Source organism: Hibiscus syriacus, unplaced genomic scaffold (genome assembly GCF_006381635.1).
Source record: "Hibiscus syriacus cultivar Baekdansim isolate YM2019G1 unplaced genomic scaffold, ASM638163v2 tig00110584_pilon, whole genome shotgun sequence".
NCBI classification, from domain to species: Eukaryota; Viridiplantae; Streptophyta; class Magnoliopsida; order Malvales; family Malvaceae; genus Hibiscus; species Hibiscus syriacus.
The window spans coordinates 975426-1047514 of NW_024062792.1; the positions used below are offsets into that span (position 1 = coordinate 975426).

A 72089-nucleotide genomic window follows, 5' to 3' on the forward strand; every position below is an offset into this window, starting at 1 on the left:
ATTTACATTAAACCCTGACTAAAATGAAAGATATCAAAAATCAATTTACAAAGTGGAAAATGATTATTGTTAGAGGAGTGCAAGCCTAATTAGACTAAAATATCTTTTTGGACACTATGATTAGCGCCAACTTCCCAAATTTCTATATTCCTCCTAAATTTCCCAATATCCCTCTATTCCCAAAATTTTTCAATTTCCTTTTAAATTCCAAAATAAAATCAAAATTTTCCATACAAAAAAATATTATTTTTTTAAAAAATTTCTTCCACTCACTTTGAATATATATATATATATATATATATATATATAGAAATTTTTAATCTCAAATAATTTCATCTTATATGATATTTTAAATTTTATGTTAAATTATATTTAATTATTAATTAATTATTACATGAAAAATAAATTAAACTTATAAATATTTAAATTAATTTTATATAATCTAATAAAATCATGTTTAATAAATAAATTATTTAATAAAATTAATTTAATGATTATAATTAAGATTTATAATATAAGGATTATAATTAATATAGGAAATAAAATTTATTAATTTAATTATCATAACTAACAATTTGTTTTAACTTTTAAAAGTAATCATATTAATTATCATAGTTTATTATAAATTCAAAATCTCACAATTTCATCATTTGTAAGTTATAAGTCAGGTAAATATTAGATCAGATCAATAACAAGTCATATTATTTACAGGTTGAGTTAATTATAGGTCAGGTTGATAACAGGTCGGGTAATACAGTTATTTACCAGGTTAATATCGGGTTCGGGTTCATATCAGTCGGATACATGTTGGGTTCGGTTACCATATTATCGGTTCAATTCGGATTCAGGTCATTCTCAGATCGGGTGCAGGTTGGGTTTAGATCCACAATTTTCAGGTCCAACTCGCGTTCAGGTCAACACCAGTTTGAACTCGAGTCGGTTTCAGATCACCATTACTCATGTTTCAAACAGTTTTGACTCGAGTCGGTTTCAGTCAATTTTGTAGGTCGGATATGCTTTTTACATCCCTACTTACTCGAGGGGAAGGAAAATTTTGCTCCTAATGAGTATTGAAATCACAACCTATAAGAGAGAGTAGGCGTCAACTGAGAGCTTTTAATCACTTACTCTTTAGATTGTTGAGATTTTTTTAATATATATTTAAGTTTAAATAAAATAATAAAATAAATTATTTATTTGCAAGCCTTGTAACCATCGATGACTTCTCGCTTGAACCCAACCTCTAATGATCCTCAGCAGTCCATCTTAAATAGCAAATGACATAACGCTTTGAATTGAAAACTAGTGAGACCTCGGAGTGTTTTCTCCCATTCTTGAGTGTTAAAGTTCTTCGAGTTGGACGAAATTTTCGACAATATCTTCTTCATTGCCTTCAAAATGAATCTCTAATTTTTTTTCCCAGTTCAATTCGAGAGATCTAATTATGATAGTGATGTCTCTGAAGTATCAGGATTGCTAGCTCATTTGGCTTTAAGCTTGTTTTTCAAATCGCACAATCTCTTCTTTTTTCTCTACAAATCTAATAAAACCTTGTCTTTAATTTTTAGCATGGAACCATATTTTTATTTGGGATAGAACATGATTTCTGAAGCTTAGAGGAAGGGACTCTATTTTCTGATCTAGGGTCATCTGCTGGAATTGAAACCATAGATTCCACCAAAGGTGGTTGGGCATTGTTAGCCAAGTCAACGCTGGCATTTTTTTTTTATAATATAGATCCCAAAATAAACTTCTATATTTTATATTGGGCTAATTAATTAAAATGTTTGTCCTATTGGGTCAAAATATCCTGGGATACAATATTGTTAAGGCTAACCTCGAAAGAATCTTCATCACCATTTTGTGAGAGGATCAATTCTCCATTTTGTAGCTGGTCCCCCCATCTTGGGGTCGGTTTGGGGATTGATCACCAGAAGGACATCTTAGAATTTCTTCTTCTCCAGAATGCCTGTTCGAGTTCCTGACAGTAGGGCTGCCAAATTCATAATTTTACTTCCGACTGCATTGAATGTATGACATTCAATGCTTCGTCTTCTTTGAGGCAATAATCTTCTATGGGATTTTTCCACGACCTTACTAGGGAGGAATCCGAAGAGGACTCTGGTTCATTTCCCTTTCTACAAGATAGTTTGTATTTTGTGAATTTGATATTTTGAGACCTACACTCCGATGGATTTACTACACCATCAACTACAAAATTCGTTATGTTCTTCTCCAGATTATCATCCCTCCAATGTTCATCTGAGCTATCCGATAAACTTTTTTCCATTACTTGAGCCAAGTAGATGTTACTACCCAACTACACTTCCACTACCTCCTCGATCCTTATAACATGGTTCTTTGAAATCAGAACCGACAGCTTTTCACCATCCTTCGAGTGGAAAGCGTTTTCACCAAGTGTTTCTAAGTTTTCCCATAGCTCAGCCAACCTTTTATATGTTGTTTGATTCCAGCTTTGCAGAGGTAGACCCGATATCTCAGTTGATGTAGCCTAGCCACTTGAGTCGGCGTTTCATACCGCAACCTTACTTCTGTAAAGATTTTCTTCAAATAAGACCATTTAAGTTCCTCTAGTAACATAAACAGTTCATCAGCATCAATGGAAATCAGAAAAGGTCCCCCCTCCATTCTATATACCTTTATCTTTCTAAGTCCCCTTATATAACCTCTCCCTTATACTACGAGTGTTACAGACTGTTGGCATCTCTCCAATTAAACACCTCTTCTGTTTCCATAACTCTTCCGTTTCTAATTGAACATATATTCTCTTAATCTTGACTAATTCCTTATGAAAGCTTGGCTCTCCAATATCCTTTACACTAGTCTCCCAAACTGCTTCCTTCATCTTATCTATGGAAGACTGTCTAGAGTTTCGCCGGTACACAGTTCTTGTGTCATATTTTGCAGTTATAAGCTGAACCCGTTCAGTCTCTCTATTGCTCTAAGCGCATCTATTCTGTTGGACTAACGTACAAAACCAAATCTCTTCACAGCTCTATCCAATTTTTTTCTGCAATAAACGAATCACCAACATCTCCATGCCTTTCGAATGTTTGTCTCAAGCCACTCCAATGCAACGCCGTTGGAATATTTTGAACAAATAAGGTTACCGATTGCCTCCTCCCTCCTGCTCTGAAGCCTTCTTGTCGTTCTCCACCTTCCATAATAGTTTTTTTTGGTTTTTCCAATTCACTTAGACCTGCCATTTCTTAGGCCATTTCCCAATTACAATGTTTGAACTAGTCTGTCTTGTGCATTATTTTATACGATTTTTGATGAATTGTTCATCGACTGCTACCCATCGAAATCTCACTTGCCGTATATGCTTATTACGTCAGTATTTTGTCATTAAATTATGTCTTTTGGGTACTTGATCCATTCCAACTTTGACTTTAGCATACGTCCAAGTTTGCTAAGGACATATAATAACAATAGGGGTACGTTTGTTTCCTATAATTGGTTTTCCAAAAAAATATTTTTCATTGTACGAACTTTTTATTTCAAAGTATAATAACAATAGTAGTACGCCAAACTATCGAAGTGTGAACTTTGGTTGACAGAATTTGCTTTTCTTGGTCATGTTGTTTCATCGGATGGTATAAGGGTAGACCCCAAGAAAATTCATACTATAGTGGATTGGAAACCCCCAAAGAAAGTCTTAGAAGTTTGAAGTTTCTTAGGACTTGCTGGTTATTATCGAAGGTTCGTGAAGAACTTTTCGATGATAGCGTCACCGCTAACCAAGCTTTTAAGGAAAGATACACCTTTTGTTTGGATGAAGAAGTATCAATAGAGTTTTAAAACGCTAAAGAAGATTTTAACAGAGGCACTAGTGCTTGTAAAATCTGAGTTGGGTAAAGATTATGTGGTTTTTAGTGATGCATCTCATAACGACTTGAGATGTGTGCTTATGCAAGAAGGTAAAGTTGTGGCCTATGCCTCGAGGCAATTAAAGACTTACGAGAGGAAGTACCCGATGCATTATTTAGAGTTGGCACCGATCGTGTTTGTTTTGAATATTTGGCTCCATTATTTATATGGTCAGCGGTGATATATTTATACGGATCACAAAAGCCTAAATTACTTGTTGAATAAAAAAGAGTTGAACCTGAGACGTAGAAAATGGATAGAACTTTTAAAGGATTATGATGTGATCATTTATTATCATCCCGAGAAGGCTAATGTGGTAACTGATGCACTTAACCGAAAGACTTTTACATCCTTGAGAGCTTTAGATACACATTTGTCTTTAAAGGCAGACGACGCCTTGATTGTTTAGTTAAAGTAGATGTTTTTAGATCGAATAAGAGAATTACAAAGAAAATATGAAAAGTGTTCGACAAAAAATGCACAAGTAGAAAAAAATAAGGCGGGATTAAAGACTTAGAAGTCAGGACTGATGTATGTTTATATTATCGTGGAAGACTTTACATTCCAGTTAATGAAGAGCTGAAGAAATATATTCTCTCCGAGGCACATTACAGTCCATTGACTATGCATCCAGACGGAAATAAGATGTATCAAGACATAAAGAGTCGACATAGGTGACCCGGTATGAAAAGAGCTATCACAGAAATTGTGACATAGTGCTTGATATGCCAAATTGTGAAAGCTAAACATCAACTGCCTTCTAGATTGCTACAACTGATGTCCATCCTGAATGGAAGTGGGAATGAGTCACTATAGATTTTATTTTAGGGTTATCGTTGACACTCAACAAGAAAGACTCCATTTGGGTGATTGTTGATAGATTAACCAAGATAACTCACTTCATTCCAGTACGGACAAATTATTTGATGGATAAATATGTTGATTTGTACATAAAAGAGATAGTTCGGCTACATGGAGTGCTTGTATCGATAGTATAGTGCAGAGATCCATGGTTTACTTCGATATTTTGGAATTCCTTACACGAGGCTTTGGGTACTTGATTGAATTTCAGTATGGCTTATCACTCACAAACGGATGGACAATCGGAGCAGACAATTCAGATATTGGAAGATATGCTAAGGGCGTGTGTGATCGAATTCAAGGATTCATTAGAAAAGTATTTATTTTTAGGAAAATTTTCTTATAATAACAGCTATCATTCGAGCATCAAGATGGATTCGTATAAATCCCTTTATGGGAGAAAGTTCCAAACACTGTTAAATTGGTTTTAGCTTAAAATCGAGATCTAGTTAGCCCTGATTTGATGAAAGAAATTAAAGATAAAGTGGGGATTATTCAAGATAATTCTGAACGAAAAAATTCTTATGCAAACCTAAAGAGAAAAGAGAATGAATATCAAGTGGATGATAAATTATTTCTTAAGGTATCGCCTTGGAAGAAAGTATTGCAGTTTGGACGCAAAGTAAAGCTGAGTCCGAGATTTATTAGATCTTATGAGATTTTTGAAAGAGTTAGAACCGTGGCTTATCAATTAGCACTGTCCCCCGAAATGTCAAGATCCATAATGTTTTTCATGTGTCAATGCTCAAGAAGGATTAACCCACTTTTCTACCCAAATATCTTATCCATTTATATCCACTAGTGAACCAACTTTGAGCCTTTACCATTTTCTTTGATTTTACCACATTACATAAACCCGAAGGCTTCTATTTTTTCCCTATTTTGTTACCCTTGTTGAGAAATGAGAATTTGTTCCACGAATGAAAAATCAAGAAAGGAGAAACGAAAAAATTGGTTCGAAAAAAGTGTTCGAATAGAAAAAAATAATAGAAAAATAGCAAAAAAATCAAAAAGAAAAGAGAGGAAAAAAGGAAAATCTATTTTTTTTTTAAATTTCGCTCCTCATAGTGCATCTAAATTGTTGAAATGTGGCTTGAACTCATGTATTTTGCATCTCTTTTCTTGACACTTAAACCTATCTTTTTGGCCTAATACCTGCCCTTACCTAAGCCCCGTTACAACCCTGTTAAAGACCCTTTAATTAAATGCATCTTGTCCGAACGAGTAGTGGAGACTTGATTTTCTTGCAAGCATATGGTAATGTATTTATTAATCCCGGCCTCAAGCAATTTCTTTTACCTTAAACACTTTGAGTGATTATGAGTGAATCCTTACGAGGTATTGAATCTTGTTACATTGAAATTGATAGATGATTGATATATCTTGGCTTTTAATTAAATTATTACTAGTTATGTCTATTTGCCAGATTGTCACCTTATTTCTGATAATTTATGTGATTATTGATTCATTTGATTTTCCTTGGAACATTATGAGATGAAAGATTGATAATTTGATATTTTAATAATTAACTAAGGTATGCTTGAAGACAATCATTGAATAAGTGAGTGGGAATTTGATAAGTGTTTAAATTGGTTAATATTATGTTATTAATTAATCTGTGTTATCCCTTTTATAGTGTTAATTTAGGTTATTTGTGTTAGATTTCACGAATGACTCTACTTCAAAAAAAAAAAGAGAGAATTAAAGCAGATCTATTCTAATTATGGGGAGTAGTCGGTGCCAACTCTACTGCAGAGATCAAGTTGGGAATAAAATAATCCAAGTTGGGCGCCAACTTCAATAAAAGGAGGAAAGCAAGGCAAACAACAATTCTTAGAGATTTAAAAGTTGTAATTAAATTCAAACACTATAGGTTTTATTATTTTATTTAGATTTTTTTAATTTTTTATTAGGAATTTTAGTTTTCTATTATATAAGTGTTTTAATGTAATTTAGAGTTAGTATTTCATTTTCATGGGTTATCTCAAAGCTATAAATACCCTATATGGAAGAAGCACGAGAAAGTACTCAAGTTTAGAATTCATTATGAATTGATTTTGGCTTTTATTTGTTCTAGGTTATTAGTTCAATAAAATTATTTTCTTCTTAATCTATTCTTCTTTCCACGCGTCAAGCATGAATTCTATCATGCTTGGCTAAACTTTTCTTTAGTTGATAGCTAATCTGTTACTCAATCCAAGATCATGAGATTTGTAAGGCAATTCATATCTTCATATTTCTTTCTTGATTTTCTACAGACTAGGGAAGGAAATCAGACTTTTTTCAACATCTCAATATCTTCAATCCAAGGAGTGTCTAGAGTATATTGGCTTGATCGACGTTGTGATTTACAGTTGGGGAGAAGAATCGGCTTTTAGCAAGTTCAATTCCCTAAGATCAAACTTAGCGGCGTTCCACTAAGGGAAATCAAGATCGGGTTTGATTCTCATTGAGACACCATAGTCCAAGCACAGTCCGTTTCAGTTTTCAACCAGCATTGGCATTAAAGTCGATAGGCGACATTAATCCAAACAAGGAATAAATTCCAAGGATTGGCTTTGGAAAATTAGTTCATCAACGAGAAGAGCAAGTTACAAGGGTTGGGCCTCATAAATTGTAATCGACAAGTATATGAAGTAAAATATATTTCAATGATCGATGCGGATTGAGGCAAAGTGAAGCTGGAGACCATCTCGCATCATAATCTTTTCTACAATTTAATATTCTTGTTTCCTTTTCTTTGGTTTTCTTTTAATTAGTTCAATTAACTATCGCAAAACCCCATTTTTTTCTTTTAATTATTCTATTTTACAGGTTTCTTGGTTTGTGATCAATTCAAATAAGAGTCAACAATTTCCGAATCTCTGTGGATCGACACCTTTCTTCCCTATTCTACCTTCTTTATAATTATCCGAGAAAAATGATTAATTATTTGACAGTTACGACACTTGTCAGGTACCCAAATCGTCCTTACTATCACCTAGTAAGACTCTCGATCCTCACCTATTATAGGATCATGTAGACCAAATTTAAATCGAATGAATATTTCCCTGCGTTTGCATAGAGGTTCACCTCAAGAAGATATAGGGCATATAAACCAAGCAGACTACTATTCTCTATAAAGGTTAACCTCAAGAAGGCATAGCACGTTGAATCCACTTAATCTAGATGGAGCTCATGTAGAGATCTCAATATAATGTGTAAACATGTGAAAAAGACTATGATACGAGAATCAACCACTGTAAAACAACCTGTATAACCTTTTTTTATCGGCAAGCAAAGCATTTTATAATAAAAATTTTACATTTGGTGGTATGCCTTAAAAAACCTCTACACCTATGTGGGGGGGGGGCGGAAGAGTACATTCCACCAAAACCAACACAAACAAGAAACAAACTCCTTCAAAAAAAAAAAAAAAGAACACAAACGATCACAAAGCAAGTGCATACAACAAAACAACCCTTCTCAAAACGTACCAGCAAAAACTCACACAGCAAAACAGGAACATTGAGCATAAGGAAAGCTCACACTCAGTTTAAACTCAAACTTTCAGTCGAACGACAAAACCAAGAGACTTGGTCAACACAACATTGGTCGAAGACTAGGAAACCAAAAGCAATTAAGAATAAAAACTCAGAAGCAAATCAATCTGTAGGGAGTCCGAACCAAACAAATACATCCAAGAGCATTTCCAATACACCAAAGCAGCACCATTGAACCCAAACCACATTTACTTCAAGGGTTGTTCCAATGATCATAACCCTTTTTCAAGACAACATTTACCTCAATTGCAGCCAGACTCTAATTTTCTCAAAAGGAGTCGTCAAGCTGCTGAAGCCATCAAAGATGATTCGAACGTGTTGAGTCTTTGAAGAGTTCATAAAATGGCTGAAGTCGTCATCTGTCATTTTGTGCTAGGTAAGACCGAATACCCATAAATATCGGTACGTGTCTAAATCGAGATCAAATTCAAGTATCTTCCAAGGATTATGTTGTCTCGAAAGAATTGTACAATTTTAGTACCGCCAAAAGAAGAGAGAAAATGTTATAATAATAATAATAATAAATATGAGAAATTAAAATATTGATGAAAATATTTATCGTCGAGAAAATGACCCAAAAACTAACTAGGATTATGTTGTCTGGAAAGAATAGTACATTTTTTAGTTTAATATAAAAATACCTAAATTATGTCTCTTTTCTTGTATAAGTCCTTAAAAAAATTTAGTTAAAATAGATGTCTAATGTTTTCGATATACAATTTTAAGTGTTCGATTCGTCACTGCCGTTAAAGAATTTCAAAAATCACTCAAAATGTGACATGTAGTGTGTTTATAAATTTTTAGAAAATATTGTCTTAATACAAAAATAAGTGTCCAAACTATACGTCTTTTCCCGAATAGGTGCCTAAACTATTTTTTGATTCATCTTGGTGCCTAACATTACAAACGTTACCACTTTAGATGCTCGGGGTTGTCAACGGTGTTAATTTTCATGTTAAGTGTCACGTGTTACAACCTGATAATTTTAAAAACAATTATTTAAAATTAAAAAATTGAAACTATATATATTTTTAGAAAAAACATAAAAAAATTGAAATAACCCTAAAACTTTGAAAACCTTAATTTAAACCCTAAACCTAAACCGACCACCACCCTTTGTTGTCAGCAAAGCTCCACCCAACCTCACTTCCTCCCGACGACCAAAACTCTAATCAAATCGTGTCCGATCGACAATCGATCGACGACAAATCAATGTTTTATACCCTATGAACCCCATGATTAAAATCATGATCTCACGCGATTTCAATGACCAATCGACGACAACTACGACGACGTATGACTAGAAAGATGGAAGGCATTACGTCGCTGGTGGTTGTCATGGTCGAAAAGGGAAATAATGGAGGATTAAGGTTAGGATTTTGGATTTTGGGGTTATTTTATAATAATAGAAAAGTTAGTATTTTTTTATAAATATCATAATATTTTTGAATTCTTTCTTAAAAATAAATTTAAAAATCACCAAATTGTGACACATGTCACATAATAGGGGAAATTAATGTTGTTGACGACCCGAGTACCTAAAATGGTAATGTTACACCCCTTGATAGTTAAAAATAGTTTAGATACCTATTCAAGAAATAGGGTATAGTTTGAGCACTTATTTTGGTACTAAGCCAAAAGTATTTTAAGAAAACTTAAAATAATTATTATCTTTCAAAAAACCAATATTTCTCAAAAATATAAAAAATACCGAATTCGTTAATCTTAAAGTATCAACTTCGACATTAGCCATCCTTCGCCACTATCACCCCCATCAACTGCCCATCCACCTTAGTCGATAATCCCTTTGTCATAGTCTCCATCCCCAAAAATCCCTAAACCCAAATTGCAAAAGTTATTCATTTTTAACGAAATTTTTAACTGTCTTGATAGACAAAACATTTAAAATGATAACGTCTAAAAGGTTAGGTATATATTTTGAAAAAAAAAATAAAGTTTAGACACATAAATCAGAAGAGAGATATAGTTTAGACACCATTTTATAATTGAGCCTTTTATTTTCCCTTTTCTCTTCTTTGGATTTTGGAATTTGACATGGCAGCTCCCATCACACAATCAAGTAAGATTCAAGAATCAACCGTACACAAATTTTATATAAACTCTCAACAGTTTCTTTTTCTTTCCGCTCTCCCCCCATCCAACGAAACAGAACCTCTTGAAGAATCAACAATTATCCAAAATCTAAATTTGCTTGTAATAGCAGTTGTTTCCGAAGAGAAGATTTTTCTAGCCTCTGTCGGTGGGGCACTTGAAATGAAGGTCCAGGCATTTCTTCTCCACTTTCACATATTATTCACAATATACATTTATCTTACAACAAACGACATTAACATATTAACACCAATGCCAAGGTGTGTTTGATATGTTTTTTTCTTTTCTTTTTGGAACTCATTTCGTGTGTTTCTTTGAGAAAAATAATCTTAAAGGATTGTTTGCAAAGATCGAAAAGAATGAAGGAGAGGTTGAAATAATTGAACAACTGGTAGGGTGAAACTATAAAAGAAGCTGAAGATGGCCAAAGGTTACTTTCTGGTTTATGTTTGATTTCCAAGAAAATGGTATAAGAAAAAGAAGATTTGATTTCTTGGTGTTAATAAGTTAAGGTTACTTTAAAGGTTGTTCTCCCTGTATACGGTGTGTGTATATGTTGTTAATAGGTTAAGAAAATTCTAAACAAATATTATTTGTAATCACTCTAGACTATTCAAAAAAATAATATTCCAATCGTCCCATTATTTTTTTGTCTCTTGTTGACTCAACACAATTTTAGGAGATAAATTTGACTACATTTTGTCATGTAAAATAAAGCAAATGAAAAATTTATCTTCAAAAAGTGATAGATAGATTTGAATATTTAATAGATTTCTTTTGATAAGTACAAAAGAATGAGATATCTAAAGGTAGAAAAATGTAAATGTTATTATTTATTGATATTTCTAATAAAACATTTTAAATGGTACGGAATTAGTAATATAATTTCAGTGTTGTAGCCATATAGCTGTTGATAATGCTCAATCCCACATAGTATTGGAAATACTATTAGGAATGGGTATTTATGGTTCGGATTTCTCACTTCCTTGTTGAGTGAAAGAGAACAAGGGGGACTCTCGCGCACTGCCTTCGCCGACGTCCGTCTCGGCTCGGCTCGGCTCAGGTCGTGGTCGTGGTCGTGGTCATACGTGTCTTCGACACGTTCGCGCGGATACTATCTTTTTAGAGAAAATTCTTGAGGAATTTCTCTTTGAAATAAACAAATGGAAAAATGTGAAAGATTTCAACTGATATTTCTAGGCTGCTGAGGACTGTTTAAATTTAAATGATAACAGCTGGTTTATGAGAGTTATCAGAAATTAAACAGCTTTTCCTAAATTAAATAAAAAACTTTAAGATGTATCTGGACTGATTTCCAGCCTTGTACAAAGGGGACAAGCTGTTAATATCAGGAGTTATTTGATTTAATTCCAAGGGTTACATGATATAATTTCAGGAGTTATAACAGTTGAATAATGATGCAATGAACCTGAACTATTTATGAGTCAGGTTCATCTAGACATTTCAGCTGTTACAAAGAAGAGATTTAATCCTAAAATTTTATGGACGATTTTAACCCTATTTCTAGCCTATAATTAGAGAGCTATATTCAGCTTCTCAACTCACTCTCAACATTCAGAATTCACTCTCCAAGTGTTTTCTAAATATTCTCTCTGTGTGCTTTCCGATAAGAAGAGCAATACCACCGGCAGTCCACTCCGATTTTAGGTGTACAGAATTCGGAGCGACCGTGTTAACCTCGGGGGACGGTCCGCCTACTGCAGCGATTACACACATCGGGGCAAATTTGTTTATAAGGCAGTAGTTATACCACGACACGGTTTACGAATATGTTCCTTTTAATTACTGTTTATATTTCTAGTCAGTGCTAACGGTGTAGTTTTGCAGTCTATTTTACCAACAATTTAGAAACGAATTCTATATACTGCAATCATGTCAACACCTTTGAGCAAATTGATACCCGATCTTTCCAAGCTCGATGCACTTGATGGAAAGAATTATAGAATGTGGTCCCAAAGAATCCTGATATTCTTCGAGCAACTTGATCTTGACTACGTATTACTCAAGCCACCACCTACCATGCCGCCAACCCCAGCTACCGGTAATGATGTTGATGCCCTAGCAACTTCCGCCATTGCACTCACTACCTACGAGAAGTACGAGAAAGACAATAAAATGGTGCGAGGACATCTGCTCAGTCACATGTCAAATAAATTATTTGATGTTCCTTAGAGAAAGGAGTGCCAAGGCAATATGGGATACTCTCGATAAAAAGTATGGTGCGGACGATGCTGGCATCAAGAAGTACGTTGTCGGCGAATGGCTCAAATTCCAGATGACTGATGACAAGCCAATAATGGATCAAGTCCATGACTATGAGAACCTAGTCGCTGACATCATCGCCGAAGGGATGCAAATGTGCGAGGTGCTGCAAGCCAATGTTCTCATTGAGAAGTTGCCGAAGTCCTGGTCTGACTACCGCAACTTTCTTAAGCATAAGAAGAGAGAAATTTCGCTTGAAGAGCTCGTGGGCCATATAAAGATTGAAGAAGCCAACCGTTTAAAAGATAAGCTTACTAATTCTATGAGTAATTTATCTTTTAGAGCTAACTTGGTTGAGTCTAAATTTAAGAAGATCATGAAACGTGGGAATCAAGATAAGAAGACGAAACCTCATAAGGCTACCAACTTCAAGAAGTCAGGAAAGGCCAAACCTGAAGGAAAGCCGCTCAAGTGCTATGTCTGCGGTTTACCCGGCCATAAAGCTTACCAATGCCAACACCGCTCAGACCGCCAGAATGAAAACAAGCATTTCTACGCAAGGAATGAGTTTTTCACCGAATTTGAGGATGAAAACGTAGGTGAACGTGTGTACATGGGGAACTCTAGCAGCTCTGAAGTGTTAGGCAAAGGCAAGGTTTTACTCAAGCTGACCTCTGATAAAACTCTGACTTTAAATAATGTTTTGTATGTATCTGCCTTGCGTAGAAATTTGATAAGTGGTGGGATTCTGAATAAGGCAGGCATTAATTTAGTTTTTGAGGTAGATAAACTTGTACTTTCCCGAAATGGTGATTATGTTGGGAAAGGGTTTTTAAGCAATGGTTTATTTGTCATAGAAACTCAATTTAATGAAAATAAAGCTACCACTTCTGCTTATATTGTTGAATCCATTTATATGTGGCATACTAGATTAGGACATGTGAATATTCGTTCTTTAAAGAAATTAATAAATATGAATGTTCTGCCTAAACTAGACACAACTAGCTTTAACAAATGTGAGATTTGTGTAGAAACTAAGTATACTAGACCTCACTTTAAGAATGTTTCTAATAGAAAAACTGAGTTTTTAGAACTTATTCATATTGATCTAGCAGATTTTAGAAACATTGAAGGTAAAGGAGGAAAACACTACTACATAACTTTTGTAGATGATTATTCAAGATATACAAAAGTTTATCTCCTAAGAGCTAAAGATGAAGCTGAAAATTTCTTTCTTATTTATAAGACAGAAGTTGAAAACCAATTAGATAGGAGAATCAAACGGGTTAGATCTGATAGAGGTGGTGAATATGGATCTAATTTCTTAAAAGATATTTGTGAAAAAAATGACATAATTCATGAAACTTCAGCCCCCTATTTTCCTCAACAGAATGGTGTAGCCGAAAGAAAAAATAGAACTTTAAAAGAGATGATGAATTCTTTACTAATAATTTTAGGGTTATTTGATAACATGTGGGGGGAAGCCATTCTATCATCAACTCATATCTTGAACCGAGTTCCTCATAAGAAATTAGATTCTACCCCATATGAATTGTGGAAAGGATACGCTCCTAATTTACAATACCTGAAAGTGTGGGGGTGTCTGGCTAAAGTGGGTTTGCCAGACTTTAAGAAGTCCACCATCGGACCTAAAACCATTGATGCAGTGTTTATAGGGTATGCTACGAATAGTGATGCATACAGATTCATGCTTTTACAAGATTATTCTATTTGTTAGTCAAGGGATGCTATTTTCTTTGGAAATACTTTTCCTTTAAAGGAACCGAGAATAAATATTGAAACACAAATAGAATATATTCCATCAACTTCTTCTAGTAATCCTGCTAGGTCTTCTGAACAAATTGATTTTGAGCCTAGAAGAAGTAAAAGGCAAAGAGTTGAAACCTCTTTTGGACCAGACTTTATTACTTCCTTTATTTCTGAAATAAATTATTTAGACTCCATTTCAGATCCTATAGCTCAAATTTTTTCTGTTAGATGAGGATCCTAAAACTTTTGAAGAAGCTATAAGATCTATCGATGCTAGTTTTTGGAAAAGCGCTGTTAATGATGAACTAGAATCGATAATGTCTAATCATACTTGGGAATTAGTTGACTTGCCTAAGGGATTCAAACCAATATCCAACAAATGGGTCTTCCGGAAGAAACTAAGGCCAGATGGTTTGATTCAGCGGTACAAGGCAAGGTTCGTCATCAAAGTGTTTACTCAAAGGTTTGGTTTAGACTACTTTGATACATACTCTCCCGTTACAAAAATCTCAACGATTCATGCATTATTTGCACTAGCCTCTATTCATAAGTTGCAGGTACATCAAATGGATGTTAAGACTGCTTTCTTGAATGGAGATCTAGATGAAGAGATTTACATGGAGAAACCACTAGGTTTTGAAGCACCTGGTATGGAAGGCAAAGTCTGTAGACTCAAAAAGTCACTCTATGTACTTAAGCAGCCTCATAAACAGTGGTATGAGAAATTTCATAAAACTATTCTTAGTTTTGGTTTTGTTATGAATTGTTCGGATGCTTGTGTTTATTCAAATATGTTTGACACTGAATGTGTTATCATAAGTCTTTATGTTGATGACATCTTGATTTTCAGTTCTAACATTGAGTCCATTAACAAAGTTAAAAATTTCTTGTCCACTAAGTTTGATATGACAGATTTGAGAGAAGTAGATGTAAACTTAGGAGTCAAAGTTACCAAAACTAAGAAGGGGTTTTATTTATGTCAAGCACATTATATAGAGAAAGTGCTAAAGAAATTTGACAGTTTTGATGTCGTCCTTGTTCGAACTCCTTATGACCCTAGCATACATCTAGTTCAGAATAAAAGAAGTAGCGTTTCCCAAATTGAATATGCTAAATTAATTTGGATCTTAATGTTCTTAATGAACTATACTCGGCCTGATATTGCTTATGTTGTGAGTAGAGTGAGTAGATATACTCATAATCTGAGTGGTGAGCATTGGATTGTTCTTAAGCACTTGCTGAATATCTATTCTTAATAAGTTCATAACACAATTTATGTAGGTATTCCTAAGTGAGAAGGAAATAATGAACTTACCAACAAAAAGGTTGAGTTTGTTAAACTCTTAATAAATTCAAATCCAAGTATTTGGATGGTTTTAGTAAGAAGGACTTATTGAATTTACCGATAAATGAGGTTGAATATTTATTCTTAATGACTTATTAGCCCAGAGTTTGAGTGGTTCATTTATAATGAACTTGAAGAAAGTCACCATACTCTTTGTGAGGTTGAGATTTTATAAAAGCTCTTAATTATTTCATATCCCTGTCAAGGGTGGTTTATATCGAGATAAACTTGCTGAAATAACCTATGTAAGTGAGAAGGGTTAGCCGCCTTCTATGAAAAATGTTGGGCCATTTTTCTAGCACACTTACTAGAATCCTGAGGTAAGATGGCCAAATATATACTTTTGTATATATATATATCTTACACATCGAGGACTCAGGTGGATGAAGGGTTAGTTGTGTGTTATGAGTTTACCCCCATCTTAGAAAGTTTCAGACTAGTTTCACTTATCTAAGAGAAGGATTGCTCATTATCACTATGTACTAGTTCCAAATACGTTCACTAGTGCTTAAGCAACTAATCTCGTTATTGCTCTTCTGGAAAGTTTTTTTCGAGTTTCAGAAGAATTCTTTCGCATTAGTGGGGGAATGTTGATAATGCTCAATCCCACATAGTATTGGAAATACTATTGGGAATGGGTATTTATGGTTTGGATTTCCACTTCCTTGTTGAGTGAAAGAGAACAAGGGGGACTCTCGCGCACCGCTGCCGCCGCCGTCTGTCTCGGCTCGGCTCGGCTCGTGGTCGTGGTAATACGTGTCTTCGACATGTTCGCGCGGATACTATCTTTTTAGAGAAAATTCTTGAGGAATTTCTCTTTGAAAGAAACAAATGGAAAAATGTGAAAGATTTCAACTAATATTTATAGGCTGCTGAGGACTGTTTAAATTTAAATGATAACAGTTGGTTTATGAGAGTTATCAGAAATTAAACAGCTTTTCCTAAATTAAATCAAAAACGTTAAGATGTATCTGGACTGATTTCCAGCTTTGTACAAAGGGGACAAGCTGTTAATATTAGGAGTTATTTGATTTAATTCCAGGGGTTACATGATATAATTTCGGGAGTTATAACAGCTGAATAATGATGCAATGAACCTGGACTATTTCTGAGTCAGGTTCATCTAGACGTTTCAGCTGTTACAAAGAAGAGATTTAATCCTGAAATTTTATGGACGATTTTAACTCTATTTCTAGCCTATAAATAGAGAGCTATATTCAGCTTCTCAACTCAATCTCAACATTCAGAATTCACTCTCCAAGTGTTTTCTAAATATTCTCTCTGTGTGCTTTCCGATAAGAAGAGCAATACCACCGGCAGTCCACTCCGATTTCGGGTGTACGAAATTCGGAGCGACCGTGTTAACCTCGAGAGACGGTCCGCCTACTACAGCGATTACACACATCGGGACGAATTCGTTTCTAAGGCAGTGGTTATACCACGGCACAGTTTACGAATCTGTTCCTTTTAATTACTGTTTATATTTTCAGTCAGTGCTAACGGTGTAGTTTTGCAGTCTATTTTACCAACGATAGATACTAATAATTTGAATAAGTAACATAATATTATATATTAATGGCTAATTTACAATTTCGATCATTTCCCCTTTCTTAATGTATATTCTTTGATGTATATTTATTTTTGGTAATTTGTATAGGCTTGTCTAGTTACGGTCACCGTCACACAATCAAGCAAGATTAAAGGATCATTCGTACAAAAAAAATTCTATATAAATCTTCTCTGCTTTTCCACTCTTCACCCGTCTATCCAACGAAACAGAACCTCTTGAATAATCAAGAAGGGATGAAATGGCCATTATCCAAAATCTAAATGTTCTTTTCATAGCAGTTGTTTCCAAAGAAGAATTTTGTAGCATTCCACAAACTTCTCCACTTTCACAGCTTCTTCACAATCTACCTCACCATTTCCACGGTGTGTTCTATATGTTTTCTTCTTCTTAGAACTCTTTTCATGCGTTTCGTTAAAAAAAATAATCTTGATGATCTGTTGGCAGAGATTGAAAAGAATGTAGGAGAGTGTGAAAGAAATGAACAATTGGTGGAGTGAAATTATAAAACATGTTGAAGATATACTCACAGGTCCAAAGGTTACTTTCTGATTTCTGTTTGGTTTCCAAGAAAATAGTATAAGAAAAAGAAGATTTGATTTCTTGGTGTTAACAAGCTAAGGTTGTTGTTGTAGATTTTGAAGAAGCTGTTAGAGTGGAGAAGATTGGCTACCAAATTATTCTCTCTAAAAACAACTGCTATTACAAGCTCATTTAGGTTTTGGTTTACCAATGGCTTCAACTTGCTTAGACTGATTCTTTAAATCAAATCATTTGTTCTTTTTTGTGGCATTGAATAAGGAATGTAATGTGTTGTATTTCTTCTACATATCTTTAATGGAATATGTTCTTTCTGTATATTGCACAATTTGCAACTTTATTTTACATTTCTGAAAGAATCTACATTCAACATTTTGCTATATCATCGGAATTTGGATTGCAGACTTTTCACCATTTTTCTGACCAATTTAAAGGCCTTGGAAAGAACATCTATGTTAACTAATGCGTTTGATCCAAATACTGCATTTGCTATCGTCAATAACGCCTATTGTTATTAGTTTATATGGCCTTAGCAACCTTGGACACCAACTAAAGTGAACGTCGGAATGGATAAAGTACCACAAAAGACATAATTTAATGACCGAATTGACTACTTCCATGACAATGATGCTGGTGTAAGAAGCATGTACAGCTTTAGGTGGCCAACACCCTCCTCACATTCACTCGAGTGCCACCAAGGTCCAGGTCTTTCTGGAAGGCATGCTTCTTGTCGGCTTTGTTACGTCGAGCCCCTATAATCGTCTCTTCACCAAAGATTTGAACCCTAGAGATGTGCTTTTTTTCCCTTTGGGGTTGATTCATTTCCAGGAGAATAGAGAGTTGTTGTGCTGTGGCAGTGGCTTCTTTCAATAGCCAAAACTCGGGGGATATTTTCATTTCAAATGCTGTGTTCGGCTCAAACCCTCCAATTGATTCTAATGTTCTTTCCAAGGCCTTCCGGATGGATAAGAATATTGTTCACCAGATGCAGTTAAGGTGCTTATTGTCTAGATAGCTTTTGACTTGTTGCTTTGAATTTAGTATTTTATTGATATTGATATTAGGAATGAGTAAACTCGATTCGGTTGAAAAAATAAACTTAATTCAAAAAATATTTAAATAAAATTTAAATTGTAGAGTATGGCAAGTGAACTGGACTATTTTCAAGTTTTTAACACGATTGAATCTGACTCGACTGAATACTCATTTTTAATTCCTCTTTTATTTTAAATATATTTTGACCAAATTTGAATCAAATATTACTCTACAATTACAAAATATCTATGTAACTTAAATTCTCATTTTTAGCAACAAATTTATTCTTTTTGTAACTTAATCAATCAATTTTGTATTTACTCAATTTGATTTTTACACATTTTTTTGCAAATTCTTTTTTACACCGACTCCTTTATAATCTCATCTAGGGGTGTGTAAAAAATTCAATTTGATTGATTCGATTCGAAAATTTAGTCATCTAATTCGTTTTTTGATTTTCGAATAATTTAGATCAAATATCCGAGAAAAAAATATAATAATCAAATTGGACATGGATTGAGTAAATTGTAATTTTAGATTATTCAAAAATTCGACTTTAGAGTTTAGATAACCTCTAGGTCAATATGTGAGTACCCACTTAGCCACTGATCTTCTATCCCCAAAAAAATTAAGATTTTTAATTGTTTATTGTGTCCGACTAATTAAGTATTTATATAGAATATATTATAGGTATAAATATATTAGATAAAGCCACAAAATATAAATTTGAAATATGATTTTTTTGTCAATTCAAGTTTTATGTGAATTTGGATATATTATATATGATTTGAAAACTCGAATATCTAAAAATTCATATATCGAATTTTCAGATCGTAATTTTAGTGATCTGAATTTTTGGATATATGATATTTTGGATAAGATAATATCTTATATCCGAAAATATACACTCTTACTGTCATCACTATTTTATCCCTGAAATACCTTCTTTTAAAAAAAATAAAAATCATCACAATGTCCAAAGTCTATGAAGTAATTTTACCAAGGCTTATGTTTAGAGTTTTTCCCTCCTAAACTTAAAGTATTTTAACTTCTCCTTTTGACCACAACTTCATCTAAATTCATTTTAATCCAAAATACATTTTCTTAATTACTTGTTTTCATTCCCGTGTTCTTCATTTTCTCTCATTTTCACAATTTGATAATTTCTCTTAACTTCCTCCATTTTCTCTCAACCTAGATGATCAATTCCTTTTATTTTCTCTTCTTGATTTTTAAATTCACTCATCTCAATCTTGATTTTAATTATCAAGTTTCTATTCTCTTATCTTCTTGTTTTTAAAGCTTAATCATAATGGAGTTCCATTGATGATCTCAATTTCAATCCATTTTCAGCAAGGTACGAATCTTCTCCTTGGTTTTCTTTCATGCTTCGAGGGCAAGTGATTTTTTGTTAATGATTTTGTGGAATTATTGATTTAATTGAAAAGATTTCAAAGATTTAATTGATTTTCGGAGTTAATTAAAGTGTTGATTTCTTGAGTTGATTTTAAGGGTTTTTTTTAATGAAATTGAGTTTTTTTGGAGTGATTATAATCATATTAAATCATTTTTTCGATTGCAAATGATTTGGATATCGATTTCTTGAAAACAAAGTCCATTTTCGGTATTTTTGGGAATCCGAGAATTTAGGTTTGTGAAGGTTGATTTGTGCGATTTTAATTGGATTAGATGATAATTTTAGTTGTTTATTGTCAGCTCTTGTAAAGGATAAGTGATTCAAATAAGATCGGAGGTGTTGGAGAGTTGTTTCGGTATGATTTTCGGTAACTTCGACCTTTTTGCTCTATTTTAGAATTAGAGAATTCTGCTATATTTTAGAATAGATTGTAATGTGTTATTTTTTTTCAAGGTCCTTATTGTGTTATTTTTTTGGAAGATTTTGTGCTTGGTGTTTGGAGAGCGTTTGGGAGCGTTTTCAATTTTCAGACAGCAAGGTGAGTGACTCTCATTCTTAGAAATGGATATGATTCAAGGTTGAGGTTTGTTTAGTTGATGCATTTGATTAATTTTTACATGTTTATGTGTTTTTGATAATGATGTTGATGATGATTTGAATTATGTTGATTTGTATGTGATGACACGTATATTGAAAACATGAATATGAAATAGGAGTTATATCGAATTATGTACGATGTCTCATATATCAGAATTGGGGAAATGTGAATGTGTTGTGTTGCAAATGATGCATTGGGTTTGGAAAGCGATTTTCAAAAATCTATATATATTCTGAATATGTTAGTTGATCATGATCACCAATTTCGATGTGTATTTAAAGTGAAAGTGTATAATGTGAATATGTGATTGGACGAACTGAACTTTCTCACTGTCCATATATGTGGGTGATCATGACAACTATCCGTAAGTGTGTTTCAAAATGTAATTGAATCAATATGTGAAAACTATGCATCATTGACAACCACTCTTGGTAAACTTGAATTAACTGACTATTGTTCATAATATGACCTTTGGATATAAAAGGCATGCATAGAAAAGGGTAGTCTATGTGTTTTGTATAAGTGTGTGTCATTCGAGATTATACGGGGTTTGGTCAATATGTAGAGCTTTTCTTCAAGAAGATACGGGGTTTGGTTGGGCGTATAGCTTTTCTCTATAATTCATGGTTTTGGACCTATGTGAGTCCGTAAACAAAATGGGAGTTGTATAGAGTTTGTTTATCCAATGAGTGAGTTGTGTTTCAAACAAAGGCCAATAATCTTCAAATGAAAGTATGTGTATTTTGTGTGTGTTCCTTTCTAAGGAAGGTAATTGTACATGAGTGCTTGTGAATGCCATGACTTAAGCAATTATGTAACATTGGTAAATTCTGGAACTTATGTGCATTTAGAATATGTAATTGATCATTTAAGCATGTCATGATGTTACTTGTACGACGAGGTAAGGGCATATTAAACATGATCATATAGGGCCATGCTTCATCTTGACTATGTGCATTGTCTTTGAATGATTGTCACTCATTGGGCTTTATTAGCTCACACTCGTTGTTAAAACTTTTTAAAGTAATGGAATCGAGTGGAGGCGAGAGACATGGCATCGAGAGTGATCAAGCAAGGCAATGGCTCAATGAAGTGTATGTGTTTTTCAGAAAGCTAATTGTGGCAATATGGGTTACGTTTGCGACTTATAAATATATGTGGTATTGATTACTTTTGATGTATGGACTAGACTTGTAAAACTTGTTTTATACTTGAAGATTGATGATGGTATAATGTGTTGATTTGAGAATATTATGCAAGAACTTGTTTAACTAAAGAATGTGAGTACTCAAATGTTGATTTAGGCCTTAAATAAGTGTTTGGAGTGCGTAGGCAAGCGTAACATGGTAAACTAAACATGTTAGATTCTTAGGTTGCATGAAACGACCTTAAATACCAAAAATGACTAGGTGAGTTGTGCTTGAAATGAATTTTTATGAAATTGTTGGCTTTTGGTGTCAAATCCTTGATTAATGTGTTGACTTGTGTTATAAAGCATGTTATAGTTTTGTTTTGACATGTATTAAGTGGTTGAATAGTGTCCAAGCATATTCCTAATCCATGATTACTTTTATGTGGGTGATTAGTTGACTAAATATGCATGTTCTTGATAAATCTAAAGTTTTTTAGAAAAATGATCGATGTCTTAAGATAAAGGATCAATCCCAAAGTTTATGTTTTGCAAAGAATCTATCCTTTTTAAGAAAGGATTGATCCCTTAGTAGTTTTGCTCGATCGAAAAAAAGTAAAATTGCATTCGTTAAAGGTCTGAAGTGCTCTTAAATTCTAATTTGACCCCTAAATGATTATGTTCAGTCCCTAATCTTGTATGATCGATTGAGTGATTGTCTGATGTTCGGTTGGTATGAAATTTTGCGTGCTACTTCCTTATGAAAATGTTTAACATGTGGTAACCTTAATTAGGTGATTTGAGTTGTTGATTTATTATATGATATGACATGACCAAAATACCCCTAAATGTTTAAATGTAATGTTTGCATGTTTAATTGAGATTCAATTGCATGTTAGTTACATTGAACATTGAGAGTGAAGAATAATAAGAGATTTTAATTTGTTTGCTTCCACGAAATGTGTGTAATGTGGATGTTGATCCGTCCAACACGATTGAAACCTAATGTATGCTCAGGTATCCAGCTTGGACACTTGGACCTGGTATAGGGTGTTACAAACTCAAAATATTTTAACTAGATTCGATCGAGTATTCATCCCAAATTAAAATATATAAAAAAAAGATATTTTCTTATATGTAGTTGGGTTTATCAAAACCTACAATGTTATTTTGATCATATTTTCACGCCTTTGGAGATCCTAACTCCAAAACGTGCGGTCTTAGACACCTCTTGAGGCTATTTACTCAATTATGCATCTAAGTAAGCCTGAAAACACTAAGTAAGAACACTTACTAGAATACGGAAGTAAAAACACTAGAGAGAAGAGAAAGCTATTAAAGAACAAGAAGAAAGAGATTTGGGTGAATGCTCTTGATTACTGAAAAGTTAAGTGAGTACAAATGAGGTAGGGAGGCCTTTATTTATAGTTGAATCCCCTTACAATTTATGGCTAAGATTAAACTAGATTAATGACTAAGATGAGTCCTATTAATTACAAACTCCATATATAAGGAAAGCTTATCAAATTACAATCAAATCAAATCAATTAGTCCCCTTCTTTCCTTGAATTTAATATCTTCATCGATATGGAAAGATTCCCACATAATCCTCCTTGATATGATATTTCCTACCTTTTTCTCAAGGCCAATGTGGACACAAACTGCCAAGGTATCATTTCCCATATTTGCACGATCAATGTTATCGGGCTCAGGCCACTTAGAACTTTCCCTGTTTTGGGCCAAATTTGGTGGATTGGTCATGCACAACATGCCCTTTAGAACCTCTGTTGCATACACTAGAGGACATGTTTCAAGCTTGATCTCATGGGGCATGACATTCTCCCCCACTAAACCTAGCACGCCATCGTCGTTGTATTAGACTGTGCTCGGACTTGGCCCCTTTGGATCCCACTCGGTGCCTTGGTTTGTTGTGGTTTAAATATGTGAATCCCTGGCCTCATCTTTTACCTCCATGTAACTCCATACTCTCTCGTCCCCATGTGCACATCTCATTTGTAGGAACTCTTTCCTACTCATCTAAACTTGCCTTGGCATGGACCCCCTTGATCATTTGGCATAAGCTTGGATGACCCCTCGGTTGAACTCCCAGATTCATCAGCATCCTTGACGTGCCATCTTGAACTCTGAAAGGTCTCGCATGCCCCTTCTAACCTTTGGTCCCTTCAACTTGATGACTAGGTATCTCCTGACCTACACTCATCGAAGATGGCAAATTAGACTTAACCACACAAGATCCGTGTTCGAGATGTACCTCTTTTCCATCAGTTGTATTCACCCAAAAATACATCAACCCTCTTTTCTCCCCAAATTCTAGTTTCTTTGGCATCGATGTTTCCTCCATAAAGCTCGGTGCCTCTTTCATCGATATTTTCTTCTCGAAGTTTGGTGCCCCTTATTGCATCGACCCTTCTTCCTTAAAGTCTAGTATCTCTACCAACTCATCCATTGGTGGTGTCTCCATGTCCCTTGAAATCTAGGGTCCCTTGGTTCCTTCCTCGGTTTTTTCCCCAACAGTTACCTCTAAAGTGATGTTTTTCTCCTTCGAAAGATCTTTACCAAATTGAATGGCTAACAATGCCTTGGCCCCCTTTCCTTTATCTTGGTATGTTAGCACAATGCACGTCCAATGTAGACCAGTGACGTACAGGATGTCTTGATTGGGCGTGATGAAAGCTTGAATTTGCTCAATGAAGCTTAACCCAACAACAAAATCAAAGCCATCCAGCAAAACTACCTTAAAATCTTTCTTCTTCCTCCACTCACCAATTCGTAACTCCACCATCCTCGCTACTCCATAAATGAGCACTTCCTTGGAATTAACCGTCTTTATGTAGCCATTCGACTTCTCCACTCGGAGACCAAGCTCATCTGCAGCTCTCTTTGATATGAACAGATCGGGTTCCCTGGGTCTATTAGAGCACTTTTCTATTTTCCTATAACATTGATGTCGATGTACATCAACCATTTCTATCTTTAGATCCGTTCACCTTGACAGAGCCCATGACCATCGTGCCAAGCCTCATGCCTCCTCATCTTTGGACTCTTCCTCTCCCTTAGACACCTTGGCTCGATCATCATGCCCTTAAGACTTCTGTGACCCCTCCTCTTGGGGGCACTTTGGTTACTCAACTTCTACCTTCGGTTTGTTGGCCCTGATGCTCACAATTGTGTCAAGCCTAGCTACCTCACCATCTAGCTCATATTCTTGACTCAATATGGAAGCCACCTTGTCCTTCATCGGGTAATCCCTCATCATGTGATTCTCGTTACAAAGGAAATAACTAAGATACTTTTTTGGTCTCGACTCACGGAATAGGTTGGCCTTTCCCTTTTTTGGTTTCTCCTTACCACTTTGACACTCCTCGGACTCATCCTTGGATGATTTCTCTCAATCTCCTCCATCGTAGCCCTTGTGTTTTGGCTTTATTATCTCATACTATGACAAGGATTCAGTCGTAGCTATGGCCTTCGACAAATCTATGACTTTGTTCTTCATCACCTCTACACCGACCCAAGGTTGTAATAGAAAGTACAAAGATTTGAATACTCAATCAACAGGATTGATGTTGAGTTGTTTTGAATAAGAGAATTGAAAAGAAGTTATGGATTTGCTTATTTCTTCTTTTCCGGTTCGCTCTGCGCTAAAATAACAAACCGGTACTTGCTTCTTGAAAAGGAAAGATTGTAATTTGGGGTGAATTTTCTCGGATTCTTTTTCACCTATTTATATTCTCAATTATCAGCCAGTGAAGTCAAACTACCTATCCGCCCAAAGCTTAACTGTTATTATTTGGAGGGAATATTTGGATATTTCACCTATTGTTTTTGGATTTAGATATTAAAAATTATTATTTATGGTAGATTTAGGATTGGTAGTATGCATTACTTGTATGAATCTGGATATCTAAATTTGACTCTTAAATATAGAATAGAGGATATATTTATTTTTGTTGTTAATGCTCAATTGTAATTCAATTCTAAATGTCTTTTAATTTTATTTTAAGATCTTTAAATTGTATTTTAAAAATAAAGATTTTACCGTAACTATTTTAGGTTATAAAATAGTGGAAAATTTCCATTCATTTGGTGAAATCCCTAAGCAAATGTTTGCTTTATAAACACTTTCTTTGGTTTTCATAAACATGTTTATAAGTGTTGTTTTGAGATGAGAGAAAAGTGGTACCGTCGCTAGTTTACTCCATGTATCGGGTGTACAAAATTTGAAAAGTCGTCCTAACCGTAGGGAACCATTCACATCGGCAGAGCTCTGTTGGGCCAAAAGGGGCCCCGACCCCTGTTAAAAAATTTATACATTTTATATAATTTTGATTTAATAGTATTTTAGTATATGTAAAAATAAATATTTAAATTAAAAAATATAATAATTTATTAAATATTTAATCAAATAGAGTTCGAACTAAAGAATGATAACCTCGTTTCTCAATATATGTTGTTCTAATAACAGTTTCAGTTATTGTAAGTTTAAATATTAGACAAATTAGGTGTTATCTTGTGAATTTTGAGTTTTTTTATATATAAATCTGGGGTGAATACAAGTTACTATATGTACAAAAACTCTCAATCATTTTACAATGAATGCTTATACTCTTACATATGCAGTGCTCATGTTACACCCTAGGTTCAAAAGTCAAATTGAATAGTTTCAAAACTATTGAAACGTATTTAATAATTTCAAGAAGTTCGAGGACTTAGAGCATAATTTTCCCTTAGTCTATTTTAAGACCTTAATCTTCCTTCTTTTCCCTCCTTTTCATGTTTCTGATTAACCTAATCCCTTGTTTTCTTTTTCTTTTCTCTCTCAAACAACTTGTGTTTTTCTTCTGATTGGTCCCTGCTCCGACCAACGCGACTCTCACCGCCAGTGTCACAATGTCTGTCTCACTGTCACCGTTCGCCAGGTAACCTCGTTTAGTCATTTATTGTTATTCTTAGCGTTAGTGAGGGAGTTTAGGTTTAAGTTTTCAAGAAAACACAATTTCATGTTGCTTCTTCGTAGACCAACCTCGGTAAGTGGTTTCTCGTCTCTTATTTTATTTATCTGGAATTTTCATGCTGTCGTGCGCGTGTGGGAATGTTCTGGCAGTTGAGACTGACTAAACCAGTCACTCTTTGGACCGAACTGGTTGGGTCGATCATCGACCAGTTTACCTGACATGTTTACCCGACCTGTTAACCCTTTGACCCAACCCATTGATCGTTTACCGTTGACTTTTTTGAAACCACATACCGCTATTTTTTCGACATCATGAATCCGTTTTTATAGTCCGTTCAGCCAAATTCTAACTTGAAAGCCTGTTTATCATGTTTTTGATTATCTGAGATATATTTTATTCCTGAATATTACGACATCATTCATTATCTTTATACCAATGCATTTTGATTCTGCATGGGAATTCGTTCCCCGTCCTGACATTGTATGGGACTCCGTTCCCCGTCCTAACTCTGTAAGTGGCTTCGTTCCCCATTCTGATTCTATAAGGGACCCTGGTCCCCATTTTGATTCTGCATGGGACTTCGTTCCCTTTCTTGATTTTGTATGGGACCTCATCCCCATCCTATTTTTGTATGGGGTTTAATCCTCATTCTTATGATGCATTCCTGAACATTTATCTCTGAATTACTATTACATATTGGTTGTATCAAATTATTTTTTATTGTAATGCTTATATCACTTTAGAGAACACACTAGGCCTCTTATCTCACTTCTTAGTTTCTATCTTTTTAGATTACTCAGACCCTTAGATTTATGCCCGGTACTTGGAGGATTGTTATTTGTCTTTCTCTTTCAGACATAGTATGGATATTTTCTTTTCAAACTTGATGATATTTATTTTCTTTGATGTTAACCACTTTTATTTTTACGGGATTTGGATTAATAAAGTATTTTATTGGATTTTGATTTGGAACTTATGGTAAGATGAACTTCGAGATTTTTACCATTTTCTGTCCATGCATGTCAAATATGAATTTTCTAATTCTTCCAATTCATCTTTGTTGTAATATCTGAGATTCGGTCATAACATCTAGACCGGGTTAAGGGGGTTATATTTAGTGGTATTAGAGGCTAGGTTTAACCCTCGGACTGTGCTACCCGTTGAATTTTATATTGTTATGTAAAACAATTATTTTATGCATCAAAAGTTTCAAGGTTTGGAAAATGATTTCTAAAATGTGTTTTGATTGTAAATATTTGCTATTGATTTTAAATTATTTGTTTTCAAACATAAATATTTTGATTTGAGATTCTAGTATCGGATCTGACTTTAGTTATGTGCATTCTCTTTTTATTTCAGACACATTAGTTAGTATGTCGCCCAGTAGGAGAACACATTATCTTGTATCGTTGCGTAAGGTTGGTAGCGCTCGGGGCCATAGAGGTTGATATCCTTTCTGATAGAGATCCTCCAGTTCCTGAGGTTGGGTAGTTTGATGGACGTACTTGTTCGCTCGGTATGAGTACTAAATATGAGTGTGGATATATGTACAAGTATACACAATCGAACAAGTAATACAGTGATAAGTGAGTATCGTCTCCACAGGGATTGGAGGAAATCAAATAAGTTCTATCAAAGCGCTTTACTTTGTCACCTAAGTAAAGTTAGTGATGGTATGTACAAATGATAATGTTGCGGTAAAATAATATGGATGTCATGGAATGGAATGGTGGTAGTCTGGTAGCAAATGGATATGTCGTGGCAAAGTGGATGGAAATGTCGTGGCAAATTGAATTGTGTTGAGTGCAAACAAAGAGAAATGTCAAGGCAAAATGAAATGTAAATATAAGATTTAATTGATATGACTTTGCCTTTCTCACACGACAAACTACTATGGGAATAAGTGATAGGAGTCACTAAGGAAAATCTAAGTCCACTTCTCATAATGGTCTTACTTCTATGCCTTGTCTGCCTGACAGAGTCTACTAAGGTGCCCTATGTTATCTCTAGTAAGGGACTCGACAGATTGAAGATGCCCTGGCAAAACCGGTTGGCGTAAACCCCTGCAGTGATCCTATTGGTCCAGATAACAGGATATGTCTCAACAATACCTTTTTGCGGTAGCATTAACATCTAACCTATCGTTCATGCACAACTCCTTTTAGTCGAATGAAATCCTAGCCTTATCTCTAAGGTGGATTAGGCATAGTTACTATCTAGAACCCTTTGCTTATGTGGTTCCTCCCTAATTTCTCTCGAACACTAAGGATGTGCTACCTAGATATTCTCTCGAACCCTAAGTAATCTCCTAAGGAATGGCTACTCTCGTAGCTCCTACAACCTTAAGACACTAAGCTTCATAAACAAAACAGATTATATCATAGAAAAATAACCATTCATTGAAATAAAACATCCAAAATGAACTCCCACCAAATAGAATTAGTTCATGGTGGGGTTCGAAATAAGCAAGCACAAAGCAAATTTATCCGTTCCTTACAACCCAAATGATAAAATATTAAAGCAAAGAACAAAGGGAATGAGGAAAAGCCTTCGACGTGCACTGTCGGAGCTTCCCTCGGCCACCACGAACTGCCCCAGCGAACTAGCTCCTCTCGGATGCCTAGAACGCCACTCCCTCAAGCTTGTCACGGAGAAATGCCACGGAAAATAGAATTGATGGAGAAATAAGAGACCTTTTCCCTCTGAATTTTAAGCTCAAAATGGTGTGGAACTAAAGTCTTCTTCATTGTGGCTTCATCCTCTATTTATAGGGGAAGATTAACCCTAGGACTTGGTGTTAAAATTTCTAGGATACCCCAAACCATGCTTAAATCACATAAGGATTAGGAAGAGTTGGCATTGATCCAACCTGGGTTGTTGGTTGAGTACCCAGCATAATCCTATTGCAAAAGCTCAAGGACAGATAAGATTTACAGTAGGGCGACGCGATCAGCAGGATCGACTGTAGCAGCGCTGATCCCTCCAGGCGGATCCTCGAGGCGGATTTCTTGTCCCCGGTCAGAGATCACGTGAAAACAGGGACAACTGGCTTCAAGATATAAACTTCCAACTTGTTCGCTCTCGAAATGCCATTCCAACTCGGAATTTTCATTCTGCTTAGCAGTCCCCTTATGTCACGGCATTTCCTTTTCTCTTTTCCTTGCTTTTAATTCCTACACATCACCGAACAAACACCTTCCCCATAAAGCAGCACCGATTTCAATATAAAATGCCACGACAAACAGAATTCCACCACATGCAACTATATGCTCCTAAATGCATCTACATGGTCCTAAATAGGCTCTTATATATTCAATAACTTAAGTGAAAAGGTCCCAAAATGTGACCTTTTTATGGAATCATCAGTACTCAAGCATCTGATTCTTCTGAGCCGACTGGATGTACTCGAGTGTCTGATTCTCCTTATCCGAATGAGCATACTGAGCATACACCTACCATTGGAGAAATATACGTGGATGTTTTTGAGAATGCTATTGTGGGTCGAGAAGTATTATGTTTACTTCAGAGATCTATTGGGGTTCAACTAGAGGATACTGCCATTATTGCCTCATCGACGGTGTTATGTAATGGCAGAATATTTTAAAGGCTCACTCGAGCATCTCCGTCTATCAGGGAATATTGGATTGAGAAGGTTGAGTGTCTGTTAGATGAGATGGATTATTCAATTGATCGGAGACTTCAAGATGTTGTCTCGCTACTGAATGTTGATGCTCTAAATTGGTGGAATTTAGTGAAAATGACTACTACAAGGGATCAGTTGACCTATAAGTTTTTTTCATGTACCTTTTAGAGCTGGTTTGTGGGTAGTCGTTATCTGAAAGAGCGGAAACAAGAGTTTATGGATTTTGAACATGTTTATATGATGGTTCAGGATTATGAGATGAAGTTTCTACGCCTCAGTAAGTATGCTACCAAACTCATCATTACTGAACAAGGCGAGTGTTTATTATTTTAGAGAGGTTTGCAATGGGGATTTATAGTCAAATTGTTACACTTCATGTAAGAGAATTTATTCAGATCGTGGATCGAGCTAAGCCTACTGAGGATATAGAAGACCTCAGTAGAGAGCATTACAGTTAGAAAAGAAAGCAATCTGGTTTTGAGGGTCCTTTTGGTTCTTCTTTAAGTCTTGGAAAACCCCCAAAAATAATTTAACGAGGTTTTACTCTAGGTCCATGCATGTTGCTTCGTTTGGTTGATCTGAGAGTAGAGATGTTGCTTCTGCACAACGAGTTGTGCCTACTTATATCTTCTGTAGTAGAGCCCATGATGGGGATTTTCGTAAGAAGTTGGGGACATTTTTCTGGTGTGGTTCCACTGAGTATTTTCTGAGAGATTGCTTATAGCCTGCTCATAATTATCAAACTCTTGCACGTTCTCAAGGTTCATTTCAAACTTTGAGGGGTAGTGGTCAGAGTCGACCTGCCTCATCTTGTCATGCATCAAGTTCAGGTAGAGGGTGATCTACCTCAGTTAGAGGTTCTACGAGATCTAAGTCTAGACAACCTACTCTTGTCTATGCTACGAGACGTTGCGAGGATTGTGATGAGCCATATGTTATTGCATGTACTTTTACTATTCATTCTGTTCATTAATTTTCTTTACTTGATGGCGGGTCTACCCATTCCTATGTTGCGAGTTCTATTGCCCATAACCTTGAAATTCCTGTTGAGTCGACTACCAGTTATGTTATTGTTCAATCTCATATCGATCAATTTGTATCGGTTGACAAAATTTATCGTAATTGTCCTCTTGAGCTCAGTGGAGAGACTTTTCTGGAAAACCTTATAGAACTTTCTCTTGATGAGTTCGATTTTATTTTGGGCATTGATTGGTTGAAAGAACATCGGGTTAATTTGAATTATGAACGTAAGAGAGCGACTTTGAAAAATTTGAATGGAATGAAGGTTATCCTGATTGGTAAGCATCGAGGTTATCTGTCTAATGTCATTTCAGCCTTGGTAGTCGAGAGGATGATCTGAAAGGTTGTCGTAGCGTACTTGCATATATTCTGGATTCGAATAAGTCCACTGTTGGAGTTGAGCAGATCCATACTGTGATAAACTTTTTGGAGGTATTTCCAGAAGAGTTATCAGGTGTTCCATCATATAGGGAGGTTGAGTTTGGAAATGAACTATATCCAGGTACTGCACCAATGTCCATGGATCCTTATTGCATGGCACCTAAGGAGTTGAGAGAGTTGAAGGTTTATTTACATGAGTTATTGGATCAAGGTTTTATTCAGCCAAGTAATTCTCTATGGGGAGCTCATGTGCTCTTTGTTAAGAAAAAAGATCGATTGTTGTGTTTATGTATCAATTATCGGAAGTTGAATAAAGTTATTGTTAAGAAAAAATACCCATTATCTTACATCGATGATTTGTTTGATCAATTTCGTGGGGCTTCCATTTTCTCTAAGATTGATCTTCATTCTGGTTATTATCAGCGTCTCATTAGTTGAAATTACATGAATGTAATTACCCCAAACACGATCTCAAGTTACTTGTAGTGGTTTTTACGTTAAAAATTTAGAGACACTATCTTTACGGGGAGAAGTGTTATATCTTTACTGACCATAAAAGCCTAAAATATTTGTTGACCCAGAAGGAACTGAACTTGAGAGAATGTCACTGGTTAGAGTTTCTGAACGACTATGATTTCGAGATTGAGTATCATCCTGTAAAGGCTAATGTAGTTGTCGATGCTTTGAGATGGAGAGCGACTACCGATTTGATGGTGATGTTCACCAATTTGAGCTTGTATGATGATGGTACTTTGTTAGCAAAGCTTCAGGTTAAGCCTACTATGGCGAATGAGATTAAGTCCAAGCAGTCTCTTGATGCAACCTAATTCTTGTTTGCAAAACAAGCTGAATAGGGTTTTGATTCTGAGTATACCTTCGACTAGGATGGTGTATTATATTTTCGGGGATGTTATTTTGTTCCGAATGATCTTGAGTTACGGACTGCTATTTTACGGGACGCTCATGATAATCCTTATTCAATGCATCTTGGTGGTTTTACAATATACCAGAACATCCGAGAGAGGTATTACTGATCTTGTTTGAAAAGAGATGCCACTGAGTATGTCGCTAAGTGTTTGACCATCAGCAAGTGAAAGTTGAGCATCAGTTTCCTTCTAGTTTACTTCAACCCATTCAGATCCACAAGTGGAAATGGAAGCGAGTAACCATGGCTTTTGTTAGTGTATTACCGTTGAAGCGATCCAAGAAAGATTTTGTATGGGTTATTGTTGATCATCTCACAAAATCTGCCCATTTTATTTGGGTTCATACTAATTATTCTCTAGACAGATTAGCTTGGTTGTATGTTTTTGAGATTGTTCGTCTTTATGGAGTTCATTTGTCTATTATTTATTATCAAGATCCGAGGTTTACGTCACGATTTTGAAAGGCTCTTCATCAAGCCTTGGGTACCCGATTGAAATTCAGTACAACTTATCACCCACAGTCTGATGGTCAGTTTGAGTGTGCTATTCAGATTCTGGAGGATATGTTGAGGGGTGTATTATTGATTTCTGGGGCAGTTGGGAGGATCACTTGCTTTTGGCTGAGTTTGTCTACAACAATAGTTATAAGACCAATATTCAGATGGCACCATATGAGGCATTGTATGGTCGTAGGTGTCGTACCCCAGTATATTGGATTGAGTTGTCCAACATGAGGGTTGTAGGACCCGATCTTATTCAGGAGACTGAGAGTATAATTAGATTGATTCAAAATAGGCTTAAGGCTACTTTTGATAGGCAAAGGTCTTATGCTGATTTGAAAAGACGAGACATTGAATTCTATGTTGGTGACCATGTTTTTCTTGAAGTATCTTCGTGGAAAAAAGTTATCATGTTCGATCATAAAGGCAAATTGAGTCTGAGGTTTATTGGACCCTATCAGATTTTGTGTCAAGTTAGTCATGTTGCATATCAGCTTGAGTTATCACCTGAGCTTGAGCGTATTCATGATTTCTTTCATGTCTCTATGTTAAGACACTACCGTTCTGATCTGTCTCATATTATTTCTGTAGAGGATGTCGAGCTGAGACTTGATTTCAGTTATGAGGAGGAACCTATTCGGATTCTTACCTTCGAGGATTGAGTTTTGAGGAGTCAACGTATTCTGATGGTTAAGATTCTTTGGTATAGTAGTAGTCTTTCTAAGGCTACCTAGGAGACTCAGAAGTCCATGGAGGAGCAGTACCTTCATCCTTTTCCTCTAGGTTAAACTTTCGAGGCCAAAATTTTCTTTAGGGGAGGATTGTCACACCCTAGGTTTAGGGGTCAAATTGAATAGTTTTAAAACTAGTGAAACATATTTAATAATTTTTAGAAGTTCAAGGACTTAGAGCATAATTTTCCCTTAGTCTATTTTAAAATCATATTCTTTATTTCTTTTTCCTGTTTTTGATTAACCTAGCCCCCTTGTTTTCTTTTTCTTCTCTCCCAAACAACTTGTGTTTTCCTTCTGATTGGTCCCTACTCCTACAATCGTGACTCTCACCGCCGGTGTCATTGTGTCAATCTTGTTGTCGTCATTTACCCGGTACTCTCTTTTAGTCATCCTTTGTTGTTGGAGTTTAGGTTTTGGTTTTCAATAACATCCAATTCCATCATGCTTCTTCACAAACCGACCTCGGTAAGTGGTTCCTCATGTCTTATTTTTTTAATGAATTTTTTGTGCAAAAATTATCTTCGAACGGCTTCTCACGCGCCCCTAAATGTCATCGTACGAGTGTGGGATTATTCTGGAAGTTGAGAACGGAAAAATTGGTTACCCCTTGGACCAATCCAGCTGGGCCGGTCACTGACCTATTGACCCGACTCGTTTACCCAACCATTAAATGTTGACTTTGACTTTAACAGTTAACTTTTCTAAAACCATCTATCCTTATGTTTTTTGACGTCTTGAGTCTATTTTTGCAGTCCGTTTGACCAAATTCTGACCTAAAAGCCATTCATAATCTTTATAATGGTGCATTCTGATTTTGTATGAGGCTTCGTTCCCCATTCTAATTCAGTAAGGGACCTCGTTCCCCATTCTAATTTTGTAAGGGATCTCATTCCCCATTCTCCTTCTGTTTGGGACTTCGTTCCTGCATGAGTCCTCGTCCCCTTCTTGTTTCTGTATAGGGTTTAATCCCCATTCTAATGTGCATTCCTGAATATTTTCTCTAAATTATTGTTATAGAGAACACATTGGGCTCCGTAGCTCACTTCTTAGTTTTCGTCTTTTTAGATTACTCAGACCCTTAGATTTAGGACCGGTACTTGGAGGATCGTTATTTGTCGTTCCCTTTCAGACATAGTATGGATATTTTCTTTTCAGACTTGATGATATTTATTTTCGTTGATGTTAAACACTTTTATTTTTACGGGATTTGGATTATTAAAGTATTTTATTGGTTTTTGATCTGGAACTTGTGATATATTTTGTGATTTGATGAACTTTAAATTTTTACCATTTTCTGTCGATTTTATTTTTCTTATATAGTTCAATATTTCGACCCCCATCAAAATATTTAATCGACCATTAGTCCATATACTATACAATTATTCAAATTTAAGACGCTTCAAAGAAAATCTATCTTGAAGGAAATTCGATGGGAAATACACATATCATATCATTAGTAAGATGATTACAAAGTAGTATATGTTCAAAATACTCTCAAACATTTGACAATAAACGCTCAATCATCCTGATGTAGTCGCTGGTGCTCGAACTCATGACCTCTAGGAACAACAACGATTTTTGTAACCACTGAGGTAAATTAGTTCGTGCATAACTATTATCAAATTATTTCGTTATAATTTGGTGTCTTTAAATAAACAAAAACGTTTTCTCAAGTTAAATGAAGAATTACTTTGAATTCTTCGTATTATATAAAACTTTCCTTAAGCCATAAAATACATTTTAAAATAACCAACGTTTGGTATGCTTCTTCTATGGTTCGTGGAATAGTAAATGTTTGAAAACATTCTTTAAATAGCATTCAATTCCTTTATAACGGAGGAAACTTGAAAGTATTGAATTGTTTAAAGGAAAGATGCATTGAGTAAGGAAACGTACGATAGAAAATAATCAATAATTTAAACTTTTTTTAATTCAAATTTTAAATATTTAATAACTATGTTTGCAATAGTATTTGCAAAATTGTTTAATTTTCTATTGATGAATTTAATAGAGGATGAAAACGCATGCTTTATAGCATGTGTTTAATGCGATAATTATATTTTCTTTTGATTATTATAAACATTATGGAAATTTTAAAGTTTCGTATTGAAAGCTTCATTATAGAGTTTTATTATCAAATTATAAACGTTTATAAACAGTGTATAGTAATTAATTTGACAGCCATTGTATTTTAAGTGCTTTTAAAATAAATGAATCGTCATAACAGTGAATGGTTCTTAAAGTTTAGAATCTTAAATGATAAACTAGTTTTGATAAATCCTAAAGTAAGGCTAAGGAAAAGTCTAATTCATATGAGTTACTTTTCGATTAAATATATGCTTTAATCATGTTTTTTTGTTATCCTTGCATGCATGAAAAGCTTGAAATGATCTTTAAAGGTTCGTGTTGATGATCTTATGGGGATTATAATTAATAGCAACTCAAAAAAGGTATTGTTGTTATCCTTAAGGTCCTGAGTTCACTTTGAGAAATTTGAATATAACTAAAGTGATAAAATATTGGTTATATTAATTGATATTTACTTTATGAAAAGTATTATTGTTAATAACATTGGTGATTATGTTGACATTTATCATGTTTAGTATTATTTTTTCATACTAGTAATTTCGCTTTCTTTGAGAAGTTCTAAGTAATTTTGAAGGTTCAAATTGATTAATTTGTACAAGAGTTGTTTTGATTCTCAAAATTAAATGTCCTTATTAAAGAGGTGTTTTGATTCTCAAAATCTCTTGAAACAAAGATGTGAGATATTAAAGATAATGATTTTATTATTATCAATAAATTATTTAAAGTAAAATTATTGTTAGTAAATTATTTCTCAAAGGTTAATTTAGTTAGAATTTTTATGGTTCTAGAATGAACAAAATCAAAATAAGATGGTAAAGATGTGATCAACTTGGTAGATTTCGAGATCATTCTAATTAAAGAGGTGATGATGCAAAAGTTGAAGTTGTAGGCATGGTGAGAATGAATAAGTCTGCTTGGGAATTATGATTCTACTTGTAAGATTAGATTATTAAGACTTGTTGCCTATTAATTCATATTTTGAATAAATACATGAAATAGAATAAATGACCCCTTAAGTTAGTCCTTAAATCTTAGTAAAATATTATGAAATGAGATAAACCACTAGTAAAGACTAAAGTAATGAAGATAACTAAGACTAAGACAATAGTGAGCCCAAAAATATGTATGCTTAATAAGATACTATTGTGAGAAAAATATCAAGCATAATTCTTTAACAGACTTTCATTAAAGAAATAGAAAATTCATAAATGACACATGAGAAAGCATTATGAACATGTATGTCCATGATTGGTTCTATGAAAGACATGATATTTAAGTGTGCCTAGTGTACCGTCTCTCTTTTATAGTAACCTACCTAGTGGATTATTCTTTAATGTGCTCTTTTTTATAAAAAAAAATACTGACGAGTTAAATTCTCTTTAAACTTAATAGAGAAGTTAACAGAGTAGAGATTAATTTGGTTGAGTGGAATACCAAATTTAGTCATAGTAAATAAAATATGTGATAGTCTCTTAGAGATTAATATGTTGAATAACATGAATGAGAAAGTGATAGATACTAGTGCTACTAATAGACGGTTTGTAGCCTTTGAGTATATTATTGTGTTGTGTGAGTACTATATATTGAACGCAAATTATGCGTAGGTATACACAATCGCACAAACAGTGATGAGTATCGTCTCCACCGGGATTGGAGGAAATTACATGTTAAGTTACAGAAAAATTACTAACTTATCTAAGTGTAACTAGAAGTATGCACAAATGACTATGTCAAGGCCAAATTGAATGGTAGTGTGAATGGGTAGCAATATGGAAATGTCACGGCAGGTTGAAATGTTTGCAGGGTAAACAAATGAAAATGTCAAGGTAGAATGAATTGACAACTTAGAAATAAGTAATATGACTTTATAATCCTCACACAAACAAGCTATTACGGGAATGATTAATGGGTCAGTAAGGAATTTTAAGGTTTGTATTTTCGAATGGTCTAAACTCCTGTGGTTCACTTGCTTGATAGAGTTCACTAAGAGTGTCCCTACGTTATCTCTAGTCATGGAACCTGACAAATTAGAATGCCACGATGAATCCTCTTGACCCAAGAAGCAACATCTAACCTATCAATTAAGCACAACTCCTATTAGTCGATGAAATCCTACCTTAGTTTCTCTTGAACACTAATATTGGATTAGGTTCTAGTTATTAGCTAAAACTCATTGTTCATGTCGATCTTCCCCTCTTTTCTCTCGAACACTAAGGATCATTAACTTAGTTTCTCTCGAACACTAAGTAATATACTTAAGAAATGGTCAATCTCATACCTCTTACAATCTTAAGTAATTAAAAACAATGAGCAAAACAAGTGATAAACATAAAAGTATCAACCATTTATCAAATAAAAACATTTAATCATCCATTATAAACCCCACCAAATAAGGTTTAGTTCATGGTGGGGTTCAAATCATCCATAAGAATAATTCATTCCATACAACCCGTCAAATAAAAAGAAAGATGAAGCAACAAAGGTGGAGGAAAGACTCCCGATGTGCAATCCCGTGAGGTCCTCAACCACTACAAACCATCTTAACGTCGCTTGTTCCTCTCAGACGTCAAGGTCTCCACTCTCTCAAGCTCGTCTAATGGAGGAATACCACAAAGAAAATTGAAAAGGGAAGAAGAATAAGTTTCTCCTCCGCCTTCCTTAGCTCAAAAATATAAAGAATTCAATTGTGGAAGAAGAAGGTCCTCTCTTTGTGGCATCATCGTCTATATATATTAAGGTAGTGTACTTAGGAATTTTGGTATAAAATTCCAATAGTACCCTAAGTCACACTTACCACATGTGAGGGATGGTACAATAGCTGTTGTGGGCTCCTCATGGGCATTGACAGCAAAGAACATGTGGTCAAATGACAACTGGATTTGTATAAAAATATCTTTAACTTTTTTGTCTTTTACTGCACTCAGAAATGCCATGGCATCTCCATTCTGTTTTGCCACATCAACTTCCTTTGCACATCACCTTTGCTCCTTGACCCTGCGCATCAACAACCAAAACAAGCATTTCCCATAAAATAGCACCATTCTTAAAATAAAATGCCAAGGCACATTAAATCCACCATATGCAACTATATGCTCTTAAATGCATATAAATGATCCTATATGAGGCTTTAGAAAATCAATAACTTAAGTAAAAAAACCTTAAATATAACTTTTTTACGGAGTTATCACACCCCCAAACTTATGATATTGCTTGTCCTTAAGCAATGGATAACAGTCAGCAAAATGAAAATGTCATGGAAAATTTTAGAATCAAGACAATCATATGGGATAAAATTTCAGCCCTCAAAAAAGTTGGCTTCAAAATGCTAGACACATCAAGAAATCAAGAAATGTTCCCTAGGGCAAGATCCTTTGTAAGTGTTTATGGGTGATTGTATCTAATCTATCCTTAACAAAGATAGAAAATTCCTAAGCAAGTTCCCTCATTTTTCCAAGGCATTTATTATCCAATTAAGCACAAAATTCACTCTCATTTACTTAATAATTTTTTTTAATATAAGTACTGCTACGAGGGGAGTCAGCCTATCACAACTATCATCCCACACTCTAGATGAATGGGAGCATACCTTTCATCCCCGAGCTAGTGAGGAAAAGTAATTCTGTGACTACTTTCATTCACTCGTATGCTTGTGGCTGCCATTTATTAAAATGCAGTATCCACGCAATGCCACAACAAAGAGGAGTGTCCCTCTACAATTATGTCAAAGTATTTATTCACAATTAAACATAATTCAAAATATAAATGAGTCAAATTAAGCCTTTAAGCAACCCTATAACATTTAAGCTTAGTATCAAATTTTTATGTCAAGGCATACTAGAGTTCTTTCATAAAAATTTCATAAGTTCCTTAAGCATAGAAGACATAAAATCGTGTTTCAATGATTCCCAACGCATCAAGTCCTAAAGTTGGTCATATCATTCTCAACAGTCATGTACATTCAATTCTTAGCCAAAAGAGTTCATCATCATCTGACATCATTAATTCATTCCAACAAATTGTCCTAACTTTTACTAATAGCATGGCATAACTGTTCTGCTAACTCTATAATGCTATGGCCTAATAAGAAAACTACCTCCTCCAAACTTGAGGGAAGCATTGTTCTCAATGCTTTAATAAAACTAAGTTAAAACTAAACTATATGTTATGCAATGCAATGTAAGGTACCTTGACTTCCTATGGTGGTAGTGTCGTTGTGGCCATGTTGCATCGTGGGTGCTTTCTCAATAGGGTAGGGCTTGATTCGAGGTCTGATATAGGTTCAACAGGGGGTGCTTAGGACCTCAGGAACTTTGGCAGTCAATGTCTCTGCACGCCCACCAGACCTCTTTAAGCGTCTAGTGGTCCTACGCTGCGTAGGTTTTCACGACATTTTCGTCTGGCTGGTATCTCATTGGTGGGCTCATCAGCAATGGGAGTCTCCTTAGATAGGGCGGGCTCAGTCTAGGTTTAGGGCTCTGACTCAGGCTTAGGTTATTGCTCGGGAACCATGTTGATTGGGTCAGCATCTTTTGGCTCGAGCGTAGTGTCATGCTGGGTGACATTTGGAAATGCCACGGCATCCTCAAATGCTGGCAAGATTTCATCAGGGAATTCTGGGAGATTTTGAGCCAGATGTGGGAGCATCTCCTGGTAGACTGATGCCACAACATCATGTCTTTGCTTGACATATACAAATAAGGTCTTGAGATTGTCGGTCAGAGCCTCCAAATGATTCCTTGTTCTTTTGTTGATTTCTCGAGTGCATCTAACCTTGTCGTGGTATATTGGGTTGCACCAAACTCTGCAGCTTCGTCATCCTTCTTTTTGGCTTTGTTTTCATTAAACCCCAACAATGTAGGGAGTTTTTCTCTAGTTATACCCTTCAAGTCGAGCAAGATCTTATCAAATTCCTCCTCCACAACCTTTTTCTTACGACAAAGAGTCGTGATGAGGTTAGGAAAGAGTAAGGCACTAGCCGACCTTTTCAAACAAGCATGTGTTTGCTCAACGATGATCTTGCCCACATCAATCGAACGCCCCATGTGTATGGAGTGCAAGAGCATCATTCAGGGAAATGACACAGTAGTATTGTGAGAGGTCGACAATAGCTGCTTCATAAAATGGAACTTGACATGTGGTTGAAGTCTCTCTCTATCCATGGAGCGTCGGCTTGCTTTCCTCCCATTCCATTTAGAATTCGAAAAACATAAGTCCTCTCTTACCTCTTGATGCATCACATGGTTAGCCTCCTTCTCGAACTTAGAATGACTATCCTCAACATCCTGTAATTTAAAGTATCTATTAATTACAGAGGGAGTAAAACGGATAAAAATATCTCTTACTAAAATTGAATGTTGGCTTGGGTCAGAAATATTGACGTAAAACTCTCGAACAAGTGAGGCATTAACGTTCCTTAGATACGAGGCAAACTTTTGCCAACGGTGTTGAGTAACAATCTCCATGACATCAGGCCCAAAGTCACCATGCATGTCGAAGAAGGCAAAACCTTGTTAGAAGAAGAGTCATCGATTTTTAAGCACTTGGAACTGCTCACTTGTCGCTACGCTGTGAAATTTTTTGTGGGGCTGTGCCTGAGGGACGAGAATGAATCATCCTTGCTTTAATGATGAAAGAAAAAACAAAAAGCTTGAAGCTTTTTATGGTTATGGCATCTTCGACATGACATGCAAAAGAGAGATAAGAAGATGAACTCTAATAAAATAGTTGTACATCAAGTTTCGGAAAGCCCATCGTTCATAGCTGTTTTACTATGCATAAGTTGTTAGATTGTGTGCTCGAGGACATCATCAAAGGAGTTTTTAGCATCGATAATCAGTACAATACCTTAATTTATTTTAGAGGATAAATGTTATTTGTAAGATTCAATCCATATGCAAACTATAAATGAAGTCATTTAGAAAGCATAAGTAACATGAAACACGTAGTTTTTAAGTAGAAGACAGTAATAAAAAAGGTAAACATTGTGAATTTAATTGTTCAATTCAACTCTATATAAAATTACCATTAGATTAGCTATTTCTCACAGAAGATTTGTTTAGTCAAAACAAAAGGAAAATGAAAAAAATGGAGTAAACTACATATATTTTCCCTTTCTATATAAACATTAAATTCTTCATTTTCATGCACAAAACGATGAGAGCTTCAAGTTGCACAAGCTGGAACCAAGCACGAAAAGAATCCTGGCCTCTTCTTCTGCGTTCCATAACAAAACAACAATGCAAGAAACAAAAGATTAGACTTATGAAGCAAAATGTGGCTTAAAACTTTTCAATAACTTAGTTTAAATTGAGTTATTGTTGTTTTGATCCCTTTCAATTGTCAATAACTTAATTTAAACCTTTTAAAAATGAATATTTTCAACTAGACAGATTATAAATTACACGAATTCGATTTGTCAACACACTGAATTTGAATGGAGTCAACTCAAGCTTTTACCAAACAGAGACAAACTACTTGATACGCACAAAAGTTCCAGAATAACCCAAAAATAAATATTAACTTTTAATTTTTTAAATTAAATTATTAATAATATTAAATTTATATATTATTTTTTAAAATATAAAGTAGGATTTTTCAAACACTAAGATTCATGTTTGAGTTGGAATTTGAACTTCAACCGAACTCAGTATGAGTCGATCTTCAACTTTTTATTTCAAATTTTAGTACGAAGTTGAATCGAGTTTAAATTTATATTTTTCAAGTCAAGTCGAGATCAATAATATTTGAATTTGACTAATCTTATTTACAGTCCTAGTTTGAACAATGAAAGGGTGGAGGGGACTTACTCGCTTGGAAGAGTCGAGGAGCTCAGGGGGTATCTTGTAAAGATCTTCGTCAACAGGCTTAGGTTGTCGGACAAGAACTCTCTTGGGATTGGTAGCAACGTCGTCGTATTTGAGTTGCTTACTATCTCTTGTCGTACTGTAATTATTATTTGACAACGACACATGGTGGTGGTGGGGATATTTCCTCCGCGGTTCCGTCACGTCACGGACTCTCCCTCCCTTCTTTAGCTCCTTAACATGCGGCCCTCCCTTCTCCCTTACCCTACTCACCTGCCCACACCTCCATTATCATCACCATCAACAAATACAACATTTTCAGAGATAAAAAACAACGGAGAAAAAGCAAGCAAACCGACCTTCCTAGAAGAAGCAAGATCACGAGAATGTTTCCTCGAATCAACTTCATACAAGTCACGCACACAAGTATTAGATTCACCAGATGAAGAGCTGAAACGAATCAAACCTGCTTGTCTAGCACATTCGAAGTACTGGGTTATAGGCAGATCATTTGCATAATCCCAGTCTCCAAATGCCGGTATCTGCCTACTTCTTTTACCATAATCCTGGAGAAAAAAAAACAAAAAGAGAATTAGCTTTAAACAACAAATCCACTCAAGATCCAAAGAATATTTTCATGTGAACAACTTACATCCATCGTGGGGTTGTTAGTGTCGGCAGTTGCTACTCAGAAGAAAAGGGTTGGAATTTGAAAGTGAATGAGAGAAAAGAAAATGTAGGGATTGTGAAGAAAGCTACAGAAGAGATAAATTCTGGTTCAGAAATTACTTTGAAGAGGGGAATCTGCAGGGGGAAAGATATGGAGTTTCTGAGCCTTTGGGATACACATATCATAAAAGTAGACAAAAAGGAAAGAGACTACTAATTTGGGCTCCCTTTGTCAACTTTTTCCCTTTATAAAAATGTTGATTTTTTTTCCTCGTTTAATCCGTTTTCACGCGTCAAAGTCAGAAATGTGGGACCCTTGAGGGAATGCAGGCTGAGTGTGTTCACAGTCCTCTTGGATTTGGATGAGGGACAAATTCTTTATTAGTCATTGTATTATGCATTAATTTATGAATTTAGTCTCTTTATATTAATTCTGAACTTTCTAGTTCCTGGTTTTGTTTTTTCTTTTCTTCAATAATTTAGGATAATTAAAGTATAGTAGTTGCTCCATTGACAATGTTCACATCTTACAAACGAAACTATTTAAAATGAGATATTTTACAGAAAATAACATTCTCTTTTATCATTACTGTTACTCAATATAGTGGTGGGTTCACGTTAGGTTTAGGGTGAGAACGTATTCATCTTGAAATCTAAATATTTTTTATTTATCTATTTTATTAATTGTTTTTACCTTAAAATTTTATTTATATCCATCAAATATAAAAATTTTGTGTTATTAATATATATATGTGTTTACTCTAAAAAAATATTTTCTAATATCACTCCTTCAAGATAGTATATGAAATTTTACTGGAAATTTTTTGCCAAACTTTTAATTTTCTAAGACTTTAAACTTTTATTTCGACGTTTGTTCTAAATTTCTGTTTGTTTTTCCCCCTCATGATAAAGATTGATATCTACCCCATTAGACTTCTTTTTCTTTTGTCATTATAAAGATTGGTATCCACACCATGAGAGCTCCTTCAGTTTTCCTTTTTCCGGATAGTATTTTAAGGATATTTTTCATATTTAGATTTTATAAATTGATACAATGAACCTTAAATATTACTTGGTTTTCAAAATTCAAACCTGTTTTACTTTTAAATAATATCAAGCATCCAATTATTCAAATATGTTTTTATTTACAAGTATAATAGATATAAAATGTTGTAATCATTTAAACTTGACAAGAAGTATAAAAACTCCATGTAATTTAAAAAAAATCAATGTGACTCTCGTATTATTATTCTCTTAATGTGACCCCCTAACTCATAAAATAATCTTAATGTGGTTCTTTGACCATTTTTTTTTTGTCATTGATTGTTATTGTGCTGATGTGATAATTCAGGATGTCGATGCGGTAGTCCATGGTGGTTGACAATGTGATGAATAACATAGCAGGTTGATTAAATTGATAACTCAGACATAGTTGATGGACTGTCATGTTAGTTTTGTGGACTGTCACGTTAGTATTGTGAACTGCCACATCAGCACTGTAATGGTCAAATGACGAAAAACGTTGGTCAAATGATCACATTAGATTTATTTTCTGAATTAAAATGTCACATCAAGAAAAAATAATATGATTGTCACGTTTTTATTTTTCAAAAATATATGATATCATGTGCCCTTTTACCTTAAAATTTTAAACATAACTATATTCAAATATTGAAAGAAAATTATGAATAATTTGGCATCCAATGGGGCACCAATGGATTGTAATTTTGACTAACATCATTTACAAGAGGGGAAAAAAAGGGGCATTTTCCAGTTGTTTGTACGAAAAACAGCAATAATTCTGCCATAACTCATAGTAAATGGGAAATGCCAAAACCCACTTAACCCTCCTGACAATACCATGCCAAAAAAGTTTATGTAACTTTTGGTATAGAGGATAAATATATGTTTATAGCATCTTGATTTGATTTCAAGAGTTAATCTAGTATTTATGTTTTCTACATTATTAAAAAAATTAAGTATGAGATTAGAAAAAAAATTACATACTAAATTCAACCTTAAAGCTAAACTAATTACTTAATTAAATAAATAAAAATGTGAATATTTCTAGAAAGGCTTAAACTTAAAAAAGGTACTCAAACTATGATATATTTTTGCTTCAAGTACCTAAACTATTTTTTGGTCATACTAAGTCCTTAAATTATTATATGTAAGCACTTTATGTGCTTAAACTATATTTTGGTCAAAATAGTTTTAAGGGCTTAATTTGTGTACTTTTTTTTACTTTAAGCCTTCTTGAAATGGAACACTAAATATGTATGAGATGGGAAGGGTAAATAATTGCATAAATATAGTTGGTGAACAGAGATAAAGTTGAACCAAAAGTGAAATGCAGCCCTGAATCAATGTGGTCTTTTCACTTATAAGTAACTTATACTTCTGACCATTCTGTACACAATGCTTTTAGAATATGCAAAAGCCCAAAGCTACAGCCTAAATGCAAAGCTTTTCATACGAAAAACAAGGAATGGAAACGTAGAACTGAAGGTAAATGAGAATTTATTAATTAACGTTATAGTGTTAAAATTGGTCCAAATATTTATCAAAATTGTCATTTTAAATTTTTTTTCTTAAGCATTTTGCTTCAACATTTCATTTTAGGATACAAAAGTTTTTAACATTTGATTGAATAGTTATTTGATATTTATTCTTTTTTATGTAATAATTTGACATCTAATACTTCATTCTAATATAGAAAGACCCATATTTTAAAGCGTTGATTATTTTTTAACTGATATTTTTATTTATCGAAGAAGTTTTTATTTTAAAATAAAATATTAAGATTAGAATTAATTTTTTTTTTTAAAAATAGATATTAAAATGATTGTTTTAATATAGAAATTAATTTTTATGGTATACCCTAATTTAAATTAGACCCAAAGTCGTAGAGGCAAGGAAAAAGGAAAATTTATTGGACATGCAAGTTTCTTCAAACCTTTTGCTTCACATGAGTTGATTTTAGGCATGGAAAAATGGGATAAAGGCAAAGCCTTTTGATTGGCTCAAGGAGCCGTAGAAGTAGGCTAAAACCTCGTGGAGTGATGAAAGGTCACCATTTTCAAAATGCTTAAAAAATAGGGGGATCTTTCAAAAGTGGCACCTGCAACAAAGGGTAAAAAATGCCACCAATGCTTGACTTTGGCTATCAAAATCACCAGTAACAAAAACCACCCAAGGCGAACTTTGACGATGAGGTTTAGCAAGTCAAAACACCGAGTGGAAAATATATAAATAAATATCAGATATGTACTGTTAGCTGAGCTGACCACCCCTTGTTTGTTTGGCTTCTAAGAAAATGTCGATGGTGGGGGGACCACCATGGGAAAATGGGAACATGGGATACGTGGTGGATAATTACAACTTTTTGTTCACGTGGTCCTCCAATTGTAGGACACATAAAATGGAGGACCGAATTCACTCCTTCAAATTCATCGTTGCCAATTCGCCATTGGTTATATTGTGGGCGTTTTTGCCCAAAAATCACCCAAACAATCAATAATTATATGTCAAATATTCATTGATCAGAATTTACTGATCTAACATCTATTTGCTGACATGAACGAAAGGTGTAGATCACTATCCTCGCCTTCCATGAGTTTTTTCCAAACTAGCACCACGCAGGCAAAGCGCGGATCACCATCCGCTCTTTCCTATGAAAAATTGACTCACGGTGATTTGTGCCTTCGATAAATACCACTCGGTCATCTGTCGCTCTCACTTAATTACCACCTACTCCTCCTATAAATAACACCTCATACAACTCTCAATCCACACAAAAAAAAAGTTCTCCTTACTTTTATCATTCATTCTAACAAGTTTCAAGTAAGTTTTGTTATTATTTTTAGAAGATAAAATTATTTTTATTATGTTATAATCATTAAATGGTGTATTATTTTATTATATTTGATTGTGTTAATTTTTTTATAATTTGCAGTTATAAAACTTAAGGCAGGTTACTGCGTTTAGATATGAATCATATCTCGAGCCATTTTGCAGATACGATAACAATTTGAAATTGTGTTATGTTAATTATTTTGAATGTTTTATTTATTTTTTTAGTATTAGTTTATATTTTAATTTGTATACTATTTATTTAATTAGAGGAATGATTTTATATTAGATTCATTTATTCGTAACGCTAAGTTAGAGATATTGAATCGTGTTTGTATGTATTTAGCCGAGGCTAAATTCGGTTACATAGCTAGATATGAAGGGCATTGTAACCTTGAATCCAACCTTATTTTTGCATTGGTCGAGAGGTGGAGACCAGAGATAGACATATTCCATCTACCATGTGGGGAGTGCTCTATTACGCTGGAGGATGTTTCATTACTTTTAAGGCTTTCGGTAGATGGGGATGTCATCACAGCAGGTTTCGATGCCATCACCATAGGGTTTTATGACCCCTTTAGGTAGATATTACAATTCCATGCTTGTAGATTCAGTGTGAGCTTCATATGCATCATATTTTACGGGTAATGCACCAGCACAGACGCATACACCTCTGACCCAACTTTCGCATTCATAGATGTCTACATTTTCACAGTTTTCACAGTTTTCTATGAGCGGTGAGATGGTTAGTTATACACCTCCATGGTCTTATTCTATGGAGGTGGTACATCATCATCCATCCCTGATCAACAAAATATACATGCTACTACTGTTGTTATTGCTGATGATGATGAGAGTGAGGAGGAAGAAAAACTTATACAAAGAAACCCTCATCAAAATAGACAACCATCGCCTTGTGAAACACATCCAAGACACAGACATCGATAGACTTGTTTAGTTTGTAATGTTTTTGTTGAATTAATATTTTGATATAACATTAAATTGTAAAATTGTTTTTGGACTTAATTGAATTTGTCAAAAATTTATCAAGAATAATTCAAAGGCCAAATTAACTAGAAAATTATATTTTAAATGTTTTCCGACTTAGTCGAACATTTTCAAAAATGAAATCACTTGTTTTCACGCTTTAAAAATAAGTTTCCAAGGATTTTTGGCTCAAAGGATCGATCCCCTAGAAAAATGATCAATCATTTTGACCAAAGGATCGATCCCCTTTAAGAAGGATAAATTGAAGGTATAATGATCCCCAATGACTAGAATTAACGGACAAGGTATAAATTGATGGTCAAAACTTCTCAAGGTCATCAAGAATCATATTGAACCAATCTACCAACATCAAAGCATAGTTTTGTGCATAATTTGTTAATTCTTTGTTGTAAACACATTTATGAGCTATATTGTTTACTTTGCTCAAGTGTAATTTGGGTGAAAGCTTAATTAGTGCAAACTTATTTGCCTTTGTGAGGTTTTTCCTTAGTTTGCTAAATTTGTAATTACTCTTTGAGAGAGTGTGTATTCTAGGTTTTGGGGTATAAACCTTGAAGTGTTTGTGAGTTTAATCTTCACTTGAGTAGCCCATTACTTGAACATAAACGAAAATGAAATAACACAAGCTGATATTTTAGAAAAAACAATTTCATCGATACATCATCAATTGTTACGTGATGATAAAAGAGATGGATATTTTTTCCTATTATGGTATGGGTTTCTACAATGCCCACATCTTTTGTTTTCTTTGAACGTCTCTCGAATATCCATATCACAGTTGATTTGAGTGGATTTTGGATGACATGTTTCCCTTAATAAGGACAAATCTAGTATAATCTGAAGTCAATTTTGAACCTCGTATAGGTCTTTCTCATTACCTATGGGGGAACTCAAATTCATATACCTTAAATACTTTTGAAAGTCGGTATACGAGACCCACAAAATGATTAAAGTCTTGACGGATATTAGAGCAAGTTGCTACGACATGGGAGATATATACTTCAGAGCTTGAAAAACCCACAGTCACACCACATGTCATGTAGATTAACTCTGAAAGAGTTAGCTTCAATCCCTTACAGACATCATGGCATTTCTGTGACACAAAATAATTCATGGATTCGAGAGAAGCTAGTTACAAACATTTCATTTGAAGCAACAATTCTTTTTTGTAGATCTGCAACTAATCTTGGGTGATAAACATGGTCGTTTTGCATCCAAGTTTGAGCTTGTCCATCTAGCTTGGCAAAAAGTGCTCCCAAACAAAAATATGTCATTTTAACCAACGTTGTAACTGGTAAATGGCGCCCCCTTTTAAGGTCGAATTGATAGCCTCATCCAAGTTGGTCGTCATGTGTCCATATAGATATCCACCGTCATATGCATTTGTCCATATTTCTTTGTTGATAAGGATGATATAATTGTATCCTTTCTTCTTTTTCCTCGTAATTCTTGAAGTATGAACTCAGACGTCTAAGGTAGTAGTTCATAACATGAATAATTTATGTAGTACTTACTGTTAAGTTCCCATAAAAAAGAAAATTCTACATAAATAAAATTAAGAAATATGACATACCCATGCGCACAAGTAATTGGCGTTCATCGTTATTCTTGAACTTTCCATGATAGTTCGCGGCAATATGTCAGACACAGTACCAATGTTGGACATAGGGTGATTTCCACATTGGACCTAAAGAGGTCATTGATGCTTTGATCCCAGCTCTGCGATATAAAATGATAGATTTTTTCCCTCGCGACAACATGTAAGCGTAAGTTTTTTAGGCAAAAAACCCAAGAATCTATATTTTCTCCTACAACAAGGGCAAAAATAACTGGAAGAATATTGCGATTCATATCTTGAACAACTGACAATAGTATAACTTACTTGTATTTTCCATACAAAAATATCCATCAATATGTACCACAGACTTGTAGTATTTCACAACATTAATACACTGTGGGTAAGTCTAAAACAACCAGTAGAATTGGCATTGATCGTGTAGTACTCTATCATTGTTATATGCATAGCAAGTTTCGAAGTCCACTATTGTCCCAAGATTCAGTCTACGCACTACCCTAAACCAACTTGGTAGTTCGTTGCAGGATAAATCCCACTCACCGTGCATTTTTAATGGTATTCTATTTTTCCTTTCTTACTTTCCTGTAGGAGACGGTGTACCCATATTGAGACTGTATAGCTAAAATCAACTTAACAATAGTTATATGGGAGCTTGTTTTGATCGTGGGCATTATGGCTTGGCAGATAATGTCGGAGTCCAAGTTGGGATGGTCCTGGTTGATCCCTCTAGCACAACATGTATAAAGACCTTTGTATACTGTTAATTCACATATATTATTTTCCCTTTCCTCTTCGATACACGAACCATCTAGTTACATCCATTATCACGTTGGACATAGTAGCATACATACTTTTCGGTGGTAGATTGGTCCACTTTGGAGTGAACATAATTACGAATATTGTAATTCTTAATAGAAATTATCGCTTATTCTTTCGATGGAAATTTCATTCTAATATATAACTCACCATTATTGACTGATGAGTTAAATTCATAGCCATCAACATTAGGCATATCCACAAATTCTGGCATGTACACTGCACCATAATCAGCTTCATGCATATGTATTAGAGGTTCGGTGTGTACCGTAGTTGTGGGAACTTCATCTGCATAATCATCATTGGAGTTCATATTGAACTGCAGTAATTTTGGCTCAACGAATAGTCTAGTCTCAGCATCATTTGCATCTGACTCACGAAAATGTTCTTTTGGCGGAGATGAGGGTTCCTCTAAGATGCCGATATTTAGGTCAAACAAGTTGGTATTTGAATGTCTTCCCTTTGAACTTGAAGGCATCGTGTCATACAGGTTTTGGACTGAGTGTTGTGTCGCAAGCATCTTGACAATAAAGTTGAAGAAGCTCATAGTTGAATGTCTCCCCTAGAACTTGAAATCATCGTGTCAAATGAGTACTGAACAGATTGTTGTGTCGATGGCATCCCTATATTCAAGTCAAAAAAATTGGCTGATGAATGTCTTTTCTTTGAACTGGAAGTGATGTTTCCATACGGATTGTTCGTGGAGCCACTTCGATAGACATCGTAACAAGTTGCTGATGAATGTATCCCCATTGAACTTGATGGGATAATACCATAATGTGGATTTCTCATTATAGCATTAAAATCATTACACATTATTGTAGTTGGGTTGTCAACTTGATCAGCTTGTTGAGTTAGCCCATAGTGGGAGCATAATGACATACCACGAACTGCAGACACTTAAATAAATGTCGCATACATATGTGTATCAGCGCCTAAATTTTGATTCTGAGAATCAACCGTCATAGCAACATCATCATCATTGGAGAGTTCGAACTCTATATAAGTTAACGAAAATACTACTGTTGGAAATCTGTACTGAAGTGATGATAGTCTTCTAGTACTTCCAACATGAACCTTCCTTGAAATTTTAGTGATCAGCTCCTCAAGAGTGATGTTTCTCTTAAAAAATATTCTGACAAAATGATTTGATATGAATGCAATGTCTGTTTCATCTTTCCTAATTTCTCCATTATAGTAAACTGTAGCTGAAATACGCCTCATTTTTAGAGTTTGAAAGACTGAGAGTCTTATATATGCAAAAACAATATATTAAATACGCCTAATTAAATAAATAATATACGGAGTTAAACATAAACTAATGCTAAAACATTTTTTAAAAATCATAATAAATTTAATAACACAATTTAACATTGTTACTGTGTCAGGAAAATGTATCGGGATTTAATCATGTCTTATATTTTATATTAGTACAAAATAAAGCAAAATCATTAGTACAAAAAATTTTGGCCAAATAATTAAATATAAAATAAACATAATATAATAATAAATAATTTTACCTTCTAATAACTATAATAAAATCTACTTAGCTTGATAGAAAGAAGAACATGAAAGTAATTTTAGTGTAGTTTAATGTTTGTATTCGGGGTTATTTATAGGGGAAGGAGAGGGGTGAGTCACCAAGCTTTAAGGCTTGGGTAATAATGGAATACCCAATAATTCAAGGTGAATAATGGAAGTCGTGCACTACAAGAAAATATACCTTTAATGACACACGAACGATGACACACGCTAATTTATGACTTAAAAAAAATATGTGTCATGAAAAAAAGTAATGTTTCTTAAAATCTGAACAATTTATGACTTACAATATTGTGTGTCATATTTAATAGTCATAATTTAAAAAATTTATAAAAACACGGAATACACTTTTAATTGAAGTCATTTGTAAAAATCAACTTTTAATTTTCCACCATTATTTTCATTCTTTCCGCTTAGCTTGTTATTTGATTCCCCCCCCCCCCCCTTATGACTCAATATGTGGAAAGCAATATAAAGTTGTTATTTGAGCTCTGATTCTTAGCTTGAAAGCATACATGAGTCGGTTCCAAACATAATTTCCTTAATTCATTTGAAGGTTTCAAAAAACCAGAATGGGAGAAAGAGAAAACAGCCGGTGCCATCTTCAGGCCCTACAAATAGCTCAGGGACAGCAAACATAGCTGGACCCTCCCCTAGTTCAGCACCTTCTACACCATCAATACACGCTCCTGGAGATGTGATTTCAATGCCCACTCTTCCTCATAGCGGGAGTTCTTCTAAGCCTATGATGATGTTTGGCGCTGATGGTGTCGGCACACTTGCATCCCCTTCGAATCAGTTGGTGAGTATTAATTATTTTCCAATGTTTGTGGAGGAACTAAAAATTCCTTGCATAATTTTTTATTGGAACTCCATTTTGGGAGTGGGGTGATAAAGATCTTAAATTGCAGGCTGAAATGGATCGGTTTGTGGAGGATGGGTCTCTTGATGATAACGTTGAGTCTTTTTTATCCCATGATGATACAGATCCTAGGGATGTTGTTGGCCGATGTATGGATTTAACTAAAGGTGTATAAATATTACTTGTATGGCTTTTGCGATTTGATAGTCTGTTGTTGCAGTGAATTTAATGTAGCCTCTTTTGTGGGACATTGTAGTTTCACTCTGTTGGCATATTTTATGTCCTTGTTATTCTTGGATACAGTGAATATGATACTGTCCTAATTCTTTTTCCGAATGGCTATGATAATTAATACATCCTTGTTTGAGACCAAGCATATTTAAGCATAGATATTGTATATCTCATTAAACTTTTGTACATTGTAGTCTTATTCTGAATGTTGGTTATTGCGACTATTTCATGATTTTGCTCTATTGTTTATATATCCAAATGCTAACTGAATTTTGCCGAAAGAAACCGTGCAATTGTGTGGGCGCATTCATCTATCCTTATTTCTAATTTTTAGGGATACACTTTCATCTCATATTCTATTATTGCATTACTACATAATGCAAGTGGATTGGTTTGACGCATAATATTTTTTACAGTGTATCAAATTTGAATTTGACTTCAGGTTTCACATTTATGGAAGTAAATTCCGTTCGAACAAGCAGTAGCAAAGTTACTTGCTGTCATTTCTCATCAGATGGAAAGTTGCTTGCTACTGGTGGCCATGATAAAAAGGTTAGTCCTGAGAGAGGAGCTTAGTTTTTTTTCATACCTTTTTATGTTGGTAAGAAGTATATATATATATATATATATATTTGCAACACAGGTTGTATTATGGTACACGGACACTTTAAAGCCAAAGTCTACTCTTGAAGAACATTCATGTTTGATCACTGATGTTCGTTTCAGTCCAAGCATATCACGCCTTGCAACATCTTCATTTGACAAAACTGTCAGAGTTTGGGATATTGACAGTGTTAGTGAACTTTCTTCTTTCAATTTACTTGTTATTTTGGTTTTTGAGCTAGTTATGTCTTCTTGTATGTCCATTTAAAACCCCTTAATGTTCTCATTTAAAGCATTCTGTGCATGTTCATGCTATTTCATTCTGAGTTTTCTTTCTTCTCGGTTTTCATTTAATTTTCCTTGAAAATTTCTGCAGCCTGGTTATTCGCTTCGTACATTTATAAGACATTCAGGTAACGTTATGTCACTTGACTTCCATCCAACTAAAGATGATCTTATCTTCTCTTGTGATGGTGATAGTGAAATACGATATTGGAGTATCAACAATGGGAGCTGTGCAAGACGTTTCCTGTTTCTTTATACATAATGTTATCTCGTTTCAGGCGAAGGCATGTTCCTCTGCAAGCATTGCTCGGCTGAAGAATCTGAATAGGAAGACCCTCGATGTCCTAGCTGCGATGTTGTACTTTTATTATTCTCTTTGCTATGAACTCACGAGTAGCCTTGCTGAAATTAGGAGGTAAGCTATACCTTATTCAAATTTGACTTATATCGTATGTTGTCTTTAGTATATATTCTTATCACTACAAGAAAATATACCTTTAATGACACACGAACGATAACACACGCAAACAGACAAGTGAGTTTTGTTCCCCCTTCAATAATTATAGTTGCTAGATATAAATTTCCATGGGATTGATAATGTTAGGTTGTTCTTCGTTTTGTTATCTGAATAATGAATTTCTGGGATTGGTTAAGCAACAAAGACCATATTCTCAATATGTGGCCTTTATTTCATTATTGTAATACATGTTGTCCTTTAGCAATTAATTATTGAATTTAGCCTCAAGTTTGTATGATTCTCTTTTATTTTTCTTACTCTGTTAGGTATGTGTTGAAGAAGATCCGGCTGGCCAAGCAAACAGACAAGTTTAAGCGTACAGCTCACCAAGAGGTCACTTTTTTAAAACCAAAATTTCACTCTTCACGTTTGTTTTATGTAATTAACATGTGAATTGTGATGACTGAAAGTTGCATGGATTATTCCATACTCGATTAGGATTTAAATATTTTCCAACGGATCGTTATCACGATACACTTGCATAAATTAACCTTTCTTAGTGTTGAACTTCTTGTGCTTGAACGAAACCGTGACCTTTAAAATCTTGATTTAGGAGATATTTTGATTACGAGATGTCCATGTTTTGTTCAACGATGACACCTTTTATTTATGATAGCTTTTAGGTTGCACCTCTTTATCTAGCCAAACAGATGCTTTATACCCTGAGACATGAGTTAACACTGTTTTCTACTCTGTTGCTTCTTTGAAAGCTGTGATCTTGAATATTTCCTTCTTTTATCTGCTAAGACAAGACTGATATATTTAACATATCCTACCTTTAGATGTATTGTTTTTGGTCTTTCTGATAACAAAATATGCATGTATGCAAACACGCACCTGCTCACAACCCGTCTGAAATCTAAAGACAACCATTGAAATAATCTAAAAATATGTATATGCTGCTACTTATGTTACCTAGACTATTTTTCCTTCAAATACTTGTGTTCGACACATACTCAAACATTAATATGAAGTACAATCCTCCAAATATATGAAAAGATACTAAAAATCGATTATATGCATACCAGATACATACTTATATTCACCCCGAGTCCAAGTAACATATCATACACCTCTGTCATTCATCCCTCCTCCCAACTTCATCTGTTCCTCGAGGAAACCCTGGCATAATGTGTGCTTGGTTTAAGGTTGAGGTATATAAAATCACTATTTTGATTGAGAGAATCTTCTACATCGAATGTTAATCTCATATATATCTTTTGATGGGAATAGCCTTTCGACTTTGTACATTTTGGGTTAAAAAGATTCCTAGTTGATTAAGAGTTTATATGAGATAAAGACAAAAATGGTTTCACTTATCCAAAAAAATTAGGATGCCCTTTTGCGAACTTGAGAGAATAAAAAGAAATTTTTTAATCGAAATTCTCATTGAAAAGCGAAATACACAAATTGGGTTTATAGGCTATGGATTGCAAGTTAAGAATACTACTAAGTTTATTTTCTTCCCAACTTTTATCTCCTAAATCTTATATTATCTGTTAAGAAACATAATCCTAATTGTAAAATATAAATAAACTAAACTTCGTAAAATAAAATTCCCTTAATTCATCTCAAGTCATTGCATGTTTGAGAATTTGTCTTGTGTTCTTTGGCTGTATTGCAGATGGAATTGATTGCAAGACTAAATAATCTGTATATTGTTGACTACAAAGATGCTTGGGTTGATATAAGATGAAAGAGATACATTACTGTTTGGATTTATGGTTGATAAGGTGAAAGAGAATTTTTCTTGCTCCGTGTTTTCATATCTTAATGCCTTGCCCTGAAACTGGTTCTGACAGCACTAATTTGTTTTTCTTATACTTTTAATGAAAATTAAATTTTAAATGCATTTAAGATGTTGAGTTGCCAAAAGGTTTATGCTATAGGCTGCAAATTGCTTATACGATAAGGAGCTTATTATGTATTGACTGAGCAAAATTTTGACATCTTTGTTTTATTTTGCTTACCTTTTGTTTATATTGTTTTTGCATATTCTAAGCATCCTCATTTTTTTGTTATCAATACAGGTTTGGCAACACTGCCTATTTGCACATATCTGTGGCTTTTATCCAGATGCTCAAAGCTCTAAGTATGTGGAAACAAAGTACATTATTTGATTACATCCAACGAAATTACCCTATGTGAACTAGGACTATATTGTTGAATTCATAGGCTTTGGTTTCAATTCTTATTTGTACAGCATAGATAGTACATATGATTACAATATTTTTATAACTTAATGTGAATATATTGTATACAAATGAATTGCTTACATATAATATGATATATATATATATATATATATATATATATATATATATATATATATATATATATATATATATATATATAATATATATATTATTTATTATGAGGCATTAAATGTGATTTAGTTTGATTGTTTGTCAATCTGCAATATATATATATATATATATATAATTTACGAAATACAATCACGACACACAAATGTGTGTCATCTTTTTTAATGACGTGTGCTTCAATGACACGCAATGTGAGTCATGCATGCGTGTCATAAATTTATGACACAAAAATGTGTGTCATCTTCATTTATGACGGAGGCTTCAATGACGCTCAATGTGCGTCATAAATGTGTGTCATAAATATGTGTCATCAATGCGCATCATAGATTTATAACACACAATTGCGCGTCATCTAAGATTCATGTCGGTGGCTTCAACGACAGTCATTTGTGTGTCATCCGCACCCATAAATGACGCGCAATGCACGTCATTAAAGGGGTTTTTTCTAGTAGTGGTGGATGGTGATCTGCACCTTCCGTCGTGTGTCAATTTATCCCGTGAAGGCACGAATGGTGATCCCCGCTTTGTTCGTGTGGCGTCAGCTCGGACAAAAACCTATGGAAGGCACGAATGGTGCTCCGTGCCTTCTGTCCATGTCAGCAAATGAGTGATCAGTAAAATTTGGGTAATTATTGATAGTTTAGGTGCTTTTTGGGTAAAAACGCTTACATTGTATCTTATATTTTTATGACCCAATGACACTTTCTTTTCATGAATTTTTAAAAAATAAATTATCTTAAATTTATGATCTAATAACATGTGTTATTATCTCATAAGTGAAAAGATGGAAAAATTGTATTACAAGCGATACAGTTTAAATTTAGATCTCTTAAGCAAGAGTTAAATACCTAATCACTTCATCAAATTAAGAGGTTGTTAAATTATTAACAAAAAAAATATTATTTATAAATTATAAATAAATTAATTGCATTTATTTTTTAAAAACATGTCAATTTTAAGGATAAATTACAACATTTATCATTCAATTATCTTCTCACTCTTATTTTAGTCACTGAAATTTAAAACTTTTTAATTTAATCATTTAACTTCCAAAATACTCCATTGATGCACATGGAAGAACAATCTGAGAAATCTCTTTTTTGACAGTTTCACTCTGCTCTCTGTTAACACAATATGTGAATCTATGATTAGGTTTTGAGGTTAGAATATCAAGGGTGATGTTAGTGGGATTGAGGTTGAGATTTAGGAATCAGGGATTGATATTAAAAAAATTAAATATTTTTATTTTGAATCTTATTTATTATTAAATATTAATATATTTGTCATGTTATTTTAACAATAATAAAATAATCAATGTCATCAAAGAGTGATTAAAATATGAGTAATTCGAAAATTAAATGATTTTTTGGTATATTAATTGGTTTCTCGTCTATTAATTGATTAATTCGGATCTGGTATTACAAATGCAAGGACGACCTTCTCAACCCAGTTTGCTCTAATCACAATCGCCAGGATTCGAACTACTGGCCTTGCTTAAAGAATCTAGTGTCTTATCCTACTAAACCAACCGATTGTTGGTATTTGAAAATTTAGTGATTAAATTAAAAAAATTAAACTCCAATAATAAAAAATTATAAAAATAATTAGTATAATGATATATGTTTAACATTAATTAAAATATACAACTACAATAATATTAATTGTGATTTAGAGAATATAATTTAATATGTTTCTATTAAATTATAGAACAATTAATTCATGAAATTAAATTTAATTGGAATTTTAAACATAGTATAAATAAAATTAATTTTCAATTAAAGAGAATAATATTTCTGTTGTAGTTTAAATTAAATTAGAGCTACTAATCCTTTATAAATTATTTTATGAAAATAAAAAATAATATATTAACGGAAATACTATATTTATATGGATGTTATGTTGACCCATCCTAGCCTCCTAGGCCTGCTGATTAATGTTTCCTTCCCTGTCATATCGATTTATGAAAGTAAGTCCGCTTTCTCTTTATTTTTTGAGTTTGGAAACATGCGTGATTTTTTGTGCCATTCTCTATCCTGAAATGACTTCTAAAAATAGGAAAATTAAATTAAAATATATTATCACACAAGCACGATGAAATTTCCGAAAAATTACTGGTAATCGATATATTTACCGATCTAATACCGATCAAATTATTTTTTTTGATCTAACATCAGTCAGATTATATTTTTCGATTTAACACTCGTAGCAGTAAGACGCGTCTCCTGCCCCTCGCTATATGTTGATTTGGCGCCACGTGGGGTATAGCGCGCCCCCTGCCCCGCGCTATACGCTGACATGGGTTACACGTGGGTATAGCGTGACCCTTGATCCGCGCTATACCTGGTTATCTGACACGTGGGGTATTGTGCGGTACAGGGGGCACGATATATCTTTAATTACCCACTCGTCCACACCCCAATCCTCCCTATAAATACCCCAATCCTCAATCACTTTCATCACACAAAATTCTCTCAAATTCTCTCAAATACTCTCTGTTTAAGGTATATTTTATAATATTTTTAATATTATGTATTCAATTTATTTAAGTATTTTACTTTATTTAATATTTTAGTAATATAATTCTTTTGCAGATATATAATGGAAGGCAGTCTACTTCGCTTGGATAGAAATCATATATCTCGACACTTTGCTGATACGGTAACATTTTAACGTTTTAATTTAATTTAAATTATTAGTAATAATTAGTTGATTTATTTAATGCATGATTATTAGATTAAGAATTAATTTTTGTAATTATTTATTTTTAGGAGAAGGACCGTGTATTAGATCTTTTTATTATGAATCTTAAGTTAGTGATACCTAGCTGTGTCTTGTCATATTTAGTAGAGGCTGGATTTGGTTATATAGGTAGATATCAGGGTCACTGTAAGATAGAACCAGACCTTATTTCTGCCTTAGTAGAGCGGTGGAGGCCGGAGACCCACACATTCCATCTTCCGTGCGGAGAGTGCACGATCACGCTTGAGGGTGTTTCTATGCACCTGGGGCTTCCGGTGGATGGAAATGTGATATCAGGGATAACTTCCGGTTCTTGGACTACTTTGTGTCGGGATAATCTAGGACGTGTCCCGGAAAGTTTTATCGGAGGTAGGATACCGTTAAATTGGTTAGATGCCAATTTTCGGGAGTTGAGTGCAGACGCCTCTGAGGATGAGGTTAAGATGTATGCACGGGCATGCATATTGCAGTTGATAGGAGGGTTGCTGATGCCGGACAAATCGCGTAACCTAGTTCACTGCATGTGATTGCGACATCTTAGCGACTTTCGTCTCGTCGGATCATTCAGTTGGGGCTCGGCAGTTTTGGCTTTGTTGTACAGGGAGATGTGTGGAGCCACTGACTACAGGCGTAATGCTATCGGCGGATGTCTCCTACTGCTGCAATCTTGGGCATGGTATCGATTGCCCTTTTTATGTCCCGTTGTGAAGAACCCATTCGTATTTCCACTACTTCTGAGGTAATTATAAAACTGATTTTGTATATTAATAATTTTATACAACGTATAATAATTTTTTTCCTTGAATAGGTGGTCTACTGATAGGAAAAATCATCAGGAGCTACCTGATGATTTAGAAACAATTAGGGTGCTAATCGATCAGAAGGCTGGCACACAGGTATGAATTTTAATGTTTAAAAATCGATTTTAGATTATAGTTATATAATTAGATTATTATTTTGATAAAAATTATATATTATTTGTTTTAGTTTGAATGGGTGCCGTATTCTACTGATGATGTGAAGGCGGTGATCCCACCTGAGTTGAGGGGTCCATCAGATGTTTGGATGGCGATGGTCCCTCTAATCTGTTATACGACTGTCGAGTGGCACTCCACTGATCGCGTGCTCCGGCAGTTTGGTTGTTTTCAACCAATTCTGGAAGCACCTCGCAATATGGACGAGTTGCATAGCTTAGATAGACGCAGCAAGACAGATACAGATTGGCTGGTGAGGCATCATGAGTGGGTCGTGTTGTGGGAGGATCGACATCGGTGCCTTCCATGTAGAGAGCCCATTTTTACTGACTTCTTGATGTATGCTGAGGATTTTTATGAGTGGTTCAACATTAACGGAAAACCGTTTCTACTTCCCGAGGATGCACGAGGGCAGACCTTTCCACGACGTCGACAGAGACATTCACCGACACAACACCATCGTCCCACGACTCGTGGACGGAGAGAAGGTGCTTCCGGTTCATCCTCAGCTGTACCAGCAGGACCTTCACAGCAGCCACCGCAGCCATTTATGATGTCGCAGCCATATATGATGTCTCCATCGCCTTTCCATTACCAGATGCCGTTGTCGCCGCCTTCACCTAGTTTTATGACCCCGCCGCCACCACCATCACAGATGACCCCTCCTGGAGGCTATTATGGGTCTATGTTTGTAGATCTAACTTGGGGTTCATATACTGTATATTTTACGGGTTCAGCCTCATCACCCATGGCCGCAGCACAGACACCTCATGTACAGTTTTCACACTCAGCGATGTATGGGTTTTCCTAGTTTTCCCAGTTTTCGCAGGTCGGTGGGATAGTCAGTCATACAAATCCAGGGTCCTTATTCTATAGAGGTGCTTCATCATCATCAGCTCCTCATCAACCTAATGTACCTGCTCAGGACGACGACGACGATAATGACAGCGAGGAGTCAGAACCAGTGATACGAAGAAATCCTCCTCGAGACCGACAGCTACCGCCCTGCAGTACACATTCGCGACGCAAGCATCGATAGATTTTTTTATTATATTTGTATTTACTTTATTTTGTTTAATTGTAATTTTTTATTATTTCTCATTTAATACTTACTTTATTTTGTTAAATTTGTTGGACTTTTTTTAATATATTTCAGTTACTTTTGTTTATTACCATTTAATATCAGTTATTGTAATTTGTTTATCATTTACCATTTAATTCTCATTGTAAGTTTGTTGTATTTAAATACCAAATTGTTATTAGTTTGATAAAATTTAATGATTGTGTTCGTTTTTTTAATCTTCATCAGCGATTATCGAATGACATTAACTTGAAGTAAATGCAAATTAAAATACAAGAATTATTATTTGATAAACAAATACATCATTTCCTCATCAATTGTTACTTGATGACAACAGAAGTGGACATATTTTTCTAGTGTTTCCTGGGTTTCTACAATGGCCACATCTTCTGTCTTGTCTAGATCTTTCTCGAATATCCATATCGCAATGAATTCGATTGGATTTTGGACGACCACGCTCCCTCAATAAACTCAAATTTGGTACAATCGGAAGCCAATCTTGAACCTCATTAGGGTCTTTGTCATTACCTATGGGGGGAAACTCAAATTCGTATACCTTAAAAACTTCAGATAGTAGGTATACGAATCCACAAAATGGTTATAGTCTTGACGTGTATGCGAGCAAGTTGCTATCACATGAGAGCATGGATACTTCAGAGCTTGAAAAAACCCGCAGTCGCACGTTTTGTCCCTTATATTTACTCATAACGACACATCTTCAATCCCTTGAAGAGGCCGCGACAACTCTGTGACACGAAACATTTCATGCCTTCTAGAGAAGCTTGTTACAGACATTCCATTTGATGCAGCAATTTTTTTCTGTAGATCTGCAACTAATCTAGGGTGATAGACATGACCGCCTTGCATCCAGGTTTGAGCTTGTCCCCCGAGCTTCGCAAAAAGTACCCTAAAACAAAAATATATAGTTTTTACCAAAGCCGCTACAGGTAAGTGACGTGCACCCTTTAAGGTTGAATTGATTGCCTCAGCCAAGTTGGTCGTCATATGTCCATATCGATATCCACCATCATATGTGTTCGTCAACATTTCTTTATCGATGAGGCTGATGTAATCGTATCCTTCCTCGTTCTTCGCCCTCAAATCTTGAAGCATTGATTCAAACGTTCAAGGAAGTAGTTCGTAACCTGATCAAAAAAAGTATAACTTACTAACTTATTTTCTTTGCAAAATTAAAATGATCAAAAAATGTATAACTTACTAACTTGCTTTCACTTACCCATGCGCACAATTAATTGACGCTCATCATTCTTCTTGTACCTTCCATGATAGTTCGCAGCAATGTGTCGAAGATATTACCTATGTTGGACAAAGGGTGGTTGCCACATTGGACCCAAAGACTCCATTATTGCTTTGATCCCAGCTCCGCGATCTGAAATGACACAAATGTTTTCCCTCGTGATAACATATGCACGTAAATTTCGGAGGAAAAAAGCCCAAGAATCTGTATCATCTCCTTCGACAAGAGCAAAAACAACTGGAAGAATGTTGCGATTGCCATCTTGGACAACTGCCAATAATAAAACTTGCTTGTATTTTCCATACAAGAAAGTCCCGTCGATCTGGACCACATGCTTGCAGTATTTGGTAGCATTAACGCACTGTGGGTAACTCCAAAAAACCCGATAGAATTGGCTTCGATCGCGAAGAACTCGATCATTATGGTATGCATAGGAGGTTTCAAAGTCCACAATTATCCCAGGATTCAACGTCCGTACCAGCCTAAACCAACCTGGAAGTTCGTTGTAAGATGCATCCCATTCGCCATGAAGTTTGACAATGGCATTTTGTTTTGCCAACCAAGCTTTTTTATAGGAGACAGTGTACCCATACTGCGATTGTATAGCTGAAATCAACACTGCAACATCTATATGAGAGCTTGCTTTTACCATGGGCATGATGGCTTGGCATATCATTTCAGATTCCAAGTTGGGATGATATTGGTTGACCCCTCCAGCACAACATGTGTAAGGACCGTTGTATACTGTTAGTTCCCATATGTTGTTTTTCCTCTTCATTTTCGATACACGAACCATCCAATTGCATCCGTTTTCGCGTCGGGCACAGTAGCATACATATTTTTTGGTCGTCGATCGGTTGACTCCGGACTGAACAGAATTATGGATATTGTACTTTTTGATAGCCATCATCGCTTTTTCTTTGCTTGAAAACTCCATGCCTAAAGATAACTTACCATTATTTATTGATGAGTAATATCCATAGTCACCGAGATGAGGCATATCCGTAAATTTTGGCCCGTACATTGCACTATAATCAGCTTCATACATGTGTGCAGGAGGGTCAGTTTGTGTCATATTTCCTGGAACTTCATCTACATCATCATCATCGGAGTTGAATTGCGGTGATTCTGGGTGAATGAATAGTCCGGTCTCAGCACTATCCGCACCAGGCTCACGAAGTGGTTCTTCTGGTGGAGATGATGGTTCCTCCATGAGCTCCACATTTAGGTCGAAGAACCTTTTACTTGCATGTCTTCCCCTTGAACTAGAAGGCATATCGACATTGAGATCGAAAAAGCTCGCAGTCGAATGCCTCCCCATAGAGCTTGAAACCATCGTGTCAAATGGAAACTGCACAGATTGTTGCGTCGATGACATCTCCATATTAAGGTTAAAGAAATTTACAGATGAATGTCTTCCCCTTGAACTGGACGCGGTGTTGCCATACAGATTGTTCGTGGAACCACCTCGGTACATATCGTAAGGAGTTGCGGATGAATATCTCCCCATTATGGCATTAAAATCATTACACATTACTATAGTCGGGCTATCAACTTGATCAGCTTGTTCAGCCAGCCCATAGTGGGAGCTTAATGATTGACCCCAAACAGTACGCACTTGAACAAAATGTGCATACATCTCAATAGCGGCGTTTAAATAATTACTTTGAGCTTTAACCATCATTTGAACATCATCATTGTTCGAAAGTTCGAACGCTGTATAAGTTAATGGAAAAAATGATGTTGGAAATCTGTACTGCAATGATGACATTCTTCTACTACTTCCAACATGAATCTTCCTCGAAATCTTCGTTATCAGCTCCTCAAGAGTTATGTTTCTCTTGAATAATATTTTAACACGCTCATTTGATACGAAAACAACGCCGATTTCATCTTCTCGAATTTCGCCATCATAATAAACAATAGTTGAAAGTCGCGCCATTCTTTGAGTTTAAAAGTGCGGCAATATTATATCTACAAAAAAAAATAACTGAAACAAACATGATTAAATAAATTATTTATAAACGAAAATATAACACAATAAATTTTTTATACATCAACGTAAATAATTTAAATAATATAATTTTATATTATTACATGCACCGCAAAACTATTTCGACGTATGCTCCCGCTTTTCAATTTTACAAACATAAAAATTAATTAAAAATAATTAGTATAATATTTTTTCAAATAATGATAATAAACAATAAGTATAATTTAAAAATTATAACAAAATTGCCTTATAACGAAAAATCGCACGAACTTCTAAATCAAATATGAGAAGATTGCCAGAATTATTACTCGTTGACGGAATTGTTGTATTAATTTATAAGTTGAGAGGAGAGATGCGAGGAGATGTGAGAAACTTAACCGGCGGAGGAGGGTATTTATAACCATATAAGGCGCGGTACCTGCACCGCGCTATATGTAATTATTCAGATAAAAGATATAGCGCGGACCAGGGACTGTGTTAAATATAATTCACCCCTACGTGGCGTATAGCGCGGCCCCTGATCCGCGCTATACCCCTACGTGGCATATAGCGCGGATCAGGGGGTTTGCTATACACACGTGTAACCCATGTCAGCGTATAGCACGGTACAGGGGACGCGCTATACCCCACATGGCGCCAAATCAACATATAGCGCAGTTCAGGGGGCGCGCTTTACTGCTACGGGTGTTAGATCGAGAAATATAATCTGACCGGTGTTAGATCGGTAAATATACCGATTACCGGTGATTTTTCGAGAAATACACCCACAAACACACTATTAAAGAGATATATTAAAATATATTATAATTAAATTAAAATAAGATAAGATAAAAGTTATAAAATAAATTTAAATTTTATTAAAAATATAAACATCGATCATTAACCCTTATTAAAAGATGATATGATATTTTAAATTGATAAAAAAATACCTTTTTTGTACCTTAATTTGTGACTAAAATTTACTTTTTCATATTGTTCAATATTTTCAAGTAAGAATTAAAAAAATTAATTTTTTTTTAAATTCATTAATTTTTTGAATTAATTTTTGAAATTATAAATACATTTTTGTTATGAAATAATCTAAATGAAACAATAAAATAGAAAAAGAAAAACAAAAGATATAAGATCAATGGGAGAGAACTGTATCATTATCTCAATATTAGTTGTTTACAATGCTTTCTATGAACTTCATATTGATAAACATAATGAGTAAATATCATATAGAACTCTAACTCTAATTGATATTAAGTCATAATAATAAAATATATCAAAACCATATATTATAGATAGAGATAAACACCAACATAAATAAATATTCATAACACTCCCCTCGAATGTCTATGAAGATAATATGTCTCGTTAAAACCTTACTAAGATAAAAACCTTATGAGGAAAACATCTTAATGAAGGAGAAAGAGTACACATATCTTTAATACACATATTATGTTGCCCCATTGAAAACCTTGATTAAGGGAAAAAGAGTACAACACGTATATATTCCCTCTCGTGATAATATCACATAAGATCTTTGAGTATTACAACTCAATCTTGAATACAATCTTCAAATTTTCAGATAAACAACACATCAATGAATAGATCTTTCCAAATTACCACTTGAACGAATTTGTCAAATATTTATATTACTCTTCTTTTGAAGATCACGAGGGAGGAAACTTTAAAAAAATATGTTTCCTTTGATGTATCATCTTTTCAATTGTTCTAATTTAAGTACTCGATTTACAGGTCGAGACAAAACTTGATTTCAAGATTCTTTATCTCACATATTCCTTTAAACGATCAAGATACTTTTGAAACTCTTCAAAAATTCTATTTCAAAGCTCTTTAGGACTTCCAATTCAAAGTATATGGTAACATAATTTGATCTTGATATCTTTATAAAGACATATGAGCGAGTAAGCTCTCATCGATTCAAATATATCATACACACTTAAATCGATTCATTCTATCTAAATATTTAAGCAAATATATTTGTACAAATTTTCCTAGGAAGTTGTAAATGCTTCTAGCATTTTAATCCTCCATGGATAAATATTATATATGGATCCACAAACCATTAGACCCGCTATAAAGTTTTCATAACTATCAGGATAATAAAGTAATTGCATCCACCATGAATTTAAAGTCTTTATGATTCAAGTCGTATTGTATATCTTATGACTACTCATTTATACCTTACTTGTATTACACCTTTAGGTGTTTGGATTACTTGTTCATGTTTTGGAAGTTAATTTAACTTCACGTGAATAACGTCTTTCCATGTATCTCAAATTATTTTTGCATCCATACTTTTAGATAGATTTTAATTCAAGATCCTCATTTTATTTCTTTACTTCTATAGAAATATTATTTGTAAAATCGTTGTCGACAACTTTTCTATTTTTGGTTCTATCATTTTCTCGTGATGACATAACTTATCGAGATCTCTTCATTATTTTCCATTTTCATTTTTCAGGTACCTAAAACTCTTCTAGAGTTATATTATTAGTTATGTCTTGGGTTTCTTCAGGGGTACCTACCTCCTCTATATGACCATCTTATATTAATTTTCATTTACGAGAATTTTAACCGTTGAAACTATCATGCTTCGAGCATGATTTACATTCTCTTGATCTAACATGTTATACTCTTGTGAATTCAATTCAAATTTAGAGCATTTTTAGATGGTATATTAGACTTGATTACTCTCATTGGGTCAGTAAATATTTCTGACAGTTAACTTGCAATAAATTATCTTATGAACTTCTGGTTCACATCACTTTGTATGAGGATCTAAATAAAATTATAATTTATTTATATTTTCATCCAACTGATTCTTTTCTCCCCTAATGAAAAATAATCGAATCTCAAAGAATTCAATAAAGTAAGACTCATACTCAATATATATATATATATATATATATATATTTCTAATATACTTCCAATATCAATTTTTGTACATTTTTTATGGATCAATATAAACATATAATGCACAACTAAAAAATTTATAATGGAAAATATATGGCTTCTAACCATAATCCAATCATAAGGAGAAGTATAACTTGTTGGCTTGATGCGTAGTATTTCTATATGTAAATTACTATATAGATACTAGAACTTTTGTTCTCGTAGTTTAGTTATTAAAATGAGGTAATAAAAATTTTGTTATAATGTTTGTTCATAAACTATGGGCTTTGTAACAATTATTTCAATTAATATACAATATAATCTTTGAAAGCTGAGAATATAAACTCACAAAGTTTAGCAAGACGAATAGTCTTATTCGCATAATTTGAAACTTTTCATTTTTCTCTTAACAAAAGAAGCTAGACAATTTTAGGATACAAGTTTCCTGAAAACTTGAAAGTACATTATTCATTATAATTGTTCATTCTGATAGGAATACATTTAATTCTTCTAGAGCTTTTAATAAAATTTGTACTTATTAATAACAATTTACTATGAGAAACATGACAAATAAAATAAATCATGATAAGTGTACCTCGAGGTTGTTAACAATGTCATCATCATGGTTTTTCTCGCATAGACTATCATAAACATTAAAACAACCTCCCTGTCATGGTAAAACCAAAACCACAAATAAAAATATCAAATCTCATAAGTAATTAATATAAGAAAATAACATTGAATAGTCAACTTTTGTGTTTTTAACATTCATTATCATTCTCCAAAACTGTCATAAAAGATAGCAATAATATCCAACCATTATCATTCAAATATTCTAGATGAATAAAATTGCCTTTATTCATGGAGACCTAACATTCAAGTTGATCACATGAAAATTTGTAATATCAATTCTTTGATTCATACCCCTTTCATTATTTATATAGCTATCACAAAAAATCAAAAACAACATAATACATTAAATATAAACATAGAATTAAAACAAAAGCCCTTGCATAATCTTGTGCACAGTTAAATTGTCAAGATTCAAGTTTTTGCCCAAGTTCAACAATTCGATTCATTGTAACAAGTAAGATAGGAAAACACAATCATAAACTCAGTTTCATACTAATCACCATATTTCATTATTAAAATAACAAAGGGCTTGTTATCAACCACATTCATCTTCTCTAGCAAATTTATGAAATGTTCATCGTATCACAAGCAATTTAATAGGAACCATGAAAGCTTGCTATAATTAAAACAAATTCATATCCCATGTATACTATATTATACAATATCATGATTTGAAAATAATATATAAAACGTAAATGATTATGATACTTTAAGTATATACCATAACTAGTAGATGGTCATACAACTTGAATCATGAAAGAAACAATATAAATGACCTTATTCCCTTTTTAAAACTCTAAATAGTTGAAAACAGATAACGCGCAGCACAATATCAAAGGTTTCCGACTACAAGTTGATTAAGACTTTTTATTCATATAAATCACACAATAGATAGGATACAATCATTGATTATTTACTTTCGATTATCGAATCAATTAATGATATCAACCTCAAAGGTAACCTGCTAATTGGTTTAAGGATGAACCCATTAATAAAGGAGGATAGAACTAGTGTTCTTTGGGGAGAATATATCCAAGTTATTCAAATTAATATCAACGCTTTATGAGCATTTGTATAATAATAATAATAATAATAATAATAATAATAATAATAATAATAATAATAATAATAATAATAATAATAATAATAATAATAAGGAATATTAAAGATCAAAGATAAAAATTGATCAAAATTAATGACTGTAATCATCATTTGGCATATATGTTAATGATTCTTTTAGTTATTATGAGCTTACAATCAATCCAAACTTAACCTAATAACAAGAATTATTTGAAACAAAAGTATGCACAGCTAAATGGAAATATGCCCATCAATCCTTAAAATCAAATGTTAATATTTATAACTATATATTAACAAGAGCAAATCATCATTAGGAAATCAAGCGGAGATTAAGGTTAATCTATATTAGTTTAATAAGTCCAATAATTTTTTATGATTATAATAATGCAAATAAAAATACTCAAGACAAGTTTAACCCAACAATGCAACCAATCACTTCAATACATTCCAATCACTTGCATTTATTATGAAACAAAATATTATGGAAAAACAATGTGAACAAATTCAAAATTATAATTTAAAGAACAATAAAAAAATGTGGAATACATTTATTTGAGATTATGGTGTATTCTTCTAAGATCTTGAACGGAGAATTGTGGACTGTAAATCTGATCTTTGATGTTACAATATTGCTTCTGAGCAAGTTGTGCTAATAACGTGTTATGAAATAATCAAAACGAAACAATAAGATAAACCAAGAAAAACAAAAGATATAGGATTAAGGGTAGAGAACTGTATTGTTATCTCAATCTTATTTGTTTATAATGTTTTATCTGAACTCCATATTTATAAGCATAAGGAGTAGATATCATATAAAACTCTAACTCTAGCTCTAATTGATATTAAAGTCCTAATAATAAAGTAGATCAAAACTCTATCTCATAGGTAGAGATAAAGGATAGAGATAGACATTCACATAAATATATATTCATAACACTCCCCTTTGGATGTCTATGAAAATAATATGCCTCGTTAAAACCTTGCTAAGATAAAATAACTTATGGGGGGAAATCTTAATGAAGGAAAAAGATTACACACATCTTTAATACACATATCATGTTGCCCAATTAAAAACATCACCAGAAAACCAAGTGGGACAAAACCTTGATTAAGGGAAAAAAGTACATGTATTTACTCTCCCTCATGATAATATCACATAAGATCTTTGAGTATTACAACTCAATCTTGAATACAATTTTCAAATTTTCAGATAAAAAATATATTAATGAATAGATCTTTTCAAATTACCACTTGAACGGATTCGTCAATGTCATCACCCATTTTATCCGAATGGCGATATATTTTAGTGGGATTCGTGGTTTTATAAAGATATATAGTTTATAATCTTAAATATAGTTTTGACTTTTTTTCAAATACATTATTAGCATTTTTTGAATAAATATAATTTTTTTTGAATTTTACAGTAGTAAAATATGTAGTTTTTGTAAATATAATATAGTTTTTTTAATATTACATATTAAGTACATATTATATGACATAAGGCTTTCATAATACATAGAATTAATGTATATATTATATTAGTTATATATTTCGTATTAGGTTGTTGTGCATGTAATATTAATATTAATTACAATATGGTTTGCATGTTTGAATTTAGTATATTAGTCTACTATGTTAGTCCATTTATTTTCTATAAGGATAAACCCAAAAATAAATAAATAAGAGTCCAATAGTTATGTCCATTACAAGTATAAAGACATACCCATTTTATTAAATAAAATCTTTTGGCCCATTATAAGCCCACTATTTTTTTTAAAAAAAGTCAAAACTTTGGTTTTAGTGTGTTGCTGCTAGGGCTGTAAATGAGACGAGACAGATCGCGAGCTACTCGAAATCGACTCGGTCAAGGCTCGATAAATACTCGGATCGAATGAACTCGACTCGTGCTCAACTTGAATTCTTAACGAGCCGAAACGAGTTGATTGATACTAGACTCGAAAAGCTCGTGAGCAGCTCGAAAATATAATATATTAAGATTTTATTTTTTAAAAAATAAATTATTAATAATATTAATATTTAT

General features: G+C 34.1%; 2 protein-coding genes across 2 annotated transcripts; one reads left to right on the forward strand and one right to left on the reverse strand.

Moving 5' to 3' along the window:
* The first annotated feature begins 23956 nt into the window (after positions 1-23956).
* LOC120133633 (transcriptional corepressor LEUNIG-like) lies at positions 23957-57251 on the forward strand. Its single transcript, XM_039150183.1, has 12 exons — positions 23957-23963; positions 28315-28320; positions 31475-31479; positions 53121-53366; positions 53476-53593; positions 54100-54209; positions 54301-54450; positions 54637-54673; positions 54824-54960; positions 55329-55395; positions 56687-56795; positions 57093-57251. The coding sequence occupies exons 4-9, from the start codon at positions 53271-53273 to the stop codon at positions 54871-54873; spliced, it is 561 nt and encodes a 186-aa protein (XP_039006114.1). The 5' UTR covers positions 23957-23963; positions 28315-28320; positions 31475-31479; positions 53121-53270; the 3' UTR covers positions 54874-54960; positions 55329-55395; positions 56687-56795; positions 57093-57251.
* LOC120133634 lies at positions 42409-44001 on the reverse strand. Its single transcript, XM_039150184.1, has 4 exons — positions 43754-44001; positions 43461-43667; positions 43105-43374; positions 42409-42511 (listed from the first exon to the last, which is right to left on the reverse strand). The coding sequence occupies exons 1-4, from the start codon at positions 43757-43759 to the stop codon at positions 42461-42463; spliced, it is 534 nt and encodes a 177-aa protein (XP_039006115.1). The 5' UTR covers positions 43760-44001; the 3' UTR covers positions 42409-42460.
* Positions 57252-72089: the final 14838 nt, after the last annotated feature.

What these genes read in the sequence shown, in the direction of transcription:
- LOC120133633 (XM_039150183.1), top strand. Translation starts at nt 53,271, where the DNA reads ATGCCCACTCTTCCTCATAGCGGGAGTTCTTCTAAGCCTATGATGATG. An exon ending in ATGTATGGATTTAACTAAAG is followed by an intron (nt 53,594 to 54,099) that starts GTGTATAAATAT and finishes ATTTGACTTCAG; the next exon opens with GTTTCACATTTATGGAAGTA. An exon ending in CTGGTGGCCATGATAAAAAG is followed by an intron (nt 54,210 to 54,300) that starts GTTAGTCCTGAG and finishes TTTGCAACACAG; the next exon opens with GTTGTATTATGGTACACGGA.
- LOC120133634 (XM_039150184.1), bottom strand. An exon ending in ATCTTGCTTCTTCTAGGAAG is followed by an intron (nt 43,375 to 43,460) that starts GTCGGTTTGCTT and finishes AGGTGTGGGCAG; the next exon opens with GTGAGTAGGGTAAGGGAGAA. An exon ending in TCCTCGACTCTTCCAAGCGA is followed by an intron (nt 42,512 to 43,104) that starts GTAAGTCCCCTC and finishes TATGGAACGCAG; the next exon opens with AAGAAGAGGCCAGGATTCTT.